Source organism: Saccostrea echinata, unplaced genomic scaffold (assembly GCF_033153115.1).
Source record: "Saccostrea echinata isolate AGI-Se365-2 ecotype Australia unplaced genomic scaffold, CSIRO_AGI_Sech_v1 ptg000064l, whole genome shotgun sequence".
Classification (NCBI taxonomy): Eukaryota; Metazoa; Mollusca; class Bivalvia; order Ostreida; family Ostreidae; genus Saccostrea; species Saccostrea echinata.
This window is the reverse complement of record NW_026889813.1, coordinates 4,963,452-5,025,919: the sequence shown is the minus strand read 5'-3', so window position 1 is coordinate 5,025,919 and position 62,468 is coordinate 4,963,452. Positions and strand designations below refer to the sequence as shown.

General features: G+C 33.3%; 5 protein-coding genes across 5 annotated transcripts in view; 2 read left to right on the top strand and 3 right to left on the bottom strand.

Moving 5' to 3' along the window:
- The first annotated feature begins 7,133 nt into the window (after positions 1-7,133).
- Positions 7,134-22,832, top strand: LOC133175694 (multiple epidermal growth factor-like domains protein 10). The gene is made up of 14 exons (XM_061310804.1): positions 7,134-7,216; positions 9,142-9,205; positions 9,318-9,476; positions 9,633-9,771; positions 9,951-10,105; positions 10,221-10,380; positions 13,104-13,273; positions 13,705-13,932; positions 14,532-14,626; positions 14,702-14,834; positions 20,094-20,266; positions 21,221-21,302; positions 21,461-21,694; positions 22,702-22,832. The coding sequence occupies exons 2-14, from the start codon at positions 9,154-9,156 to the stop codon at positions 22,830-22,832; spliced, it is 1,911 nt and encodes a 636-aa protein (XP_061166788.1). The 5' UTR covers positions 7,134-7,216; positions 9,142-9,153.
- Positions 22,833-23,783: 951 nt separating this feature from the next.
- On the top strand, positions 23,784-29,551 carry LOC133175693 (bone morphogenetic protein 1-like). The gene is made up of 11 exons (XM_061310802.1): positions 23,784-23,910; positions 24,011-24,171; positions 24,317-24,392; positions 24,876-25,112; positions 25,589-25,705; positions 27,300-27,441; positions 27,610-27,776; positions 28,223-28,425; positions 28,560-28,734; positions 29,266-29,391; positions 29,538-29,551. The coding sequence occupies exons 1-11, from the start codon at positions 23,877-23,879 to the stop codon at positions 29,549-29,551; spliced, it is 1,452 nt and encodes a 483-aa protein (XP_061166786.1). The 5' UTR covers positions 23,784-23,876.
- Positions 29,552-34,034: 4,483 nt separating this feature from the next.
- On the bottom strand, positions 34,035-48,287 carry LOC133175957 (uncharacterized). The gene is made up of 22 exons (XM_061311112.1): positions 48,143-48,287; positions 47,959-48,034; positions 45,734-45,970; positions 45,430-45,546; positions 44,218-44,362; positions 43,845-44,011; positions 42,919-43,124; positions 42,617-42,791; positions 42,326-42,451; positions 41,489-41,623; positions 41,038-41,158; positions 40,566-40,628; positions 39,968-40,042; positions 39,792-39,867; positions 39,603-39,693; positions 39,252-39,322; positions 38,961-39,092; positions 38,552-38,668; positions 37,122-37,273; positions 36,854-36,992; positions 35,320-35,422; positions 34,035-34,901 (listed from the first exon to the last, which is right to left on the bottom strand). The coding sequence occupies exons 1-22, from the start codon at positions 48,251-48,253 to the stop codon at positions 34,843-34,845; spliced, it is 2,694 nt and encodes an 897-aa protein (XP_061167096.1). The 5' UTR covers positions 48,254-48,287; the 3' UTR covers positions 34,035-34,842.
- A 110-nt stretch (positions 48,288-48,397) lies between these two features.
- LOC133175692 (MAM and LDL-receptor class A domain-containing protein 1-like) lies at positions 48,398-54,109 on the bottom strand. The gene is made up of 6 exons (XM_061310801.1): positions 54,106-54,109; positions 53,545-53,717; positions 52,927-53,008; positions 52,604-52,837; positions 48,757-48,854; positions 48,398-48,532 (listed from the first exon to the last, which is right to left on the bottom strand). Exons 1-6 carry the CDS (start codon positions 54,107-54,109, stop codon positions 48,398-48,400), a joined length of 726 nt encoding a protein of 241 aa, XP_061166785.1.
- A 3,782-nt stretch (positions 54,110-57,891) lies between these two features.
- Positions 57,892-62,468, bottom strand: part of LOC133175691 (scavenger receptor cysteine-rich type 1 protein M130-like) — a 72,467-nt gene continuing 67,890 nt past the window's right edge. The window contains exons 7-12 of the mRNA XM_061310800.1: positions 61,982-62,136; positions 61,714-61,873; positions 59,115-59,275; positions 58,687-58,914; positions 58,130-58,224; positions 57,892-58,050 (exon numbers count right to left, since the gene is read on the bottom strand). Of these exons, the coding sequence (XP_061166784.1) occupies positions 57,892-58,050; positions 58,130-58,224; positions 58,687-58,914; positions 59,115-59,275; positions 61,714-61,873; positions 61,982-62,136 (958 nt within the window). The remainder of the gene's footprint in view (positions 58,051-58,129; positions 58,225-58,686; positions 58,915-59,114; positions 59,276-61,713; positions 61,874-61,981; positions 62,137-62,468) is intronic.

The window sequence follows — 62,468 nt, the reverse complement described above, 5'->3', positions numbered from 1 at the left end:
TGATCAACGCTAAATGAAAACACAGTTGTAAGTTTTATAAATTTAATAGAGTGAGAATTAACCTTTGTAAATGATAACAAATAATAAATAATAGTCAAAATTTAACAAACAGAAAAGTCTTTCAAAATTGCACAGGAATAAATAGTTTTATCAAAAATATAACTTAATCTGGTAGGTGATTCACAATAATCTCAATGAATAATCTCAATAAATAAATAAGTAATTGAAAAATGTAATAGAAAATGGGAGGAATGTGGAAAAACTATGAACAAAATAATTTATGTCCCTACTGGGCTTCCATACTTATGAAAGTTGTCAAAATCCTATAAAATGAATGAATTAGAAAAGTGTAAAAGGAATGAGCTACATCACCCAATATGACTACTATCAACACTCTAGAGTTGAACTGAAAATATCAATGCTAATTCTAGGTTCTAAAAATAACTGACCCAGAAAATAAACAACACCCAAAATAAATAATAAATAGTAAATAGTGGTTCTAGGAATTATACCTGTTATCTACATATCCCTAGACCAGGCAGGACTTGGAAAGGGAAACTTAATTTACTTTAAATAAACTACATCCTAACCTATCATATAACTTTATTCTATAAAACCTACATCTAACCTATCATAAAGTGCTCGCTCAGCACGTGCTAAATGAAACCTATAATGCCGTGTACCTTGAGGTTGGCATAAAATCAGAGGTAATGAGCCATGAGGCTTATCCCTAACCAAGTGAAGTAAACTGCTCGAACACGGGTTTAAATACCCTAGCAAGGTCCAAAATAAAAACCAATGACTATCAAAGATCCTAAAGCTAAGTTAACCAATCAGAACACAGCTATCAAAAGTACTACGGAAAGACTGCCAACATGGATGACACTTCCTGTTTAAAAAGTAAAACATGTGGAATGTCAACACATGTCCTAACTTATAACAGACACATAATAAAGGGGTTTTACGTAAGTAACAACTGAAAACAAATGATAAATAGAATAATCTGACTGAAATATCAGCAAATACTTGTAAAATATTATTTACGAAACGATGGCTATGAAATAAAAATCTAAATCACTACACTTTAATGAATCGGCATCTTGTTCAGGTATAGTAAGAGTTATGTTTTGGACAAAATTTACAGAAAAAAACACAGTAAAAAAAATGCCACAAGGGTACTAACTTAGAACTACTTTATATATATACGACATTTCAGCAAGTTTGTTATTTTTAGTTGTATATCAATCTTTCTTTTTATCTCATTAACAGATAAGTGTCAAAAGTATATTTCTACATTCGATTGTAGTATCCCTCATTTGTTTGTTTGTATTATTTTTGATATTACTGAGCTATTTATAATAAACTGAAAATTTCAATTTAGAAATGACATCAATGTGGAACAATCATATTTACAAATATTTTGTAGAATTGCGCAGGCTAAATAATCTGCTTTGACAATTTTCTGAATTCCCAAAAAATCTAATTAAAAAAGAAAAGAAAAAAAAAGAAAAGAAGTTTTTATAAAGTTTATCGTGAGCATTTTGTTTTTGCATAACATATAAACTTATATTATCATTGTTGGGAACTCTTTGATTGCCTAGTTAAATAGACTGCCAATTTTTATTTTTTATTTATTTATTTTTAGGTCACCTGAGTCACTCAGGTGACCTATTGCTATCCGTTTTCGTCCGTCGGCGTGCGTCGTGCGTCGTGCGTCGTGCGTTGTGCGTTAACATTTGAACATTTTCAGCTTCTTCTCTGAAACCGCTCAACCAATTTCAACCAAATTTGGCATATAACATCTATGGGTGAAGGGGGACAAAATTTGTGAATTTCATGGTCCCTGCCCCCCTGGGGCCTGAGGGGTGGGGCAAAAACCACTAAAATTAATGCAATCTTTAAAAATCTTCTTCTTTACTCCTGGACATCAAGCAGTCAAACTGTTAGAATGATTGTAATAAGTATTGAGCCCTCTACCAAAATTGTGAAATTCATGGCCCCAGGGTAAGGGGTTCTGGGGCTAGGGTGGGGCTATATAGATCATATAGTAAAAGTGCATTATTTCTTCAAAAATCTTCTTCTCTGCTCCTGGGTATAAAATAAACTAACTAAGTAAACAGTTATGATAAGCAAGAATGCCCCTTCCAAAATTGTGAATTTCATGGCCCCTGGGTCAGGGGTTCTGGTGAAAGGGGGGGGCTCTATTGATTATATAGTGAAAATGCATTATTTCTTTGAAAATCTTCTTCTCTGCTTATGGGTATTAAATAAACTAACTAAGTACATAGTTATGATGAGCAAGAGTGCCTCTTCAGAAATTTTGAATTTCATTGCCCCTGGGTCAGGGGTTTTGGTGAAGGGGGGGGGGGTTATTGATTATATAGTGAAAATGCATTATTTCTTTGAATATCTTCTTCTCTGCTTATGGGTATTAAAGAAATTAACTAAAAACATAGTTATGATGAGCAAGAGTGCCTCTTCAGAAATTGTGAATTTCATGGCCCCTGAATCAGGGGTTCTGCTGTTAGGGTGGGGCTCTATTGATTATATAGTGAAAATGCATCAATTCTTTGAAAATCTTCTCTGCTCCTGGGTATTATTTAAACAAAGGAATTGCATGGTTATGATAAGCAAAAATGCCTCTTCCAAAATTGTGAAATTCATGGCCCCAGGGTCAGGGGTTCTTGTGAAAGGGGGGGGGGGGTGGCTCTACTGATTATATAGTGAAAATTCATAATTTCTTTCAAAATATTTTTTCTACTCCTGGTTATAAAGCAAAGAAACAAGTGTATAGTTATGATGAACAAGGATGCTTTTACAAAATTTTTAGGTCACCTGAGTCACTCAGGTGACCTATTGCTATTTTTTTTCGTCCGTCGTCGTTCGACAGTCGTAAACTTTTGAACATTTTCAGCTTCTTCTCTGGAACCAGTGAACCAATTTCAACCAATTTTGGCATATAGCATCTATGGGTGAAGAAGAACAAAAATTGTGAAATTCGTGGCCCCTGGCCCCCTGGGGCCTGAGGGGTGGGGCCAAAACCATCAAAATTAATGCAATCTTTAAAAATCTTCTTCTTTACTCCTGGACATCAAGCAGTCAAACTGTTGGCATGATTGTAATAAGCATTGAGCCCTCTACCAAAATTATGAAATTCATGGCCCCAGGGTCAGGGGTTCTGGTGCTAGGGCGGGGCTATATAGATCATATAGTGAAAGTGCATTATTTCTTTGAAAATCTTCTTCTCTACTCCTGGGTATTATTGAAACAAATTGAATACATAGTTATGATGAGCAAGAGTGACTCTACCAAAATTGTGAAATTCATGGCCCCTGGGTCAGGTGTTCTGGTGTTAGGGCGGGGCTATATATAACATATAGTGAAAGTGCATTATTTCTTTGAAAATCTTCTTCTCTACTCCTGGGTATTATTGAAACAAATTGAGTACATAGTTATGATAAGCAAGAGTGACTCTACCAAAATTGTGAAATTCATGGCCCCAGGGTCAGGGGTTCTGGTGTTAGGGCGGGGCTATATAGATCATATAGTGAAAGTGCATTATTTCTTTGAAAATCTTCTTCTCTACTCCTGGGTATTATTGAAACAAATTGAATACATAGTTATGATGAGCAAGAGTGACTCTACCAAAATTGTGAAATTCATGGCCCCTGGGTCAGGGGTTCTGGTGCTAGGGCGGGGCTCTTTTGATTATATAATGAAAATGCATTATTTCTTTGAAAATCTTCTTCTCTACTCCTGGGTATTATTGAAACAAATTGAATACATAGTTATGATGAGCAAGAGTGACTCTACCAAAATTGTGAAAACAATTTTTTTACCGTATATTTTTTTAAAATTGATTTTTATTACTTAAAAAAAGAGGGAGATAACTCTTCAACAAAGGTCAAGTCATAAATTAGGACACTTCCATTCTTTACTGCTAATAGTAATAAATGTAGATTATGTCTAAATATTCTGAGTATTCCACCCGTACACATCTGTTATGTATTCAAATTCATTGAATCTGAGGCTATTAGGGATGGAATACCAGTACCTTAAATGTTCATCAAAGACCAAAAGTCTTACTCAGGCCAATGTAAGAGATTTCCACAAGGAATTAAAAGAGTACAGAAGCACTGATAGTTTCTTAATATACTGTCTGGTGAGAGTGATAAATGGGGAACAGATTAGAACCCAATTTATGAACTTTTAATGAATACTAGACTAATTATTTTGTTAATCCTGATCACCCTATTTTTCTTGCTTTTGGGCAACAAAGCTTCACCTTTCAGTTCATTTTATACTCTATGGATCCTCTAAATTGTTGTATTATACTCAGGTGACCGTTAAGGCCCTTGGGCCTCTTGTTTGAGATTGAATATTGAATTTTTAGTAAAAATCAAATTATTGATTTAAAAAATAAACTCACTTTTTTTGTTCATTGATATAAAACGTTATGTTAAAGAATCCAATTTGATGTTGATTATTTGATTTTGCACCGACAATGCCGCCCTAAGGTCTCCTATGAAATTAGCAGTTAAACAACGTATGATATCTGTTGTGGATTTTTCCTCACTAATTTTATTTTCGTAACTTTTTTGTCAATTTAATGAACATGCAGATGTCATAAGTTTTTGTTTATGTTGGTGTAGACTTGTCAGACGTCATCTTCTTTTGCACTTTCGAAAAGGAATCATGGAAAGAAACCTGCAGCTTTGAAACTTCAAATGACCGCTTGCGCCGACACTCTGTAAGTGCATTTAAACTTTATCTTATAGTACATGTATGTTCTTCATATATATATATATATATATATATATATATATATATATATATATATATATATATATATATATATATATATATATATATATATATATATATATATATATATATCTCTGAATAACATACATATATACATGTACTACTCTCCACTGTTGTAAAATAACATAATTAGGTTCTACAATGTACACGATATAGATACAGATTTATTTTCATCTGTACTTATTGTTAATATTGAGACGTCTCTATTTGAGTGAAAAATTCTCGAACGGGACATAAAACAACATACAATCAATCAAGCATGTATGTTTTATTCTTTATCCGCTATAATAGCTTTAGTAATAATAATTTTCAAAATTACGATTTACTACTTTTTCCTAATTATTAGCGATAATTTATTCGTTCAGTTATGTAAATCACACTACCTGTTTACAAGAGTACACTAGACAAACAGAAGCGTTTCACAAAGGCCCAGAATTATTTCGAATGTATTGGTTTTCAAATTCAAATTAAACATGTAAAATTGAAATATATAGACTTTAATAAATTTGTCGTAGTGTAGTTGTTTTTGTTTCCAATATTTTCAACTAAAAATCCTATTTTCAAAAAATAATGTATTTTACTAATTGCCAAATCAACCAAAGAAGACCAGAAATAAAATAGGCCGTAAGATTTAGGGCTTATGTCTCAGCGGGTCAATCATTATATATATCTTATACGAAGTACCTTTCTAGAAATAACATAACCAGTTTCTGGTTACGGTTTATACGTAATGTAACATAATCTTCTCAATACTACTTATAATTCTTTTCTTCAGTATGTATCCATTTCCGGAAGAGGATGGAAACCTGAAACAGGAACTGATGACGTACATTACCTCTATCAGGATGCAAGGGATTTACTTTTAAGCTTTTTGTTAATTGATTCACCTTCTACTGATGTAATTATGACGTTGAATATAGACCGTAAGTAACTTCATTTCGGTTATTTTAGAAGTTTAATGTACAATTTTGAAAATTTCACATACATCCCTGCTCCCATCTCTTTTTACTAGCTTACTTGAGCTGAAGCTTATAAGGCTAGGGTGGGGACACCATTGACAGTCAAAGTTATATATAGAAATGCATAGGGAAAATCTTCGAAAATCTTTTCCCCATGAAAGTCATGATAAGTCATATTTATATGGTTTTACGAAAGCATTATCAGGTGGTATGGATTCAATTTTGTTCAAGTCATGACTCCTCGGTTCTGGGGGTGGAACCACAATTGGTAATGAAAGTATTACATAGGAGTATATAGGAAAATTCTTTTTAGAAAACATCTTTTCAAGAACAGCAAAGGGATCAGCCATATGTATATGGAAGCATCCTCTGGTACTGTAGATTCAAGACTGTTCTAATCTATAGACACCTGGGGTGGGGTGGAGGTGGGGGGTGGTAGAGTGGGACTACAGGGGATATTCAAAGAATAATTATTTATGAAGAAAAATCATTCTGCTGATGAAGAACAAGAAGGGTCGTAGTAACTCAGGTGAACATTGTTGTCTAGGGGCCTCTTGTTTGTTATTTATTTGATCCATTTTGGATAACTGCATGTTTCCTAGTGCATTGTCTAAATGTAGTTTATGATCTCTTCATAATTGTTTCTGACAATGACGTTCATTTTAAAGCTGAACACTACTCGTAAAAGGCATTGTCCGGCATATTTCTGGTTCATCGCCGCTATCCCGACAACCCCTATATAAGCTGCAGACCCTCTAAACAGTCAAGTATTTCGCTGTAAAGGTCTCACGAGTGTAGCCGTACATCTTACAAAGCTGTGTTTCTCGGTGGCGAGCGATGAAATTATAAAATTTTACGCATTTTGTCCGAGCCAGTAGAAAAGTAACATCAAATATACAGCTCAATACGTTATTTACAAACAGAAAATGCACATAAAAACAAGGAATGAATGCATAAAATCCAAGACCACAGAAGAAATACTTCATCTCGACCACAGGTTTCGAGTGTGCAATCGGGTGTAACGAAATCGAAAGGTTTATATACCTGTGTGACGGTGCCTATTTATGAGTAGTGTTCAGCTTTAAGGAATAAAAGTACAAAGTATGGGTAAAAAAAATCACAGGTGCAAGGCATATAATGTTTATTTACAAAGACATATGTAGACATTTGGTTAGTTATACATTTCAGCAATGCATATTTTCATGTTTAAATTTTGCTTTTAAGCCATATTTTGTGACTCAATATTTTGCACTTTTTAAACAGGAAAGCAATTTTGTCTTCATTTTGACTACTTTCTATATGGAAGAGGGTCGATAATTATATCTACAATAGACAGCTCGTACTCGGAATCTTCTATAGCAAATTTAACTGGGACTCAGCAAAACTGGACAACCAAAAATATACAGATAAATGGAGGAAAATCTCTACATCAAGTAAGATATATTAATTTTTTTAGCTGATAGAAATTTATTTATAATCATCTTATTACAATTTCAACTTTTTCCGCAGAACCAATTTGCTAATTTCAATTAAACGTGGCACTAAATATTCCTTAGTAAAGGGACTTCAAGCCTGATTTAATAAAGTATCATTCCTGTTTCATAGGAGAGATAGTCATAATAGGCAATAATATTGAGGGGGCATTTCAAGAACCACTGTACCAGAAGATATTGAAAATCATGTGAAAGCTTCCTGATATTTGTTTCAAATTTGTCAAAATCATAACCCACTGGGGTAGGATTACATTGAAATACACAAGAGAATCTATAAAAATCTTCTTTAGAACATAAGGACCGTGAAAAAGCGTAATTATAAGCAAGCATCCCAAGCTAATGCCGATTCATCAATGCCCTCGGGACATAGGGCAAATTAAGGATAACAAGGTTTAACAGGGTAATATATTGTGAGACAACTTTTCAAAGATGTTCCCGTTGGCTGATTACAAATTTTTAAAATGATATCCCAAGAGCGTAATTCGGGGCCACAAAATTAGATCAATTTTAATATGGGAATGTATAAAATATTATTCTCGAAAATGGTTTTGTCCTCAAGTATTGAGATTCAATTCCATTTGTTTAACCCCCCCCAACCCCCCCCCCCCCTACTGGTAGGGTTGGGGTTGGGCCATTACAGAGGAATGTATAAGAATATATATATTTTATCAAATTCGTTTCTTAAGTAGCAGGTTCCCCAAATCGTATCAATATGCAACGATTCCCGAATGAAGTTTTGTGGATTCACTTTTTTTTTTTCAAATGTTGGTCCTTGTGATTTAAGGAGGGGAAATATCTGGGATCAAATATTACGTTATTTATTCAAAAACTCTACACGAGAAGAGGAAAACACTAGCTGTGGCCTTCAATTCGACATTTAGATATATCCACGATGTTTTATCAATTGAAAATTCTTATTTTCAATCGTATGTCGACTCGATATATCCCATTGAAAATAAAAGACACCACAGAGTTTGCAACATCTGCTTCATATTAAGATACTTTACTGACTATAGACAATAAAGGCCAATTAACAACTAAATTGTATGACAAACGAGATGAATTAAGCTTTTCCATCGTCAACTTTCCTAGTAGAAATATATTCCATTATCACCTGCTTATGGTGTTTATGTCTCCCAACTTATTCGCTACTCAAGAGCTTGCTCTGAGTACGATCAATTTTTAAAGCGAGGCAGGCTACTCACTGATAATTTCATCTTACAAGGATTTCAACAGCATCGTTTAAAGTCAGCATTTTATGGTCGTTACAATGAACCTTTTAACAAATGTAACCTATCATTGGGTCGTCCGTTTCCTACCAATTGTTAGGCCTTTGTTTTTGTACTGAATTGTTTACGGATAGATCCGTCTACCTAATCAATACATGAGGCTCAGGGTGGATGTGACAACAAGGGATGCTCACTTCTCCTAGGCCCCTGATCCCACCTCATGAAATTCCCAGGGGTCCATGTTTTATGCCTTCTTTACATATTTGTATTGTTTATTGATTTTTTGAGATCACTGTTCGTTATCTTAAGCTTTTACGCTAAAGTCGTTAACACTTTTCAAAAAAGGAAGACCAGTGTTAGTGATGATAATATTGAAACATATCCATGTTTTAGGTATCCAATTTATGATATTTAAGGTCATTGTGGAGCCACAATATTAGGTTAAAATTTTTATGTGAATAAAAAAGTGAATTTTTTTTAAAAAAAATCTTCCTCAGAAGAACAACATGTTTAATGTGACGTCGACTCAGCTTAAAATTGTTGTCCATGGGCCTTTTGGTGAATGACTGATTTTAACTTTTGAAACAGTTTGTATTCTTAATGGGAAATAACATTAATGTTTTTTTTACTATATAGATAAAGATAAAAATGGAAGAGAAGACTGCTATCGACAGAATTATTCTTACAGGGTCCAGTTGTGGTAAGAAAATAATCTTATAATGTTGTAAAATGTTATATTGAAATTATTAAAAAAGAAGCACAATCTGATCACAAAACAAACTGTTACATGCACATTTTATTTTACTTGGCAGTTTGTTCAGACTGGACATTTGGTCGAAACTGTGTCAAATGTGCCTGTGTCCGAATGCACACACAAACCTGTGATAAAACCACTGGGGCTTGTCACTGTAAAGCAGGATATACCGGAACTGCTTGTCAGTGCAATGATGATGGAAAACCTTGCCTCCATAGTAATTTTCTAAAAATGTTTGAATTTGCAACAAATTTTATTTTGCAGAAATTAATTTTTTTTCAATACATGTGCATTTTTAGAAAGGCTAAATTTAAATCAATCGGTTAAAGAAACAAAATTACTACATTACGTGATATGAATGTTTCTCCGTTAGATGTTAGATTGGTGAATGGAAACTCAACAAAAATGGGCAGAGTAGAAGTGGTCACTGAAGGTATATGGTCCACAGTCTGTGCCGAGAACTGGGATAATAGTGATGCAACAGTAGTCTGCAAGCAACTGGGACTCGGAAAGTCAGTTTATAATTTCTGAAGAAATTATATTTGGGCTTTTAAAAATAACTGATTTTGTTTATATTTATGGTATTCAAGTTTTGTTTTTGTGATAAGCTTAAAAATCATATTAACTGAATTTGAGTTTGGTATGTTTTTCATAGCTAGAGGAAAGTATTATTTGTTATTTGATATCGTAGTTATGGCATTGCAAAGACAAACGCTGCATTTGGAAAAGGAATTGGACCCATTTCTGTCAACAACGTTGCTTGTAAAGGAAATGAGATCAATTTGTTAGATTGTCCATTCACTCGAACTTCATGTGACCACACTGATGATGCAGGGGTAGTATGTGGTAGGTAGATTTTTAGCTTCCTACAATATATATTCTTAGTAGAATTTTAAATACTGATTAATCAACCCTTTCATTCATTTTTCCCCCTCTAATACTTTTCGAATATTTTCCTCAGCCAATACATCGAGTATAATCCGATTGCGAGATGGTACTAACAGGACAAATGGTCGTCTAGAGATCAAACTTGATGAAAATGATTCCTGGGGTACGGTTTGTGACGACATGTTTGGAAAAGCGGATGCAAGAGTAGCATGTCGACAGTTAGGTCTACCCACGTAAGTAGAAATTAGCCCTTATGTAAATGGTTTAGATTTGCTGAGACATCGGATGCTCATTGAGCTATGTTTCCTTTCGAATTATAATTAAGCCATATATTTTTCTCTCTCTTTCTCTCACTCGCTGCCCTCTAATTTCTAACTAGAATCAATTGAGAAATATAACGAGTTGAATAAAAACGTAAACGGCGAAAAAATTGTTTTGTCAAAGACCAATGACAGTTACATGTAACAAACAATTAGATCATTTACTATTGAAATTTTTTTTCGTCGGTTAAAAATCTCCTCCTCATGTTGTTAACTGATTACTTCACTGAAAAAGGGGCTCTTCTCTAAATTTAATTTATGCATTATCAAAAAATAACAATGTGAATATTTCGGTTTCTTTTACAAGAGAAAAAAAACTAATCATAATTTTTATGCTCCCTTCGGTCGTTTGGGTTGCAGGTTGGTCAGTCTCTAGACCAAGTGTTGTCCGCTCAATATCTTGAGAACTCTTTCCTTGACAGACATTTAACTTGGTACAAGGGTACACCTTGTAAAGTAAATGACCCATGTCGATTTTGAGGTCACAAGGTCAAAGGTCACCGATCAAATTGGGCAAAGGAATAAATTGACCGCTCAAAATCTTGAGAACCATTTGCTGGGCAGACATCAAACTAAGTACACTAGTTCCCCTGAGGAGAAGCTATAATGTGACAAGGTCAAGGTATAAGGTCAAACTACCCAAGACATAAACAGATTTAGCTACTTCAATATATTTAGAACCCTATCTGATAGACAACAGACTTATTAGTTGTTACAATGGTTCCACTCAAGAAGTAAGTATATTTTACCGAGGAAAAAGTCCTAGTATGTACAGTGTGTGTTGATTTAATATACATACTGAAAGGAAGAAGAAACGCATATTTTTATCAATCTACTACAATTGCGTCTAATCGTGATTAAAATAGCTTTTGAATTATAATGTCTAGAAACGGATATGCGATAGAAAATCACTCAACCATGACTCTGGCGTGCTCGACATAAGCACACGTAATTTGCCATTGAGCTTCGGGTTAAAAGTCATGTAACAGGAATTTTGTATGACTTGAACAAGTTTTTATCCCTTGTGATTTTTTTGAAAATGTCCAGTGTGAATTTGAACAGATTGATAGCATGGCTTATTGAAATTCTAAAAGGTCTTGTAATTGCCTTATTAAAACAAAGACACCATCAAAGTAAATTTGCTGAAAATTAAATGTGTTCCAATCTACTGTATAGCGGCTAAAATGCATGTTAGCAAAAAGAGTTAGGACCGTCCAAGAAGCGGACGTATTCAGAGGTCAACATGCATTCCGGACAGAGAGATCCGTTTAATTTTCCGACGGAACAGGTTTCAAACTGCAAGTTAAACTGCTAGAAATATTCCTAGAAGTCGCAATGCCAGAAAACGGTAAGCAATAGTATCATAGAGGCAGGTCTCAAAGCGTGCAGACCATTCTTTAGCAGACACGTTCCATATAAAAGGTACACACGTTGCTAGGGAATGCTGAGATTTCCATGTGACTAACAGCGTAAGGACAAATAATGGTCACCATTAAGTCCAGAATTGTCAATATTTGACAATTAAGGGAGGAAATAGATCGAGAAATTTGACTTCCAGATCCCATTTCAAACGCCACCCCATTGAGCTGAGGCAAGCACTTTAGGAGGAATAAAATCTCAGCCCTATTTGCGAATAAATATTTTATGCTCGAAATGATGCAAGCTGTTGTAAATGCGGTATGAAGACACAGATTGATTCAGCCTGGGTTCAAGCCCAGAGTGTCGTCTTGGAATTTATCATACACAGTATCTTATTTTCTTTACTACAGAACCTCAGTGATAAATTAGAGTGAATAATGAAAAAGATGAAGATAACGAACATTAATTGATCTGAACATAAATCTACAAACATTACAAATCTGTGAGCAGGGCATAAAACACAGACCCCTGGAAATTCCAGAGGTGGGATTAGGTGTCTAGGAGGAGTAAGCATCCTCTGTCCACCGGTCACATCCGACGAGCCCTATGTATTGATCAGGTAGACGGAATATTTCGTAGTCAAATTTAGTATAAAAAAGGGCCAAACAATTAGTCTAAAACAATTATATCAATTGGGTCTTAAATGACCCAATAATAGGTTATGTTTGCTAACAAGATTATCATAATGACCATAGAATTAGCGAAATGTCGACTTTAAATGAGGTCGTTGAAATCCCCGCGGCATCAAAATATCAGTCAGAAGTCTATCTCGATTAAATATTTCTGGCCATATCCTGAGATATTCATGATACTCAGATAACTGTCAAGGTCCGTGGAAGGTAGTTTGTTATAATATCTACTCCACTTTTAGCTTTCTTCATGCTACAATATCAAATCATCATGGGGGAAGGGGTTGTAATTATTGTATTTTAAAGCCATCTGTTTATATTCATACAAGAAAAGAATTCTGAATCATTTAATTACTTCAAACTTTTTTAATTGTTGCGGGTGCCTTACTTTATAAAAGTAGTGCAATATTTGTGTAATAAATTCACTCACTGTACATAAATTGGGTAATTGTCTTCATGGATTCACATTACTTTTTCATTTCAATTAAACATATGGATACATGTCCATGTATATAATAATTCATATCTCTATGCAAAAGGAGAAAAAATAATGTGATTTATTCATCTATTATATTTGGCCTTTTTTAGGAGAAATGTTCAGGCAAAAACATCTCCTTACCGTGGACAAGGATCAATTCCGATTCTTTTAAACAATGTTCAGTGCGACGGTGCTGAAGCCGCCATTCAATCGTGCACTGGAACAAAATATCCCTCTGACTGTGATCATAGTGAAGACGCTGGCATTTCTTGCTCAGATGGTATTCTTTTTCATACTTTTTGCGAACAAAGAGCTGATGTAAAGTTGCATGCACACCATTCATTCTTTATATTAAAAGTACAGTTTTATTTTCTTAGCATAAAATATAATTTATGTGATTATTTCTTTCCATGTTGTAGGGTTAAATACGAGAGAGAGAGAGAGAGAGAGAGAGAGAGAGAGAGAGGGAAAACAAATACAGTACACGGGGTTATTTTCACCCGTTATTTTTGCGCCCTTTTATACTTGAAACAATTTTGCACCATTTTAATTTCACCCAGTCACAGATTCAATACATTATACCTGTCTGTCTTCTTTGAATTTGCCCCGTCTTAAATTCTAGCTAAGGTGAAAAGGGGCAAAAATAAAACGGAGGCGAAAACTATCCCTGTATACAGTATATTATTTAACGTAAATAATCTCTTTTTCCAGACTGTCCGCCATTTACATATGGAAAAGAATGTGAAAACAGTTGTAATTGCAACCGTAGCAATTCCTTGTCATGTGACAAAGACACTGGGGAGTGCGAGTGTAAGAATGGATGGTCAGATGCCCGTTGCACGTGCGGACTACAAACGAAATGTGACGAAAACTCGCACTGTGTTGGGTTTAATTGTCTCTGTAATGATGGTTTTTTCACGAAACCATCCAACTGCTCAGGTTTAAAATTATTTTTATATTGTTTACTTCTGTAAAATGGATTGTACAACAAAAATCATTTATCATCAGTATTATTACTTTCTAGAGTGTATCTAGTCATTTCACTTAGCAATTGTACATTACTATACACCGCAAAGTATTGTTGGATCGGTATGGGAATCTGCAAAGTATATTTTAAGGACAAGACCCATTCTCCAAACAGAGACTAAATGTTTATTAGTATTCATTTTTTTTCTGTTGTAATATGTCGCGCCTTCATTTTTAAGCTTCTTTGAACCCGATAGCTAACTTTATAAAGACATTCTTACGTGTACATGATATTTATATATTTTTTTTTCAAAATTGGAAAATTTAGGTCGATTAGGTATAGTATTCATACTTAAGGGTTGGATTAATTTTGACAAAGCAATAATTAAAGTAATAATCTTTTACAAAATTTTCTTCTTTACTCTTAAACATTTCACTGTTTACAAGATTATGTGAATCAATCTGAATTTTATTATTAAGTTAATGTATAAGAATTGGCTCTGTCATGTACAGAAAACTGTTACCGCTCAGTGACTTCTTATAATTACTTAGTTTGCACACATTTTTTGCAGATGTTACGGATGTTTTGTACTCCTGTTCTTTTGAAACAGATTTTGATGCTTGCTTCATAAAAAATTATGGCGAAATGAAATGGAGGAAAGGCATCGTAAGTGTTTATAACAATTTTTTCATGGATTGTGATAAGTTTTACGGAATTTGAATCAAACTTTTCCTTTTATAGGATCGAACACGTAGTAGTAACACGGGCCCATACTCGGCGCGAGAGGGTAAACACTATGTGTATACAGAGGCGAACCTGCAATCCACCGGCGATAAAGGAATAATGGAAATTCCAGTTTCAAACCTAAATATTAGTAAGTGTTTTGGATTCTCTAGAGAAAGTTATGCAACGGATTTAAATGATAATTCCTCAAGTAAAACCAGGAAGAGACTCGGGAGGAAGTTTAGTTTATGGACAGTATATTGTCTCCAAACTCATTTTTTGTACAATGTACAATATAATCAGCAGAACGGTAATCATTCGGTAAAGTGTTCGCTCCCGAAACGGAAGGTAATTGTTTTTCACCCTTGTCACGACAAATTGAAGTCGATCAAAAATTGGTTAAAACTTTTCCTCCTATAATAAAGTAAGAGTTGAGTGGGTTTTTTTTTTTTAGATGAGACTAAAACCTTTGTTAAGATTGCTCAGTGGCTCTTAGTGCCGAGTAAATATCTAAACTTGAAAACCTTAACTGGCATTTCAAGTGAAAAAATCTCGCAAGAGAATTAAAAAAACAAGATTTAAGGAAACAAACAAACAGCCATGCCAATAATTTTCAGAGTCAGTCATTGTTTTCTAACATCATTTAAAAAGAGATCATTCGGTTTCTTTTTTAGCTCACCTGAGCCGAAGGCTCAAGTGAGCTTTTCTGATCACATTTTGTCCGTCGTCCGTCCGTCCGTCTGTCCGTCTGTCCGTCTGTCTGTCCGTCTGTCTGTCCGTCCGTCTGTAAACTTTTCACATTTTTGACTTCTTCTCAAGAACCACAGGGCCAATTTTGACCAAACTTGGTACAAAGCATCCTTGGGTAAAGGGGAATTTAAATTGTTAAAATGAAGGGCCAAGTCCCCTCACAAGGGGAGATAATCAAGAGAAGACAAAAATAGGGTGGGGTCATTAAAAAATCTTCTTCTCAAGAACCACAGGGCCAGTAAAGCTGAAACTTATATGGAAGCATCCTGGGGTAGTGTAGATTCTAAATTGTTCAAATCATGACCCCCGGGGGTAGGGCGGGGCCACAATGTGGAATCAATGTTTTACATAGAAATATATAGGAAAAATCTTTTAAAAATCTTCTTCTCAAGAACCACTGGGCCAGAAAAGCTGAAACTTATGTGGAAGCATCCTGGGATAGTGTAGATTCTAAATTGTAAAAATCATGACCCCCGGGGGTAGGGCGGGGCCACAATAGGGAATCCAAGTTTTACATTGAAATATATAGGAAAAATCTTTAAAAATCTTCTTCTCAAGAACCACTGGACCAGAAAAGCTGAAACTTAAGTGGAAGCATCCTGGGGTAGTGTAGATTCTAAATTGTAAAAATCATGACCCCCGGGGGTAGGGCGGGGCCACAATAGGGAATCCAAGTTTTACATTGAAATATATAGGAAAAATCTTTAAAAATCTTCTTCTCAAGAACCACTGGACCAGAAAAGCTGAAACTTATGTGGAAGCATCCTGGGGTAGTGTAGATTCTAAATTGTTCAAATCATGACCCCCGGGGGTAGGGCGGGGCCACAATAGGGAATCCAAGTTTTACATTGAAATATATAGGAAAAATCTTTAAAAATCTTCTTCTCAAGAACCACTGGGCCAGAAAAGCTGAAACTTAAGTGGAAGCATCCTGGGGTAGTGTAGATTCTAAATTGTTCAAATCATGACCCCCGGGGGTAGGGCGGGGCCACAATAGGGAATCCAAGTTTTACATTGAAATATAAAGAAAAAATCTTTAAAAATCTTCTTCTCAAGAACCACTGGACCAGAATAGCTGAAACTTATGTGGAAGCATCCTCAAGTAGTGTACACTCTAAATTGTTCAAATCATGACCCCCGGGGGTAGGGCGGGGCCACAATAGGGAATCCAAGTTTTACATTGAAATATATAGGAAAAATCTTTAAAAATCTTCTTCTCAAGAACCACTGGACCAGAAAAGCTGAAACTTATGTGGAAGCATCCTTGGGTAGTGTAGATTCTAAATTGTTCAAATCATGACCCCCGGGGGTAGGGCGGGGCCACAATAGGGAATCCAAGTTTTACATTGAAATATATAGGAAAAATCTTTAAAAATCTTCTTCTCAAGAACCACTGGGCCAGAAAAGCTGAAACTTAAGTGGAAGCATCCTGGGGTAGTGTAGATTCTAAATTGTTCAAATCATGACCCCCGGGGGTAGGGCGGGGCCACAATAGGGAATCCAAGTTTTACATTGAAATATAAAGAAAAAATCTTTAAAAATCTTCTTCTCAAGAACCACTGGACCAGAATAGCTAAAACTTATGTGGAAGCATCCTCAAGTAGTGTACACTCTAAATTGTTCAAATCATGACCCCCGGGGGTAGGGCGGGGCCACAATAGGGAATCCAAGTTTTACATTGAAATATATAGGAAAAATCTTTTAAAATCTTCTTCTCAAGAACCACTGGACCAGAAAAGCTGAAACTTATGTGGAAGCATCCTCAAGTAGTGTACACTCTAAATTGTTCAAATCATGACCCAGGGGATAGGGTGGGGCCACAATAGGGGGAATCCCAAGTTTTACATTGAAATATATAGGAAAAATCTTTAAAAATCTTCTTCTCAAGAATCACTGGACCAGAAAAGCTGAAACTTATGTGGAAGCATCCTCAAGTAGTGTACACTCTAAATTGTTCAAATCATGACCCAGGGGATAGGGCGGGGCCACAATAGGGGGAATCCCAAGTTTTACATTGAAATATATAGGAAAAATCTTTAAAAATCTTCTCAAGAACCACTGGACCAGAAAAACTGAAACTTATGTGGAAGCATCCTTGGGTAGTGTAGATTCTAAATTGTTCAAATCATGGCCCCTGGGGGGAGGGTGGGGCCAATAGGTATTACAAGGGGGGAGTCTGGTAATGAACAGCATGGCCAAAGTTACTCAGGTGAGCGATGTGGCCCATGGGCATCTTGTTTTTATTTTGCTATGTTATTCTAATATAACTTCAGGTTTCTCCATTTTACTGTTGCGGCCCCGACACATTAAAATGTTCCCCGCTTCTGTAACAATTTAAATTTTATGCGTGCAACGCAGTAAAATTTTGCGCCACAGTAAGATCTGAGACGATCAAAATATCAGGAAAATGAATTTCCTCTAATTGAAATTCAATGAATCTAATCTAGTTATCTTTTTACAATTTTCAATGCAGAGCACGTAGTTTACTCTTAATTAAAGGCATCCCCGTAAAAGTATTTTATTATTCTGAAGTTTTTTAAATAAAAAAAACGATCAAATGACAAAAATCACGAAAAAAATATTTGTAACGATGGTAAATAGATGGTAAGATGGTAAATACTTCGATTGTATGACACACTAGAATTACCTCTGCTCTCCACTGTATGTTTAAGGTCAGATGACACTTTCCTCAATTATTTTTCCAAGAATATGTCTTATAAGCATTGCTACTTTAACAAGTTTCCTCACAAAAAATTAAGGTGCCTCACCAGGCATTTGTGCAAGATACCAGAGGATGTTATTTAATGTATAATCTTTTTGGAAATCACTAATATTGCCCATATAAAATTTTTTTGGTGTCTTTATCTACTTAATTAGACATTTTGAAAACAATGTAAAAATCATAAAATAATGATAACTATGATAAACTTGTTGTAAATAACGAAGAAATACAAAACAGATATTCGAGCAACGTGTCGTCAGACCTTAAATAAAAAAACTTGAAATCGCAAATTTGATCGCTGCGAATACCGCGAATATTTGAGCATTGTGCAAAGTTTGCGATACAGTAAAAATTTAAATGATGGAGAACCCTGTATAAGTACAATGTATAATGTTTTATTTATTAGCTTTGAAATACTTTGGGTCCCCTTGCATAACCTATGAAATAACATGTATATCATCCCAAGTATATATTTCGTTTACCAGCTTAATATCTCTAGTGTCTCTATAAATGACCTATCAAATTATATCATTTTTAAAAGAAATCAATCCTTAATTTCTACGCTTCCTGAATTCATACAAAACAAACATGGTGATCTTCAAGTCTGAATAAACATATTCAGGAGTACAGGGCGGTACACGCACATTTGTATGGTATATCTGATAAGAAGTATTTTCGCCAATCTTGATTTTTTTATCGTTATTTTTGAGAAGAAAAAAAACAAGTCGATAAATGCAAAAAATGGCTTATCCAAACTGGAAAACTGAAGCGGATTAATGTAACTATAGTGAAAATAAAATAAAACGAGGCCCCAATCATTTTACTATCGCGTAGAAAACTTTTTCACTGTGGCACTCCTACGCAATAAAAAGATTTGTAAGGAGCAACGTTTATCTTGTAATTGGTAACAGTAACAAATATAATTTTAACAGACATCTTTGTTGTCAATAACACATTCGAGCCAAAAAGGCTTTGTACCAGGAAGACTGGCACACTTTGAATTTCCGTGGAGATAATCGGTTCTTGATATATTTTTTGTATATGTGTCTTAATTATTCAGCATTTCATTTGTATGACTATTTTAGACTCACTCAGGTCTTTTTCATAATAATAATTTGAAAATGAAGGAGCAACGGTCAAAATTTTCCTTCTAAACGATGAAAATTAGAGGACGACTCGAAAATACTGAGATGCAGCACAGGAACTAGTGGAAAATATTCTTGAAATTAAATACCGTGCAACCCTGTTATAGTGTCTACCTGTATTAGCAACTTCCTGTCATATGCAACCGTTTATTTCCTCCTAGAGAATATTTCAATATATTTCAATATATTCTACCCTCATTTATCGACACCCTGTCTAACGCGACATGTATAACCAATTTTCATCCAAAGACAGTATAGGAAACTGAATTTAGCGTTTGATAACAAACGTAATAAAATATTTCGTTTACATATCATCTTTGACCCCACTTTGCAGAAACATTATTTTTAAGTGTGTGACTAGGTATCAAATAGAAAGTTATCGAAACGCGAAACATTTGAAATTATGAATTTACTTGAAATGGTTTTGAGAAGAATTGCTTACAGTTCATGTACATTTTTGCAAAAAATATATTAGCAAAATCTTATATAAAGATTGAAAAGAGCAATTTTGCAATAATAAATCTTTTAATTAGAGGGTAATTTATGTCTGTAATTGAAATTCACAAAATTACAAAAAAGTATGCTTAATTACATATTTCGTCTTTCCCAGATGGGAAGTGTTGATCATTTCCTTTATTAAGCATTTGTTCCACTATTATATATATGGTATCGTCAGCATAACTTTTATAACAATTACAGTAACAGTAATGAAGTGATTTCAATTCATTGCCAAATTTATTCATCATTTTTTATATGTTAGTAATCATATAAACCATTCTTTACCTTTTTTCAGCCACACATGCCTGCTTCCAATTTTACTTTCACATGAGAGGGGATGATATGGGTGATTTGAATATAACGGTGCAGGACACAAATTTTTCAGAAATTACTAGATGGTCAAAGTCGGGACATTATGGTTCCCGCTGGGACAAAGGCCATGTTTCTTTCCCATCCACTGCAGCTGTGGTATGTTTAGTAGAACAATGTTATAAAAATTACTGCATTTTTGTATTAAAATTGAAAAAAAATAAATTACTCAGGAGTTTAGGGATATAGATAAAGAGTTTTGTAGTTAGATATAGAAATTACTTTACGAGATGGAAAGAATTATTTAATATTTTCAAGAGTGCAAAACATTAGTTTAAAATAAAACTATGCCTCACGGGTGAAATGAATTCCATATCACTCTACAAAGTGACTGATCATGAGGACCTTTGAGCAGTGAGGGCTCCTTTTCGTGCTAGCACCTACTGCGGCATGGGACCTCGGTTTATAGGTATAATCCAAAGGACCGGTCTCCACGTCCCTCAGTGGGATTCAAATTCGCGACGTTAGGATTAACTCCTTACTCCGGGACGCTAGAGCAAACGTTCAAACCCCTTTCGCCATACGGACGACTGGTCGAATTCTTAAAAAACAAATGACTTAAAAATTGGTGGGAAACATATCACTCAAAATACAACCCAACGATGGGTTATTTTTGCAAACAAGGTTATAATAACGACCATAATATGGACGGAATAGTGACTTTATACGAGATAGTTTAAACCTTGTTACATTCACTTATTTCACCGTAGCCTGCCTCTGTGAAAAATTTGACCGTACCCAGGGGATGCTCTTTACTACTGAATCAGTTTCGGGATACATGCACATTTATATACACCAAATGCAGGTGATTATGGAATATAAATTTTTGAATAAGAAACGTTGACGATGGAAAAGCTGAAGCCAACCCATATAATATGAAGTTTAGTTTTTCGTTGGCCATTAAAGTATATTATCAGTTAGAAGCAGATGTGTTAGACAATGGTGTTCTTTATGCCGAATTCTCTAAAACTTAATACCAAAACTTCAATACCTTTATTGTGAATATCATGTTTATTTTTTTTTCAACAGTGTTATGTTTTTTTTCTTCTTCAGATAAATATAACTGGAATAAGAGGTGACGGCCATAATTCAGATTTAGCACTGGACGACTTCAAAATCTTTCAAGGACATTGTGGTAAGTGCTGTCAAACAGCTCATAGCTATATAGCTACAATTCAAGGGTACGACTTAATGATGCGAGCAATATATCTTTTACATTGTCAGGTAAATGATCATTTTCATGCTGTTTTGATTTTCAAATAAATGAATTAAATTATTTTACATGTCTTCAAGACTGCAATGAATGGAAATATGGATTGATGTGTGAAGAATCATGTGATTGCATAAGAAGAACATCTGAAGGGTGTAATAGTCAGACCGGAAGCTGTATTTGCCAGTCAGGATGGAGTGGGAAAACGTGTAATTGTAGGAGATCACCAGACAACTGTAACCCTGAATACTCTTATTGCAATGGAGACATGTGTTTATGTAAAGATGGCGTGTACGCTAACGGTGTTAATTGCTCTGGTAGGGGGACCGATAAATTTAAAATTTACAGTTCAATGTAATCAATAAAACCGTCACATCTTTAGATGTATATTTTTCATATATATGAATTGATTTTTTTTTTTTTTTTTTTTTTTGGAAATATATAATTTCTTGAAACCTTTAAATTGCTGCATAATCAGTGATATTCATTGTTTTCTAAAAAAAAAAGTAATTTTATAAAGTTTTGTATTGCGTTAAAAAATTGATTGAGCTATATAAATCAGGGATGGCAATTTGTAATCGGTTAACCAGTTACTCGGTCGGAACGATGGTAATCGGTTAAAAAATCTGTAATCGGTTAGTCGGAAAAAATTTTATATTTTTGTAAATTTGAATACAATTTCCCGAAAATTCTATTTAAAAAAATGAAATATTCTGAAATGTTACATGTAACATGTTCATCTATCTATTCAAGCGGATTCGGATATAATTAAGGCTATCCAAATTTACATCGCGTGGGGGTAATTGGTCACTTTTCGAGTCGTTAATTGCTGTTTAAACACATGTTGTTACATACCCTGTCCTGTGTTTATTTAATGATTTTAATTAAATGATCATTGACTACCGTGACCTGATTGTAAGGTGTATCTTACCTCTTCTGTCCTTTGAAGTTACCTTAAATTAATGAATTAATGAATTAAAAATTAATTCAGACTTAATTTAGATTATGGTGACAATGCAGAATGAACTTCCTTGACATCTTTTCTGAAAATTTTTAAAGCGTATGCAACTTCAGTTTAAAATTTAAATACAATATATGTAGTATTCTGATCATATATAAATATAAGCATAATATTCCTACATGAACATCTTTATAGTCTTACAGTTTACACTTTGGAGTTTAGCTATGTCGAGAATTTTTGATACGATTAACCGACTAATCGGTCGGAACGTTCTTGTGGTTAACCGATTGGCAATCCTGTTTTCGATTGCAATCCTTAATATAAATACAATAAATATTGATGTTACAAATGAAACTGTTGTAGGTATCGACGACATCATATATTTCTGTACATTTGCTATGGCAGACAGTGTCAGTCGATGCAACATTGAATTTTCGTCTATGCTTTGGGAGAATAAAAAGGTGGAGTCATATGCTTTTGCTAATAATAGTTAATATAGGACTAAACGTACTTTTTTGAGAATTTATGGATGTGTAAACTCATGCCTTTGTACTCACAGACTGAATAAAAGAACGTTTATTCTTTATAATTCCAATTACAAAATTTTAAAATTATTTCTCTTTGAAGCCTCCATACAATCCATTATTTCTGTACAGCGTAGGAATACTTTATGCCGCGATGTGAAAATGAAACGTAATCGAGATGAACATAGATAAAGTTGAACTTTAATTGTCAAAACATTAAATAAAATAAACTTATATAAACTCTTCGAATATTGCTGAAGTCAACAAATATGGTTAATACAAGTAGATTTCCAGAAGAATTCGTTCTTGACATTTAAGACAAACGCTTTTAAACAAAAGTAGCGTACAGACGACACCCTTGATTTGCTCTGGTTTGTTCAAAGACGAGACAGAATATAGGATATACTGCAGCAAGAGCTACGTTTCTCTTTCCTATCAGCGCTACCTAGAAAAGAGCTGATTTGTTTAGCATTAGGAACGGCGATAATATGCTATGACAGATTTTAATAAAAATTCACACTCGTGATCTGACAGTGACATAAACATACTGAGGATAATATTCCCGTCTGTCAGTCCTGTATATCCTCAGTTTTGTTTTTATTTAATTTCAAGTTTTAAGTTTCTGTTATCGTTTGGATAAAACAGATTAGAAGTAATGATTTGTTTCAAGTTTTTTTACGATAAAAGCTAGGTCAAGAAAGAAGTTCTGATTGAGAGATTTATCGATGTGTACACTTCTTGAAATAGTTTTCGTCCAATCAAAACAAAGGAAATCAATAAATAAAATTAAAATTGGAATTATACATGCAAATTTTCTTGTGCATAGACTTCTTCACAGATTCTTGAAATAAAAGTATCATTTTTCTATTTAAAATGAATTAATTAAAACAATCATATTTCTCAATTTTAAAGATCAAAATCTGTTCTTTGTAGGACAGTCCACAGCTGATAAATGATAGCCATCATCTGAACATCGGCAGTTATCTACGGACAAGGATCTCCCCTAAACGCACCATGTATTCATTCTCTCTCAAAAATGTAACTTTAAGTAAGTACAAATTCTCAATACGCTCTATTTAGGCTTAAAAATGTAACGTTTTGGAAGGTTAAAAATACTCATTTTGATCATTTGATACATACACCTGTAGAGAGAGACAGCTGTTTTCAACTGAGATATTTTACACGCGATCCAACAAAGCAAAGTCTACGAATTCAAGTGATAAGAGATGGGCGTTTGATAGGTAATAAGCTGTTTCAAGGAAGAGATTGGTCAACTGCCCGTGTCTCCATAAAGTCTTCACTGACTAAGGTACTTATATGTTTGAATACTGTCTCAAAGATAAATTAAAAATAAATGCTTTGAAGCTTGCTACTTGCTAATGAATGTTAATTAGGTATAATCATAAGACGTTTGCTAATGAATAAAAGGATAAGTTTTTTGTCTGTTTTTGTAGATTCTTGTCATAGTTTATGTCTACAACAATTTACCCGTGCTTATAGACGATATTATCATAACAGCTAAGACGTGTGGTAACATACTTTCTTCATGTTTTTAAATCAGGCATAATATCTTGATGACATATATATCATTTATTTTTTTGTCCCTTTGCTCATAGGTCTTCATCCTTCTTTTTCCCCTCTGATTAAGAACTTTAAATTTTCCTACTGTAAATGCCTGATAAGACATTTACTTTGTTATCCGGTTTTAATGTTTGCTTGGAAAATGTTATACATCAAGTACTCTGTTCATTAGTCTATGATTTCCACTTTCTTGACATCTCCGGATCCTTATTTGATCTTGATTAAAGAAAAGGTTTAATAAAGATAGACAAAAAAACTTCTTTTTCTAAATCAATTTATTAACTTTGTAAAGAATGGGGATGTCGATAAAGGAACATTTACTCGGTGCATTTCCTTATTCTAATCTAAAATGATAATTGTCCTTAAGCAAAACAACGATCACAAACAATTGTTCTTCCAACTCTGTATCTGGAAGATTTTCACTTTTTACAGGTGCTTGTCAACAATGGTACTATGGTTCGAATTGTGAGAAGATGTCAAAATGTAATCAAACAAATACTCTTTCATTTGACGCTAAAGATCATTGCAACTGCAAGCTAAATTGGTATGGTGAAAAATGTGATTGTTCCCAATCAGAAAACGATGCATGTATCAAACGGGGAGAGATCTGCACGGGAGGAGTTTGTTCTTGTGAGGACGGGTATATAAGAGCTGGCTTGGGTTGCAGAGGTATAGATGTCGTTTTTAATCGTCTGCATTTTAGTTTTATGTTGTCAATTCTCTGTTTTTTAAAATATTTTTTACAAAGTGAATTTGAAAGAGAGGGTCCCCTCTCTATAATTTGATATATATACATTCTATACTGGACAAAAAAAGTTTGGGATCATGATTTTGAATTGTTTTCCCAAAACAATTATAATATATTTTTTACATTATAGTTCAACCATACTTTCTTTAACATGTTATTGATAAGAAAATGCTACCTGTAGGGTCGTGCAAATCATGCCCAATTCATGCTTTACTGAATGCCGACACAGGGTGAAAAACAAAGTGATTCAGAGTATACACAAAGTTAACGAAATTGTTTATTTGAATACGTGTTTGAAGTTGTGGATATTTTTTGATGACCCTGTGACATTTCAAGGCATGAGATGTCACTTAATAATATACAGCGTTAAACACTTTAATTACTTTTTTCTCAACAGATATTGATGAATGCAAATCTTTATGCAGAGGCTCTCTGCAAACATGTGAAAATATGAACGGATCGTACTCGTGTGTTTGTAAAAAGGGCACTTTTGGTGATGGCACTATTTGCTCAGGTAACGCCTTTTGTTGGAAATTTCTATTGCAATTAGGTAGCAGATCCTTTGTCCATATAACCCCAAGGCTTCAAGGTTTTTTGGCCAAAGGCTCGGGTGAACTTTTTTGATCTTTCAAAAATCTTCTTTTCAAGAACTACTGGGGCAGAGAGGATGAAACTTACACGAAAGCTTTATGATTCAAATTTGTTCAAATTATGTCCCGAGGTGGAAGGATAGGACGAAACTGGATCATATTTATACATAAGAATATAAAGGAAATATCTTTAAAAAAAAATTCTCAAGAACAGTAAAGTCATGATTAGTTATATAAGTTAAATCAATATAGAAGTATTTTCAGATTGTGAATGGACGGGGCCACAACACATGCGCTCATCAAGGTACATCTTCAAAAACATTCATGGTGCAAAATGGCTGACTTCTTATGCCTTCATTATACATTGAATAGTTTAAATATTTTTCTCGAAAACAGCAAAGCCGTGTTTAGTCGTATTAATACAGAAGCATCCTGAAGTACTGATCTAGTGTAGATTCGAGATTGTTCAAATCATAAACCCTACGTATAGGGTTGGGACACAAAAGGAATCAAATTTATACATAGGAATAATTATGAAATATCTGTCAAAATATCTTTCTCAAGAACTTTACGTAAAACCATGATTAGTTTATTATTTCAAAAGCATTCTCATGTAAAGTAGATTCATGTTTGTTCAAATAATGTCTCTAGGTGATATGGAGGCACAATAGGGGATCAATGTTATTCAAATGAATATATAGAAAAACCTTTAAAATCTTCTTCTCTAGAACAGTAAGGTCCTAAATAGTCGTATCCTCAGGTAGTGTAGATTTAAATGTGTTCAAAACATGTCCCCAAGGGCTAGGATGGGGCAACAATAGAATATCAATCTTTTACACCTATCTATATATGTAAAAGCTGATTTATCACAAAAATATTGCAGCATCCTCACTTTGTGTATTAAAGATTCAAGTTCGTTCTAATCATCCCCTACCCTGGGTAGTTGTTGATCACTTACTCGGTTAAGGCTTAGCTTTTCAATAGTGAACTGCTATCTTTTTTAGAAGCCGAAATGCTCAAGTGAGCGAAGTGGCTGATGGCCCTATTGTTTATCATTATTGTAAATTATTTAAATAAATAATTTTTGTTGAAAAAAGAAGATATTTTAAATATCTATTAATAGCGTTAAATTGATAAGGGGCTCATAATAATTACACAAGACAAAAGTGGAGGATAAAGTTCAATATAAATTTTTTTTAACAAGTTTTGTTTTCAAATGCCCCATGTTTTTAGGAATATGATTCTTAAGAACATTAATAGTTGTGTTAGAGATGGATAAATTAACGTATTGTAACCTGTGTTATATGCCCTTGTAAAATATTTGTTTTGTTTATAGATCTTTTTACATCGATTACTGTTCGTTTTCTTTACCTTTTTCATTTTTTTGAATTTCAGAGCAGTTAATGTCTCTAATTTCCGCCTGTATACCTCATGTATTTTATTTCTAGAGTTCGGTAAGAATAAAACCCTTATCTTAGCATTATTATTCAACGATATCGTATTTCATAAATATTTCAGAATCCACACTTGCCATTATAAATGGGTCCACATCAATGGATGGAACTCTACTGATGTGGCGAGACAATGTTTGGGGTGCAGTTTGTCAGTCCTTTGATCTATTTACAGCCATGCTAGCTTGCAATACACTTTTTGATAACATGTAAGTTGCAGAGTGAAAACTGTACATAATTTATTTATATATCATATTTTCTAGGAGCACAACATTTTAAAAATCTTTTATATATTTTCATATCTTGCTATAAAGCTCCTTTCAGATTGATGTCAGTATCTGTATTCTTCGTTAATTCTTATTCATATCTGACCTTAGTCATGGTGTTCAACTTCCTCAAAAGGGAGGTTACAATTCGCCAAATGGAGTCACATACACCTCTTTTGTTTGTGATAAAAAAGGTAAAGGATTTGACCTTACAAAATGCAATGTCTCCATTGATCCCTGTGAGACGGAGAAGGATGCGACGCACCTATCATGTGGTGGTGAGTACATTTATGAAATATACGGATACATATTATACTGTCAACAAAATGCCACTATTTTCTGTACAGAAAGGATGCTAACAACTGATAATACTAAAATTGTTCATTCTTCATAAAGACATGATTGGCAACCAAAAGTAAAATACCTTTTAAATCTAATGATCTATTAACTCTTTAAAAACATTGTAGAGAATAAGTTTGTACTGACGTTTTTCATACTAATTGTTAGGCCATTATTTACACAATGAATTGTCGACGGATTTTTCCGTTATTTGTACAAGCTTGTTTCTTTAAAATTATAATCTTTCAGTAAATAATTATAGGGAAAATATTAATATCTCATTTGTCCATGGCATCACAATGTTTTATTTATTTATTATTTATGTTTTAGAAAAATCGCTTTTGACTTGTAACTATTCAATTTATACTTTACATTTTTATATCAGTTTGTGGTGGAGTATATACATCTCGGGTTGGACTTGTAGAACCTCCTTTACAACTCCCAGCAAACACATTGTGCTTATTTTTGTTGGCTCCATACAACTCAAAAATGATCAATGCAACATTCATTTCTTTCTCAATGAATTCAAATGATCAAACTCAAGGGAATCAAGATCCATCTATCAAATGTGACGACACCTATCTCGAGGTATGAATGCATGAGGATTCGTCTAGTTATTTCTCTACATTTTTAGCCAAATCTAAGTAATGATAGTGGCCTTGATCTTTTAATACAAGTGTATATTACTAGATCCCTTTTTACTGATTTTTTCTTAAAAATAGATTTTTGATGGCTCAGATATAGAATCACCATTGGTTGGACGATACTGTGGCAGTCGACCTCGATTCACAGTCACTTCTACAGGAAATACCTTATATCTTATTTATAAAACATCTAGCAATACCTTCACACGAGATTTCCATATTATCTACGAAGCAGAGAAGAAAGTAGAAAACCGTAAGTATATCTATCATTTCTGACAAATTAGAAATACCTTTGAAATAAACTGCATTAATGCAGTTCTCAAGTGGTTACTTCTATATTGTTAAAGGATTTTATTTTTAACTTCATATTTAATTGGCCTTCATTTATCAATGGTTTAGGGTCGCCCGCGTGGCGCAGTGGTTAGAGCGTTCGCTCTAGAGTCGCGGCGTAAGGAGTTGATCCTTACGTCGCGGGTTCGAATCCCACTGTGGGACGTGAAGACCGGTCCTTCAGATGAGACCGTATAAACCAAGGTCCCGTGTCGCAGTAGGTGCTGGCACGAAAAAGATCCCTCGCTGCTCAATGGCCGTAAGTGCCGAGTATAGGACAAAATTTGCAGCTTTCCACCGGCAAGTGGTGGCGTCTCCATATGAGTGAAAAATTCTCTAGAGGGACGTTAAACAACATACAAACAAAAAACAAAATCAATGGTTTAGGTCTTTAAATTGTTTTCCTTTAATCCCTTATGAGCCATCATTTCTTTGCATCTTTTTGTTACTGCAGATCACGCATTGGGTGGGGTAGACGGTCATTCTGCGCAGTGTGTGCCAAACAACGCATCCTGTATCAACAACAAATATACCTGCTATAGAGATCGCTACGTATGTGATAGCCCCTGGGGTTTAGAAAGTAAGTATTTCCCCCATTCCATCTATAGAAAATGTTGAAGAAGAATATCTTGATGAATGCATTAATCAATAAAAGATGAAAGAAATGTCCCTCTACAAAGTATCATTTTTCTATCAGTATTGAAAATTGCATAGTTTTTGTTGTAGAAATCAGAGTATGAAAAACTGATATATTTACAAAAGTATTTATGATTGTGATATTCAAATTATTTATGTTTCATAAATATTATTCTAAAGCACATGATCATAAAAAGAGAACTAATTTAAGGCAGTTGGTCAGCAAAACAGCTTAGTTTCATTTCGGATTTGTTCGACATTTTAATCTTTACTACGAAATCGCGTACTGCCATATTCAAACGGTCATCTGTCAGTGTGACTGCCAACCATATCTAAAGAGGATTACAAAACCAGAGTATCGGGGAAAAAAATCGTCAACGCCAACTGTGTGGTATATTGTATGAGGCATGTTCTTTCTGAAAACCTGAAACTCTCTTTTTCTTTGTCCGTATATGCACGCAAATGCCAAATGCATGGTTTTGTGATGCAATCTGACACTGACTCTAATGAGCAGAATTGTACATTAAATATTCTGAATTATCTTTCGTTACAAATTAAGCATTAAGAATTTACAGTAAACTTGTAACACATATCACGAGTTTCCATTTCCTTCATGGCATGTAAAAAAAAGTTTGCCCTTACTGTCCATGGTCTCAGGTCTGTTCTCAATGCTTTCATTTTTTTCTCTGTGATCGAGAAAATTTTTGTTTTTAGATAATTTTCGTTTCTTATCGATATAAATATATGCTCGTTTAATTCATCCGTTTTGCTGTTTTTTTTTTATTCACTGAATGTTGAACCTTTGCTTTCCTATTCAGTTATTGATCTAGGTACCGGTAAGTGTCCATTTTTAAGAACACTTACTTATAAGATCTAATTAGATCTTGATTCACTGTCTTTTCTGAAATAAATATCTTATTATTTTTTTTATTTATTATCAAATCATCTAGGAATACATTCCATTTGAATTTCCGGATAATCTGCAAAACCAGCATGGACCATCGTAAGTAAAAAAAAAAATAATCCAAGTACTTACCGTAACTGAAATGATTACTTTTATGTTGACTGGGTTTTGTATTTGAACTAGATAATTACCCTTTATGTAACAAAGTATGAAGTTTTAGATTTAAGGTTCATTTTTTAAAATTTTACAATATTTTTCTTACATATTACTGTTCACAGAATTACTTTGTGCATAATTAATGAAGAATGCTTCATGTATCGACATTACACGTACTTGTCACATGAATTACTACATGTTTTATAGCGCCACTTGTTTTGAAAGTTAGGTTTTTTAACTTCATCCAAAATTAGGTTTCGGGTCTATAAATTACAATAAATGCCTTATAATTCGCATCCCGTATGGATTTGCCATATTAAAGAGTAATTGCTCATACCCTATATACTCAAGAACTACTTAAGGAAAATAATACAAGCAAAACAATGATGCCTGGCCGGGGTAGATATTTTTGGACCTATTTTGGTTGTAAATGATGGAATATCGAATTTCTAAATTATTAAAAAATTGTAAATTTTCTTTGATGTTACAGTTTTATCATTCTGCAATCTTCTTTTAAATCTTTGCAGTATTTTATCACTCTGTGTGAAATTTAAAAAAAACAAAAACTTTGCAGTTATACATTCGTGTTATGTAAATATGAGTAAGGTTGTTAATTTCTTTAATTTCAATTAATTTTTTTTTTTGTATCATCTGTCTTTATTTAGAAGTGATTTAAATCTTGCCAAATCTCCATTGACATGTATACATCAAATTTTATAATTCCGTCTTTAATCATATTAATGAACTAAATTATTTTAAATCTAATAAAAAAAATCCAAGCAAATCTAATACATTTTCGTTTCAGTATAGAAAAAAAAACTTCACTTTAGTTCAAATTGTTCTCTTTATTTGACGTTCTTTGTAAATGACACGGATTGAAGTTTTTATTATGTTTTATCTCATTTATTTCTTTTAAATAATAATCCTCTAATGCATGCAGGAAAAGCAAAACCCTTTACTGTACATTTCAATTCGAGAGAAGGATAATAAAGTGGGCTACTTTTCAATTTTAGATTACATGTTTCTGTTTTACTTTTCAATCAAATTCTTTTCAAAATAAGGATTTAAAGAAGTTCAGTTTCACTTAATATTCATTCAAACCTTTAAAATAAATAAGGACGTAAGAAATTTTAATACAAATATATCTTTATTTACAGACACATTACCATTTCTTGTTTAACCGAGTAGATTTTATTGAATATAAGAAAAGTACGCCACTTACTATGTCTGATGTCATTCCTTCGAAAGAGAAAGGTAATTTAAACGGTTGTTTCTAGACATTCCATTGACATTTCTTTTGTACTAAGCTTGAAACAGCAAGTTAAACAAAATATACCAATACCCGATAAATATCAGTATTAGCAAAGGGTTTTTTTGTAATTTATTTATGACATAAGGAACAAGTTGTAAACTGCATCTAAGTGCATGATATATTGTTGTAAGTAAAAATAACGTAGCTGCAAACAAAAACTAAAAGAGCATTCGATATATTTTGAAGTATTGAATTCCTTATGTTGATTTTAACAAAAAAGATAATATTATTGTATTGAAGATGCATTTTAGTAAATTTTGAATTTATATCAGTGTAGAACTAAACACTGTTTGATTTTAATTCCTGTGGTTCTGGAGAATTTTGAAAAAAAAAATGTTGTGTTGATTGTTATATACTAATTATGTTTTATTTCCTTTGCAGTAGCTGGACTATTCGATCTATTTCCTACTGACAAAACCATTCCTTTATCTATCAAAGATGTTTTAAAAACTAAACTCTAGACCATTGTCCAAAATCTGCGGAATTCAAGCGTTTGCTAGACTTAGTGAATGGATAAAATTCTTTATGAATACAACATCATAATTATCTTGTTTAAATATTCAAATACAAAAAAAAATTATCATTAATATATTTTATGTATAAATACATGAAATATTTTCAAAAACCTTTAAACATACATGTTGTCTAGTTAAATTAAAACTTATAGGCAGGGCATCATTAGTTTTTGTTTGTTTGTTTTGTCAAATCGGAAGAAGAGTTAACACGGACCTCTAAAAAATCAGGGATAAGGGACAGGTGCCATGGAGGAGTAAGCATCCCCTATCGACCGGTCACACCCGCCAAATGCTTCTTGTCATGATTTGGCAAATTGAAAAATTTATAGACAAATATGCTTTTTGATGATTGTAGTTATATAGATTATTAAGAAGAGTTTTTTTGCTCAGATCAATTGTATGTAAAAGTTAAAAATAACAAACAGTGATCGATCTTAAAAAATCCATAAACAATACAAATATGTGAAGAGGGCATCAAACACGGACCCCTGGAAAGTCTAGAGGTGGGATCAGGTGCCTAGGAGGAGTAAACGTCCCCTGTCGACTGGTATGAAATATTCATATTCAATTAATTGAATTTAAATCAATGATTATTTTTGCAGATTAAGGAAGAAAATTACTATAGGATGAAACCTTCACCGTTTCTCTTAAGTGGCAAAGTCAGATCATGGTCATTATCTTTTCGTTGACATTAAGAATAAAACTGTTATTGTGATGCCTCTTTAAAGACATCAAACACTTTCCTTTTGCTTAAAAAGATGAACCACAGAGGGTCTATGACATGATACTACTAAACTGAGATAAATAATTTACTAATTAGATAATGGCTCAACCGAATTTTTCTATAATTATATTAATTTTTTTAAGGAAGTAAGCCATCAGTTAGTTGTTAGTTATTTTTATGTAACATTGAGACATGGCGCGATTAAAATATGCATATTGAGGAGAAATGATAACAATCCTTTAAAGTTGTTCAATTACGAAAAGAAAAAAAACATTCTTTAAAATCCTAACCATCAAGATATAAAAGATGTTAAAGCAATTACACTTTGAATATTGTTAAACCACTAATTTGCGCGGCGAATTATTTTAGTGATTTGGAGGTTTGAAGAGATCCAAGAATTTGTGTCAACAAATAAATAAAATTTTTCACATACATTACTACTTAACTATTCTTCATCCACTATTCCCCCCCCCCCCCCCCCCCCCAAGACCACGCAGAATTGTCCACACAAATATGTGATTTTAAACACAGGCACTTAAAAAGATGGATCCCCACCCGCCCTTTTCAATTTTTTCCATTTAAAATCTGGGACCGACACAGCTGTTTCCTATATGTGCTACATGTTATCGATACTGTCACCCTTTTGGGGAAAAAAAACTACCTGTAGTTTCAATTAATTTTTATTCAATATGAATTCATAGGATCAATGTTAACACAGGGACAAGATATAAACAAAAATAAAGTTAAAGTATACATTTCATAATCATGCATATAAATTTCCCGAAACATATTTGGAAGTCATGCAAGACAAAGAAACCTATTACAAACTCTTAAATTTAGCAATTATAAACTTTACAACGTATTATTATTTGATGATATATCAAACCTTGCAGAGATTCTAATAAAATCATTATATTCAATTCAAGATCCAAAAAATCGCTTGTTAATGTTTTATTGAAACATTTCAAAAAAGGAATTTTATTTTGGGAGAAATTCTAAAGTACATATTTAGGGTATAAAAATATATCAATGAAATTTAATTTGCATATAAGAATATAAAATAAAAGTAAAATACGACATGAACTACGGTTCATTTTCTCTCATAGTTTCTTACGGTATGGTATATACAAGTATGTTATCAACAGGAATATATTATTAGTAAATACATAATATTTCTTACTGATTTCTTGTTCAACAGAGAATCAGTTTTACACAAGGATACCGTATATCTTCCTTAAACACACAACATTACTGAAAACAACAACCCGAGGGAGTTTGATGCATGGTAGAATCGACTTCTAAAACCTATCAACAAATTATTTAATGCCTGATTAAACATCAATATTTTCGACCTGATTTTGGAGACAGTATAAATTGTCTAAAACGTCTTTAAGATTCCCTGAGAAAATTCAGCATATTGACTTGGAATACTGTAAATAGAGAGACCAACACGTAACTCTGCCAGTATTACAATTGCTGGTTATGAATCATCCATATCATTGTTACAATCACTCATTCTTTAATTTTTTTAATTTATACATATCATATTAAGGCATTAAACAACTTTTCCGAAATATTCTAATTCATTCACTTTAATTCCCAAAAATGGACAGCAAAACACCTAATTGTATAGCTAACAATATTCTCAGTTTGCAAAATAAATTGTGCGGATCTAGACATAAAAGGGGTGTCCATCTCAATGCATAATGTTCAATGGATAATTTTGGTCCGGTATTTCAGTATTTAAAGAAAAGTAATTTCTGAAACTTAAAAGGCAGTTTTCCTCAGTACTTCTTTGCAAAGAATGTGGTCTTAGTATGGGACAGTTCTATAAGTCCAATATCTACAAGAAAAAAATAATACAGGGATTAGTCAACGCAGCTCTTTATTACAAACCTTATTAGAAGTTACACTCTACATCAATATGAATTCAAAATGAAGTCATTTTAGTGCTGAATTACCTAAAATTAAACTCTGTTTTAAAATTTAACCGACCGTATGGTAAAGAACTTATTTTCAAAGTTTCAAGGTAAATATTACCAAATTTAATACATGTGAACATTAATTTGCTTAAAAATCATTCAGATATGGCTATTATATTAAGATATACACCACTTTATCATACATGTACATTTAAGATCTGAAAATTGATTGGATTGACATATATAAAATGTAACCTCTTTAGAAATATATACAATATACAATCCAAATAATCTAATAGAGAATATAAAAAAAAAAGAATGAAGAAATACATGCTTTACCTTCCTCTTCTGTTGGATAAGCCTCTGATATTTTAGGGGGTGGACTTTTCTTTTCATGGTCCAAATAAAACTCTACACAGTCATACAGGAACTGGTATTGTGTCTAGGAAATACACAAACAAGCAATATTATACAACGCATTTATCACTTCCTTATTCATTCTTCTTTGAAAGTTTCTATTTCATTTAGAAACAAACAATTTATTTCTAAAAGGTCATTTTGTATATACTGGAAAAAGAAACGCAGGGTAAACTTGTGAAGTTGTTTTATTCTATTTTTTCAAACGAATTTTCCAGTACTGTAATCAAACATTCAGACACATCTTTAGTTAACAAGTTAACCAAAATCTCATTTTATGTTGACTGATAATTCATGAGTTATTGAATCTCATATGACAGTACCCCCCAAAAGTGAAAATCAAATCACCAAGGCACCTTCGCGCATTTTTCACAGCCTTGTTTCTTCTCTGCATGGAGTTCACCAGTGCATTTATCTTTCTCATACGAATATTATGCATTCATTCCGACAATGTAGCCCTTATAATTAGCTGGTGCAGAGTCGCTTCGGCTTCCCGACGCCTTTAAGCCCTGCCGTCGAGTTAGTCCAAGAGATGATCAAATGGAGAAAAAAGATGAACTTATTGAAGGCCAGTCGAGTTGGTAAATGTGAATGTTTGACAGAAGGTCTTGACAATCTCTGGCTGCATTGGGCCGGGGGTAAACATGCTGAAAATTAGACAAACGACGCACGTGCGCACGAGTCAATAAGAACACTATGTAAAGGTGACAATCTCACAAACCAAAATTGCAGAATCGGTTTCTTTCAGTTTTTGGGTGAATGTAATGTTTATCATTGTCAACTTTATTAATAGAGATCTCAGTGTTAATGAGATGTCAATTACACGGGAGGCAGGATGAATATCCCAATCTTGACATGACGTTGTTACGCGCCAACGTCATCGTCACGGTTGGTTGGAAACCCTTCAAGTTCCTCTCTAAGGATGAAGAAGACGTTTAATGGCGTCAAAAATTCCCCACAAACTGCACAACACCCTTTTTTCCCCTTTTCTTGAGTTATACTATGCAATAGGCACACCCCATGAAACGTCCATCAGCCATACCGCGATTACAAGAAATTCAAATTGTCTGTTAATATCGAAAAACGATGTGTATACCTCAGGTGTCCGTGTTTTTGGCTTTTTACCTTTTTCCTTACATGCCGTCATACATTTCACGGTTGAGTAATTCTGAACACCGATTTCAGTGCACAGTAACCAAGATACCCCTCCGACCAGTTTTCTTACTTTTTGGTCAGACACTCAAAAAATCTTCGCATATTATGTTACCCTGCGTTTCTTTTTCCTTTCATTATATCTAGAGAGAGAGAGAGTGAGAAAGAGAGAGAGAGAGAGAGAGAGAGTCATCAACCTGCTGTGGAAAAATAAAATAATTTAATTTTGATTAATATTTAATACAAACATGTTTGTATCGTGTAACCAAACAAAATTTTTAGAGGATCATGCTTTTAAATCTACCTCATTTTCTATTAATTTCTCCCTGTTTGAGATCAGGACGTGTGTGAGGTTGTAAATATCGACATGCGTATCCCCATTTCTAATGAGCTGTATAAGATAATCCATGGCAACGAAGACACCGGATTTACCAGTTCCATTCCTGATTTTAAATGTATTCATTTCTTAAATTAACATTTAATTAGCTTGATATAATACATTCAGTGAGAAAGAAAGAGTATAAATCAGTAATTTGAATTCAAAGGTAAAAGAAAAAAATCTATGAACGTACAGGCAGTGTATGACAAGTGGTCTACTGTCATTTCCATCCTCAGAATTGGAATGTACAAGATTAATGAGATTCAAAAGATCTGAACACTCATCTCTCGTGAAATTGGAGAGAAATGATGACTGAAAGTGGTTTACAGTGTGACTCTTGGACCCCTGAAGTAAAATAGAATTAGTTTCTAATCAGCTCCATTCAATACAATATCTATACTTATAAATTAATAAATTTTGCAAAAAAAGTCCGAAACGCATGCACCAGAGTTCATAATTACTCCTCTAAGAATACACTGGGTATGAGGTTATGTCCGTAAACCATATTTAGATTTCACTCTCATAGTAATGTTCGTAACTTTAATTAAAAGTCTACTTCAATCTCAATAAACAGGCCTGAAATAGCAAAAAGAGAGTCCGGTGGTGGTTACAGTTGGGGGATCTAAGTTACTGGCAATTTTTAATGAAACTGACACTAGCAATCATCTATTTTTTCATAAAACGTCATCACTGAATTATTCAATCAATGTTTGATTTCAGTGATATAAAAGAGATAAGTTGTGATAACTGGTTAAACAGCAAAATGTGCAAATCGTTTTTCTTATTCACCGATCTTAATCTTGACGGAAATTTCTAGAACATTACAAGGCATCGAGCCCGATGTTAAAAAGAAAAACGAGGCAATTATCACTACATGAATATACAAAAAATTGGTGTAATTGGGCATGGAAATAATGGTAAAGCAATTGATAACACTATTGTTGTGAATAAATTTATATATCGAAAGACTTTAGGTAGGTTGTGTTAACAAATTTATCCGTACAATGGACATATTCACCATTGAGAACATCATGGCAACAAACCCAAAGTACAATATGTGTTTCGTAGTTATCTTGCTTACATGTAAAGAAAAAAAAATTCAGGTAATGAATATGATTTTGTTCAAATATAACTATGCTGTTACAAAAATTTGTGCTTTAATCAATACATTTCAGTGGGTTTTTTTCTGAATTGAGTCTTTCGTATAAATTACTAGGCCTACATGTATATATAAGAGCTCAGTAATTTTTACCAAAAATTATGCTGACAATTTAGCAGTTAAATGTGCATATTTGCCTCTTTTATCCTTGATGGAAATGGAATAATTATTTTTCACGATTAGTTTTTTCGAGAGAGAGAGAGAGAGAGAGAGAGAGAGAGAGAGAGAGAGAGAGAGAGATCTACTTCTGCTCAGAAATTAACTGGGGGATTTTGCACAAATTAAAGTATTTCTTCCTACTTTAAGTCTGTGATTAACTGTCAGTAGAAACTTTAATATATATATATATATATTGGAATTGTTCTGTTATTAGTGGTAAGAATTCAATTCCCCGCGATTGCACGGGATTGTTTTATAATACATTTTACCTACAATTTCTAACACTGAAAATAGAGTTCTCTCACCTTCACAATCTTTAAACATCGGAATGTACACCTGTGAACAGTTAATGTTGACAGTGTTTGCACCTTGATTTTCCCGAAGCTTCTTGTCATACCCGTCCTTGTTGGAAAGTATACTTCCTACAATTTAAATAAAAGGGGTAGAATATCACATTTAATCATTAAATATAAGTAAAAGAATTGAATTTGATACAATTCGATCAACGACAAAACATGTATGAACAAAACCATTGATCTATATGCCATGTCAGCATACAAGCAAATTATGATTTGTATGTGTGGAAAAAAAAACCTGTATGTAAATATTTGGTGTTTTTTTTCTTCATGAAACATATTTATCATATATCGATATTGGATAAAAAGAACAAGCATAATTAATGGAACTGGATTAAATAGTAAGAGAGAAAAATACCTTCTCGCTGCCTGAAACAAGACTAATAATCGATGTTACTCTTTGCTCCCACACCATCCCCCAAAAGTCATTTTGAGTCGAAATGAGTGGATATTGTGTCACAATGTAATAAGGGTAGTGACTATGTAGACCCTGATAAATACACAGTAATATATATATATATATATATATATATATATATATATATATATATATATATATATATATATATATATATATATATATATATATATATATTGAAAACATGATTGATTTACAATTAGTAGAAGTGCTGCTTTACAAATTACTTACCTCTATAACACTTGCGTTGATGTAGTCGTCCACACTGGTTACACCAGATTCCCTTAATCTGTTGTAGTCGTCTAAAAAATATAAAACGCAAAATACAGAAGATAATTTGCATGCCACTTTAATAGATAGCAAATTGATTCATTTTTATTCTTATTAACGGCTTATTCATTTGTATAAACAGTTTTAATCCAAAGGACTCACCTTTTTTTACTGAGCATGAGGAGACAAGTATTAGGAAGAATATATAGTGCTCTTTTGGAGAAGTTAATCAAATATTACTAATATTTAAAAAAACTGAAAATTATATGGCAAGACGTTTCTGTTTTTGATTTTAGTAAAAGTGACATTTACATGGCAATACGTCTCTATTTCTGTTTTTATGTCTATTCTGTGATGCTGTCCCGATGTCTGTTGGTCTCTCCTCACAGGATCTCAGTATACTCTGAACCGAAAAAAAAAATCACCATCCAGCCTTCAATTACAGTGTTTAAGCTTTAAAAAAAGAGTTTTTTTCTTGAAAAAAGTTATACACTGGTTTACCCTAAATTCTTCTTCTGGCCAATTAACATAATCACACAAACTTTCAAATGTATCTCCAAATGTACTCAAACGTATTCTATAAACAAATCAAAATAAACAAAGTAAAACTAATTGGCTCTAAATTGACATTGAAAATTTCACGCAGAGAGAATGAAGTCCCATTTAGCTATAATTACCTGTGATTACCTTCCCCTGCTTGGCTTATAGAAATTACGGAGCATCGATGCGAAATTTTATCACCTGTGTTAAATCTGAAACCAGCAATTTCATTAGTTTTATTCAGAAGCAATTCGTACTTCACCGCGCCCAACACAGAACTCTGTAGCAAATCAAAAGCTATTTTTAATGATGAATTTTTTGTGTGACCATATGATCCTGCAAGTTTTTCAAAATAGATTTGAAAGGTATTTGGTAGAAAACTTTTATTCTTCAATGACAAACAAGATTGAACATTCCTAAAGAAATACATATACTGGGACATTGGCTCCTATGCACTTCATTTTATTTCGTTTTAGACAAATTTAAAAGCAGTTTAAAATTTCATTCACTTAAAAAAACACAGGTTTATAAGCCAATGTCCACTACGAATTTACAAGGCATTTATTTTTTCATCTTTAAATTTTTGAAAAATTTAAGTTATCCGTTACAAATTAGGCCACAATTTGCAAACCTTGTTTATACAAGTACATGAATGAAAAATTCAAGAACATTTAATAAAAACGACACTAACGTTATCAGAAAATTAAATGTATTTTTAGAGAAAGAATGCCTTACTCAGAGTTGGATGCTGCCATTAGCTCCGAATATGTGAAAGTAGCATCATTTCCTGTCCCCCGTCTGTAAAGACACCTTTGTCTCTGTATGATTGTAAGTCTTAAAGTTCTCTTTTATGAAGTTATCTATAACTTTCCAAATAATTCTACATAATTTGTAATGATGTGCTCTTCAACCAACCCCGCAGCAAGAGAAAACTCTAACTGCTGCATTTTGATCCGATAGATTTTTTCCTATATTTGGTACCCAAAATCCTTTGCAAATAGACTATATTAACCATGACTGATAGTAAATCAAAGTTTCACTGTATTTACCTTAGCTAAGTATAAAGTTTTTCATTTTTGTAAGGGAACATGGGTCCCATTGTTCAACATATTATATTCCCTGTTCAACATATGTGATAAGTGAAAAAATTTACGTTAAAGGACGAAAAAGAGATAATCATAATAAGTATAATAATAATATATATTACAGAATGTATCCCTTCTTTTTAGCGAAGATAACGATGGCAGCAATAAGTATTATTATGATTATGATGATGAGCAGGAGGACGGGGACCAACCACTGTTGTTGTTGTTCTTGCTGTGATTTTGCTGAAAAAGATTGAATACGGATATGTTATGAAATTCGAACGCCATTTGTCCACTCAGCAGCTTCTTTAAGGTTCATCACATACAATAACATGTGACATATTTTCGTTTCTTTTTTTCTTTTCATTTAATTTGTAACACCAAGAATTTTGTGATAAAAGTCAACCAAACTGCCATATCTTAAATCGTACCTTGCAGATATCTAAACTCATTTATCAATACATTTTGTTTATAAAATGATATCTTCTTACTTATAATCAAAACTTTACTTCTAAAGAAAATAAGATAGATAACGATGTACGCAAGGTAACAATGATAACTTGAAAATCTCACCTCGTATGGCAACACATACTTCATTTACTTCATCAATTTCTGAGTACAGTGGACAATAACACACTTGGTTCTTAGCATGGCAATAAGAAGTCTTGCATTGTTCATTTACACTACATGAAGAGTTCAAACTTTTCCCTTTCAAAGATAAAAAATCATGGATGTTTTCAATCAGTTATACTTCGGAAAAAATGATCACTGTTACAAAGTCTTGTGCACATAATTTATACTACGTAATTATGGAATTGACCAGGAAACATAAAAATGTATGTTATATCAGAAAGCCTCATTTCCAAACTTGTAGTTTCATCTTTTAAATTTGAGGTATGCAAAACAATGTGACTACCACTCCGAAAATATAATAAAGTTTTTTCTTAAACCTAAAACTTTTAATAAAAAAAAAAGAATTCCGACCAAAAAACAAACGCACAAACAAAGCCTATCCTAATAAACAAGAAAAAACGTCTTGATTTATTTTTGAGTTTCATGGAAATCTATCAAGCGTTTATACGTTATTGATGTACAGCACCTTTATCAATATACAGGTATGTGTATAAAGGTTTGATTTTTTTTAACATGCTTAGTCAATTGTCTTTATACAGTATATCTTTTTTTTTATCGGGGACTGTAGTATAATTCTCAAATAAATAAAGTAAAACGCCACTTGCATCCTATTTTGATTTTCATCACCTTCGCTTTCTTGATCTATGTGAGTATAAACATGATCTATATACTTTCGTTTAACCTGAATGAACAGTCTTTTTTTAAATAAACGTCATGCAGTCAGGCATTCTTTGTATTTTTTTAAGTTTAACTTAACATTGAAAAAAAAAAACTTACGTTCCAAACAAGTGGCACTATCAAACATGTAATAATCTTTATCACAAGTACATATGTTTCTGATACAGGAGGCATTGTTTGCTACACACTGCACAGAGTGACTACAGCGTTCCCCCAGTGCGTGAGCTGAAATAAGAGAATAATGTAAACAATGATAACTCATTAAGTTTTACAGTAAAATTCTTAAGATTTAAACTTTACGTTTAGAAAATATTCCTGTAACCGTAGAATCTATTAAGTTCTGTATTAAACACTACTAAAAATTTCATCTGCGATTACAAATAAACTCACGATCTTCCACACTCTTCTCTGTTTCGTAGATAATCTGGAAATCGTGTTTTGATGTATTTCTTGATGTTTTATAAATAAATAATAAGCTATTTCTTGTAGAAGTGACAGTGAATCGTGGTCGACTGCCACAATAGCGGCCGATAAAAGGCGCATTTGCATCTGGACCATCAAATATCTAAAAATAAAATGTAAATTTCAAATAAAATTCATGTGGTTAGCCTGTAATATGAAGAACTTTAACATTATCTTGGTTTCTTAAAAATTGAGGAAAAGACTATTGGGGAATTTTCTTGCATTAATACCTCTATATATGTATCATCGCATGGAATTAGAGATGAAGATCGTCTTCTTCGAAACTGATCAATTGAATTTAATGAGAAAGAAATGAATGTGGCGTTGATCGTTTTCGAGTTGAATGGTTTCAATAAATAAAAGCACAATGTGTTTGCCGGGACTTGTAGAGGTGGCTCCACTAGTCCAAACTGAGACTTGTATACACCGCCACAGACTGTAATATTAAATATACAGAGTAGTCTGCCATTATCACATAACACATACATGTATATTCACAAGTAAAAATATTGTAAATGTATTGATATGTTTCGGTAAGAATAGCTGAGAAAATATTGTCCAAAAGGGACAAAAGTAGACATCAATAGGTCACCTGAATACTTTAGCTTTTTGTTACAACTGATAGATTAATGAATATAAAGATAACGGACAGTATTCAAGCTCAAAGTCCATTTAGACAATAGATATCAAGAGCAGAGCAAACATGGACCTCCAAAAACATCAGAGGTGGGATCAGGTGCCATAAAAGAGTGAGCATTCCCTGCCGACCGGTCACAGCCGCAGTGTGCTCCTTGTCATGATCGGGAAAACGGAAAAATCCGTCTATGATTCAGTGTGTAAATTATGGCCTAACAATTAGTATGAGAAACGTAAGCCAGCATTTGACGTAATGATAGGCTGCATTTGCTGACAAGGTCATAATATCGACCTTAAAACTTGCGAAATAATGACTTCAAACAGTGGAAACCAGCTGGGGGGGGGGGTAACCAAAAATCACTGCTATCATTTTATACTCTCCATTTTAATGTAAAATGAGGTACAACTGGTCATTTTAACAGTTGTCAAACTACCTTTCATGCACAATAAATTAAGTTATTTTCATAGACACGTGTTTTGTTTTTTTTTTTTTTGCATATTTTATGTACATTTTACTCACCACCACAGGATAATTGCACTGCATCCTTTTCTGTGTCACATGGTTCTATTGAGACGTTACATTTTGTGAGGTCAAATCTCTTACTTTTTTTATCACATACGAAGGACTTATATGCAACTCCATTTGGCGATTTGTAACCTCCTTGTTGAGCAAGATGAACACCATGTCTAGGTAAGATATAGATAGAATACTAGCATTGACTATTATCAGTAATATCAAATTGAAAGAAGGTTCTAAATAAGAATAAAAAAAATTTGACTGTTAGAGTTTGAAAAATTAACATGTATTCCATTTATGCATAGTGATATGTCTCTAGCAAGATCAACGTTTCTAGAATACAAAAATCATTATAAAGTTTTCCTATGCAACTTACATATCATCACCGAAAAGTGTATTGCATGCTAGCATAGCTGTAAACAGATCAAAGGGCTGACAAACCGCTCCCCATATATTGTCTCGCCACATCAGTATGGTTCCATTCATTGGTGTAGACCCATTTGTTATGGCGAGAGGAGATTCTGAAACATACAATGTATGCAAAAAAAAGTATGTCGAAAATTTTACCTATGTCATAAAAGACGTTTTAATTGATGAATATTCAACAAGAGATTTTCTGCTGTTCAGCAACACATTCTGTTTTGTTCTTCGAAAAGCAGAGATATTATCTAACATGAATTCAAATATCTTAACTGGATTTGACAAAAACATATGCAAAAAATATTTGTCGGGGAAAAGAGAATAAAAAGACAAAAACACCATCCGGAAATTCTATTATTATATATATTTTTTTTTCCTTTTCGTTATCTACATATACCACTACAAATATAATACCTTAATCAACTTTTTACTATGAATATAATTATGCAATCCTAATAATTAATTTTAGTCTTATTCCTAGAACGTTGTGTTTTGTTGTATTCAGAAGAGAAAAGCAATTAAAAAAATAGATTATCAAGATTGTTGTTGTTGTTGTTATGTTGTTTAACGTCCCTCTAGAGAATTTTTCACTCATATGGAGACGCCACCACTTGCCGGTGGAGAGCTGCAAATTTTGTCCTATACTCGGCACTTACGGCCATTGAGCAGTGAGGGATCTTTTTCGTGCCAGCACCTACTGCGACACGGGACCTCGGTTTATACGGTCTCATCCGAAGGACCAGTCTCCATGTCCCACAGTGGGATTCGAACCCGCGACGTAAGGATCAACTCCTTATTCCGCGACTCTAGAGCAGATGCTCTAACCACTGCGCGACGCGGGTGACTTTTTAAAACGTATATTCACTTTAAAATATACTATAGGGAATAAAGTTCTGCTTTATTTAATCTTTTTGCTATTCTATTCTATTATTTAATACTATAGTATCTTCAATTTGAAATATTTCATACATTTGTATCCTGCTTTGTACAATTTGAGCCCTTAAAATTTGAAATAATTATTCAAACAATTAAAAGCCTTTTAGATCCGGAAAAAATATATTAATTAAAACATGTAAAGTATGACACATAATGCAAATGGCCAGGGTGATAAATGGTAACAAATGACTCGTATAAGGAGCAGTGAAAATGTCAGGAAAAAACACACTACCTGAGCAAATTGTACCATCTCCAAAAGAACCCCTATTACAAGTACATGAATAAGATCCATTCGTATTTTTGCATGTTTGAAGAGAACTTTTGCATAAAAATTTGCATTCATCAATATCTGTAAATAAAAAATTATAAAAAGCTTCTTCTGTAAAGAAATCAGGTTTAAGTACACTACACCTTAAGTAAACAAGCATCACAAAGATAACGCTCTCTTATTATTATAACTTTCTGATACCAGAGAGGTTAGGAAATCAACAACAAATTGTATTTTAAATACGAACACTGATATTTGGCATTATTACCCCTGCAACCTATTCCAACTCTTGTATATCCATCCCTACATAAACAACGACCTCCCATGCAGACCTCTCCTTGTTTAAGGCATGCATCATTTTCTGATTTAAAACAGTCACATTTTTCACCAAACCAATTTGAACTGCAGTTGCATTGATCTTGGTGGCCATATGAGAGAGTATTTGTACGGTTGCATTTGGACATTTTTTCACAATCCGATCCATAATACCACTGTGAACAAGCACCTGTAGAGAATAAAAGTCATTTTAAATAAAATGTTTGGCAAATAATTATTTCAGTTCTGGGCCACTGTAATTAGGTTTAATAATATGCCCGGTATAAAGGAATAATGGTATAAATATTTAAAACGAGATGGAAATGTATTACTCACTAAATTACCAATATCTTATATAAACATTTCCACACTTTAAAAAAAATACAAAATTAAAACTTTTGATAAGAAATAAAGTTTCCTTCATTTATGAAACCTTTTCCTCAAAGAAGATCAAAGAAGGGATTTCATAGAGGTGGACAATTTCTGAAAGACATAACTGAGAATGAGAATAAGGGTACCGCGTTATTGAATGTCAACAAAAAAAAAAGAAACAACAAATGACAAGTAAAAGGATTTTGAAATTTGATTTTAAGCATGAGAGTTAGGGAAAAATAGATTTCTCAATTAAAGAGAGAAATGGAAAAAAGTGAAAGACTGCAGATCACAAGACAATGATAATGGACTTTTAGATCGATTTTTTTCAAGAGCACAATACATTAAGGAAATGGAAAAGTGTGAAGTTGAATAAAAAGTACTTTCCTTAACTATTCAATATAGGAAAAGATATTTAAAACAATTTGACTCACAAGAATCAGTATCTAATCACATCACAAATTCAAAGCTTCAGCATATGTACATGTATATAGAGACAAAAAAGGGAAAGTTTTAACACATTGGTCAAAAAAGAAATGTCTAACATGAAATAAATATAGCAGATATTAGCTTATTTATTTTATCATTTATGAATAAAATAAAGTATTATTATGAAATAAAATGAGATAAGGAAGAGTATCCAAGCTCAAAACTTTATTCAAACAAACATTCAAACAAAAGTCCATTCAATATATACTTTTCATAACTGTCTGAAGAGCCAACATGGCTGAAAGCGCTAACAGTAAAGATTTTATTTAATTTGGACTGTAGCATTCTGTTTTCATTTATTTAAGTATATATATAAAATATATACACTAGACAAAATTGCTAACGCACCACCTAAATAAATTGATATATTTCTTTTCAAAACTTGTTAATGATGTTTTTGAAAAATAATTATGTTAATTTAATGAAAAATGAGGCATTTAAATGTCTTAACTGATAAATAACAACAATGTTTACTGAAGCGTAACCATTTCAATGAAAAAAATAAAATCGTGTCCATACTCTTTTGGTGGAATAAATTTCTATTTTTTTCTTGATGGCAGTGTTCTCTATGTTTGTACTAATTAAAAACTCAGAATAAAAGTTACACAGTATGCGGCGTTTGTTCCTAGAAGAGCGTGCTAAGGTAGTCAGTATGGTTTTGCAGGGGGTTCCTTTGGAGAAATTTGTGAAAAATTAAAACAATTAAAAGATCATTCATTCCCCTAATGAAAAATTGTTGCAAATGAATCAACAATCATAAAATGTTTACTATAGATATTTACGGCATTAAATAAGCACCACACAATAATTTCAAGATTGTTCCACAAAATTGGGGCAACCGGAAGTTGGGTGGATTTTGAAGGAACACCAAGGCACTGGATGACTACTAAGAGATATGGTAGTCAATAAGGGTATATTATTTGATTTTTAAGTGGGAGACTGTTTCCCGTCGCAACCTCAAGAACCACCATCGGTAATCACCAACTTCATATCTTGGCAAAAACGGTGCGCAGTGCACGTCGGGAAATTGGTTTTCGGGCAAGAAGGTCCTTTAAGGGTCTTATCATGACTAGAAGGCATTTCTCAATCCAACTGTTTTGGAAAAGATGGCATATTTTATATACTAGTACCAATCAGGCAAATGATCAATTCACAAATAAGAATAACAAGTGGTGCGTTAGCAATTTTGTCTAGTATATATATATATATATATATATATATATATATATATATATATATATATATATATATATATATATATATATATATAAATTTCTATGTACATGTATTATAAAACATGAAGAAAAAAAAATTTACCACATTTCTTAGCCGTTATGGCTATGTCGTCTATAAGAACAGGCAAATTATTGTAGACGTAAACAATGAAATGAATCTGCAAAAACAAAACGGAAAACATGGCTTTTTATGCAATAATAAATATATTTCGGTAAAAGATCATAATTTCAATTTAATCTCTAAGCTTATTGAAATGCATGGATACCTTGATCCTTGAAGATGCCCCTACGGAGACACTGGCAGTGGACCAATCTCCTCCTTGAAACAGCCTATTACTCATCAACTGTTCATCCTTTATTACCTGAATTCGAAGCATTTGCTTCGTGGGATCGCGTGTAAAGTATTTTACTCGAAGACAGCTATCACTTTCTACAAGAATCGGTTAGTAATATTCAAAAGGAGTCTCTTGTCTGTATTTTGAAAAATTGATACATTTCAAACTTTTATTTAAGCTTAAAAATCAAAGAATGTAACACTTACTCAGAGATATATTTTTGAGAGTAAATGAATACATGGTGCTCTCGGGGATGAGTCTGGTCTGAAGGTAGCGGTTATTAGTCGGATGATAGATATCACTTATCGAGTGTGTTCTGTCCTGGAAAAAAAGTCTGAAATTTTAACTATTGGTAAATATCAGAGTTTCAATCTTTTCCTTGTATCCATCATGTAACATTTATGCCGAACTTTTAAACAAACAACATGCTTAAGCTTTTTCTTTTATATCGACTTTGACTTTTATTTTTCTGTAAAAAAATCAGGTAATATGCATAATATTTCTGTTTCATGTTCAGATTAATAAGCAATATGATCAGACCTAACCTCTTCGATCTCCCACAGCATTGGCGGCAATTTGATTTTGCATCGGTTGACACTGTCTGCCAAATCAAATGCACAGAAATATGTGATGTCATTGGAACCTACAACAGTTCCATTGGTTACGTCAAACTACCAAAATATTTACAGCTTACATTTTTGTCTATTTCTTTTATCCGATTTCCAAATTTATAATATATCCAAATTCATATTTTAATATGAAATTTTAAAACTCCGCGTATCATTGCGTAACGTTACTATGTACCTACTGTTGTTTATTCTGTAAAGCTTCTGAAGATAGAATGAAAGGCCTAAAGCTTTGCTGAGGTTTTTCGTGTTTTTCTTCTTTATTTTAAGTATTTTAATCTGACCACTGAGACTTTTTTTTGGATAATATATATATATATATATATATATATATATATATATATATATATATATATATATATATATATATATAAAGCATTAAAAATGAAAAACGACACAAACTATTAATAATTGCCAAATTTTCGGGACGACCTGTCCCTTCCTCAGGACAAAAAAAAAGTTGAGAAGTCATAAAAACAAAGGAAATAGAGAAACAAAAACAACTAGCACTACTACTCAACTACCAAACACTAAATATTTAAAGTGTTACATGTTTAATTTGAAGTTTATAAACAGTTGTGATCAAAGAAATCCGGAGCGCTATGAATTGCGTCCGGTCTATCGGGTGTACTCTGGTGAAGTGCCATTTACATAATTGAACTAATTAATTATCGCTAATAATTATGACCAAGCAGTAAATCGTACATTGTCTTATTCTCTCAAAATAGCGTAACTATACATGACAAAAAAAAAATTAAAGAAAGATAATATGGAAGGGCAATTTTAAAATATGAATTTGGATATATTATAAATTTGGAAATCGGATAAAAGAAATAAACAAAAATGTAAGCTGTAAATATTTGGGTAGGTTGTTCCAGAATTGCTAATGCGAATTAACGGTAAAGTGTACACTATATAGAGAGAATGAACTTGTTTGTTACAATCAGGGATTGGGTTTCGTTCACGTTCATCCTGGTGGAGTCATTTAGTTTGTTAATACCATTAGGGCGGAATGACTTCAGTCTGTGCATCCAGAACTTTCCCCTGCCTTTTTCTCTGAGCGTCTGTCCATCTTGGATTATGGTCACTAACCACTACTGTCATGTCCTTTCATTTGTGACCTTCAAGGTTGAAATGTTTCCCAACGGGTTCATTGAGTTTTTTGGTCCTAATGGTAGAACGGTGATTATTGACTCTTCTGCGGAGATCTCCTGTTTCACCAACATACTGTTTGGAGCAAACTTTGCAACTGATGAGATAAATGCAGTTGTCTGTTTGACAGGACAAATTCCCTAGTATTTTTCAGCTGCGGCCTGTAACGGGGCTGTTAAAGCTGTCTGTGTCAGAGCTGTGCTTACAGATAAGACATCTTCTGTCAGAGCAAGTTTTAAAGCCCCCGTTAAGTAATGGATTGTCCAATCTGGTTCTTACTACCATGTCCTTTAGGTTCCTCGGGCGTCTGTATGCAGCCAATGGCTGTCTATCGGCCCAAAAGTGACTGGGAACCTGCACCGGGTAAATGATGAGCCCTTGAGTCATAAATTGACGCCGTTAGGTCAGACATAGAGAAACTCCTTTCAATGCCAGACAAGGCTCCCGACAATTTGAGTAAGGAAGAAAGATCCGCCTTACAATCATTAAAGAATCGGGATGACATTGTAATCAAGAAAGCAGACAAAGGGTCCACAGTAATAGTACTTGATAAAGAGACGTACATGGCAGAGGTCCATAGACAACTCTCAGACTAACGTTTCTATAAAAAAAAACTGGACTCTGACCCAACTAAAGAATTCTCCACCGCCATCACCAAAACTCTTGACGAAATGTTTGAGAAAAAATGAGATTGGTATAAACGTCTATGAGACACTCAATCCTATTGACTGTAGACCAGGACAATTTTATCTCCTTCTTAAGATACACAAAGAAGGTATGCCAGGACGCCCTATAGTTAGCGCTATTGGACACCCCACGGAGAAAGTTTCTGAATACATTGATTTACATCTCCGTCCACACGTAGAGAATTTGCCATCCTATCTCAAGGACACCACGGACTACATTAACAAGACGCCCTCTACTGGCCTTCCAGATCATACCCTTCTCTTGACTATGGACGTCACATCTTTGTACACCAATATTCCGCACGATGAGGGTATCGAAGCCTGTAGAGAAGTCTGGGATAGAAGATCCATACAAATTCCTTCTACCGAGTCCCTTGCCAAGCTCCTTGAACATGTTCTCAAGTATAACAACTTCCTGTTTAATGGAGAACATTACCTGCAGGTTAATGGCACTGCTATGGGTACGAAATTGGCACCATCTTATGCCAATATTTTCATGGGCAGACTTGAACGCAACTTGCTACTTCAAACACCATTTAGGCCCCTTAGCTGGTTGCGTTTCATTGACGATATAGAGATGAAGTGAGTGGAATGTTACGAGAGCCTCGAGGCATTCATTTCGTTTGCCAACACCTTTCATCAGTCTATCAAATTTACAGTAGACGTATCTAATTCGAAAAACATATCCCTAGATACTACATCTACCCTGACTGATGGTGAAATCGGGTTCAGTCTCCACACGAAACCCACAGATTCCCATCTGTTCATCCCCTGCCTTATAACAGGAACAAAGCGGTCTCCTCAAGTCCCACTTATGCAAGAGGGGCTACGATGCCCGCACCGTACAAACTGCTATTGATAAGATGGCGGGACATGACAGGCAAAACCTATTACGCTACAAGGAAAAAGACAATAGCGACAGAGTCCCTTTGGTAACTACCGTTAAATCGCATTAGCAATTCTGGAACAACCTACCCAAATATATTTACACCTGACATTTTTGTTTATTTCTTTTATCCGATTACCAAATTTATAATATATCCAATTCATATTTTAAAATTGCCCTTCCATATTATTTTTCTTGAATCTTTTTATCATGCATAGTTACGCTATTTTGAGAGAATAAGACAATGTACGATTTACTGCTTGGTCGTAATTAATTAGCGATAACTAATTCGTTCAATTCGGACTTCACCAGAGTACACCAATTAGACCGGACGCAATTCATAGCGCTCCGGATTTCTTTGATCACAACTGTTTATAAACTTCAAATTAAACATGTAATACTGTAAATATTTAGTGTTTAGTAGTTTAATAGTAGTGCTAGTTGTTTTTGTTTCTCTATTTCTTTTGTTTTTATGACTTCTTAACTTTTTTCTTTGTCCTGAGGAAGGGACAGGTCGTCCCGAAAATTTGACAATTATTATTGTATATAAATTTCCATCCATGACCTTGTATCTACTTCATAGATCCGACACTTAGGATATACAGTGTTGTTGGTTTTTAGTGCTATATATATATATATATATATATATATATATATATATATATATATATATATATATATATATATATATATACACACACACACACACACACACATACAAATATATATATATATATATATATATATATATATATATATATATATATATATATATATATATATATATATATATATATATATATATATATATATATATATATATATATATATATATATATATATATATATATAGGGGGTGGGGGGGGGTGTCAAAACTACCAATTTTGCAATAATTGATAATTTTGCAACAATTAGTAATTAATATGAATGCTTATATTGAAAACTTGAAACCCATCGCTACGTAGAATATAATTTTTGTGTTATTCACAAAATGAAAATCTCGCAGTTAAAATTTAGGATATGTGAAGTTTTGTAATCATACCTGAACAGTTGACACCGTTGGCATACACGCCATCTTTACATAAACAGAAATCTCCATGGCAATAAGAGTATGTAGGGTGACAGGTGTCTTTTGACCTCCGGCAATTACATGTTTTTCCGCTCCATCCCGACTGACAAACGCAGCTTCCAGTCTGACTATTACACCCTTCAGAGGTTCCTCTTATACAATCACATGATTTTTCACAAGTTAATCCATATTTCCACTTCTCACAGCCTATAAGAATACCAATAATACTTTTCTATTTTCTAAAAGAAATTAGTATTTCAGTTATCAGACATTAGCTTTCTGATTTTGCCCCTTACCACAATGCCCATGGGTAATTTTGAAGTCATCAAGTGCAATATCCGATCGATAGTCTTTTCCTCTGATTCCGGTTATTTTGATCTAAAGAAAAAGACAATATCATATCCTCTTTGATTAACTCATCTTGTCTTTAAAGAAATTTAAATACTAGATATACAAGGTTTCTGAAAGCTCAAGGATTAAGATGTAGACTTATGAAAAGAAATTCTTAAATAATATTCATAATCATAATTGAATATGACGTCTCTATATGAATGAAAAATTCTCGAACGGGATGCAAAATACAATTAATCAATCAATCAATCATACTTGAATTCACCTTCACTTTCACTGTATGAAATTTATCACTATTCGATATCTTCACCTTTTCCATGTTTTGTATATTGGTAAGGAATTCATTTTAATGTGATACAGAATGTTTTAATATTTTAATTAGCGCTTCACGCTCTTGAAAATATGTATGAAAAAAATCTTTTCTGCCCGGGATATAATTTCCATGTCCAACTTCGAAACATTGAATATCCTATATGTATATTTCAAAAAATCCTGAGTATTTTTTCCCTGAACGTTTAATACAAAATGCAGTCTTTTTCTTTACATTGCTTAACTGAACATACCTCAGCCGCAGTGGATGGGAGAGGTAAATAGCCTTTTTCCCAGCGGTAACCATAATGTCCCGACTTTGACCATCTAGTAACCTTTGATCCATATGCGTCCTGCACTGTTATCTTCAAATCACCTATGTTATCTCCTCCCATGTGAAAGTAAAACTGGAAACAGGCATAGGTAGCTAAAACACATTTAAAGAATTAATGAAAATGTTTGACATAATATATTGAATGCTAGAAGTAAATAAAAATGATTAAATGGAAATTATTTATTTTTTAATGTCATTGTTAAAAGGTGAAGATATAGACCTAGCTGTTAAGCTAAAATATTCAGTTGGTCCTAACTGAAAAAACCCCCAACAAAATACTGAATAATAGATACAATTGTTTTTGTTCTCATAAGTAAGCTCAAATAAAGCGGTTAAATACATAATAATTTAGTTGTGAATATGTTCTGTTTTGAAAGTTGTGCTGTTCAATCTTTGATATCCATGTACGGGTACTGTGGAATTATCTTCTTCTCAGTTCACAAATTTTTGTGGATTTCCTGAGCCCCCCCCCCCCCCTTACCCATGAATTAACAACTCCACAAACATTTACTTTGTCATTGTATCGATTCATTAAATCTTTTGGGTATACGAGTTACCCATGAAATAACGTCATCACAAACCAGTAGAATTTTGGTTGTCCACGAACATTGACCCTAAAAAATTTAACAATCCCACGTTTCATCTTATTTGTATTATCTTTAAATTTATACAACCATTCATAATCAAGACCAACTCTTTCGAAATACAAAATTCTAATGAGCTCATTTTTTTTTAGAATAGTTCATTTTCGTTTGAATGCCAAACTTTTGCAAAATTATTTTAATATATAATAATTATAAATATATTATAATAAGACACTATATTACAAATAGAACGCTGCAAATTTTCAAGTTCCTCTAAAAAAATCTTCATAATACTTTAAATGTAACAAACGTCGTGGTGTGAGCATCGTTGTTGCTTATATATATATATATATATATATATATATATATATATATATATATATATATATATATATATATATATATATATATAAGATTTCTTTTTGGTTTTGAAAACAAAACAAATTCTGATGAATAATGTATATTTCACAAATATTGGAAACATATCCGATGCTATTTCACTGAAAACACGTCCAAGATTTGCTGCTTTTGGACCAATTACATGTAAATCTCATAGGTGAAAATAATTTTAAAAAAAGAAAGGAAGGGTAACATTATATTCGAAAATGTTTTGACCGCATAGCCGAAAATTATGAAAAGTGATCAGAGGAATTTTTTGGTTACTGTGCATTAAAATCAGTGTTCAAAATTACTGTATGACGTAACGTAGGGAAATTGGTAAAAAGTCGAAAACACGTGCATATTGATGATGACAGGTTTTTCAAAACATCTCGTATACGTAGTACTACCTTATGCACTTGAGGTTTACACATCGTCTTTCGATATTTGCAGACGATGTGATCTTCTTGCAATCAAGGTAAGGTTGAAGGAAGTTTCATTGGGTCTGGCTACTACATTACCTAAGTAAGAATGTAAATCACACCAATTTTGATGCACCAGATGCACATTTCAACAAATTATGTCTCTTCAGTGACACTCATGCCGAAACGTTGGAAATCCGAAATATCTATAGAAAAAAGACTTTGAAGAGCTGTTAAAAGGGTACTAAAGACAACAACAGATGAATTTTTCCATCATAGAACATCTTACCCGTCGTCAGAGAGGGCATAGAAATGTTTCCTATTAACTATACGCGTGACGATGGCGTTGACGCGCAACAGCGCCACGTCAAGATGGAACTATTCACCCTAACACCTGCATTATCGTCAACTAAAATTGTTATTAAAACAGTAGACAATCATATAGCCATTTACCCAAAAACTGAAAAAAACAAAAAAAAACAAATGCGCGATTTTGGTTTAAGAGCTCATCAACTTTACGTTGATGTTTCTTTCACTCGCTCATGCGTGCGTTGTTTGCCTAATTTTTTCTGCATGTTAAATGTCGGCCCAATGTACCCAAGGGTTGGTGAGACTTTCTAGCAAATAATCACATTAACCCACTCGACTGGTCTCCGTAAAATTCATTTTTTTTTCGCGTAGAACATCTGTGGGACTATATAGACAATAGGGTTCGAAATGCCCAAGCTGATCTCGATCTCGATCAATTATGGTCTCTTTTGTCGGAATGACTGAATAATATCCCTCTTGGAAGGATGAACTCCTTGCAGAGGAGAATCAAGGCTGTGACAGATGTGTGAGGGAGACATGGGAAATAATGAGAATTTTCAATTTTCACAATTTTCCAATAAATCATGAATTATCGGTCAAAATCAAATGAGATTTTGGTTACATTTGATTAAAGGTGATTTTAAATGTTACATAGTAATACTGGAAAATACGTCTGAAAAAAAAAATCATTTTTTGACCTAAAAATTTACTTGGCGTTTCTTTATCCTTTCAGTATATATTCGTTTCTTCGATCAACGTAGGTAACATTATACTGCCTAACTGAGGGTCTCTGCATGTAGGTATTTTACACTAAATTGCAAAAAATTGTCACATCTTTCTTACATGTTCTTTAAATTTTTGCGAGATTTGAATCGAAATTCAAACTGCTGAGCAATCAAGCACAGTCACTCATGACTTTTTAAAACTTCGCTTCTCATTCACCAAAGCCAAGCATTAGACATGGAACACGTATCAAAATCTGCACACTGTATGTAAAATGATTTCTAAAATTCAGATATCTCTAGTAACCAACCTGATTCATTAGTCACCACAATTTTGTGTTGGGCATTATAATATTTTTTTTTTGAGAATATGATTATTATAGATGACTATCATAGATTCTGACACATTTTGTCATCACGGATGTTATACTAAATAAAGAAATAGATGGCAAACTATCAACTTAACTTTATAACGTGTTGACTTTTTTCTATCATCAACAATTCTTACTTGTGCAGCAATATACATGTACCATTTTCACTTGCATATGGAGTTTATTTTTCTCGCTTGAATCAAAAACGAGGAAAGCTATTGGAAATTAAGAAAATGAAGATATAAAAATATCACCAACTTCTTTTAATTCAACATTTCGCACTTGTTATAATGGTCAGTACACTGACCTTGTTTGCAAATACAAATCTGTCATTAGGTCGAATGCTAAATGACATTTTTCTTATTAATTGATGGGCCATTACTTTTTCACTGAATGGATTTTTCAATTTCCGATTACGGCAGATGTGACTGGTTGACAGGGTAAGCTAACTTCTCTATGAAGCTGTGTAGTCTCTAGGTAAAGCTACGATCTTTAACGTTAAGCTGAGAGCTAGCAGAACTGGGATTTAATTCTACCAGTGGAAATCCTACTTATACCCATAGCTCCCTTTCTAAGGAGGAAATTCTTCAAAATCATTTGTCTGTTTTGAATATTTTTAATATTCCCAACAACCAAAATGAATTCGAATTACCATATCTATATTGGATTCCGAAACTTCATAAAAATCCTTACAAACAAAGATACATAGCGGGCTCCAGTAAATGTTCTACCAAGCCTCTTTCTTTACTCCTCACCAAGATATTAACAGTCGTGAAAGAGAAACTTCAAGAGACCGTGCAACAATATATTTGAGAAGTGGAGAAGTGGTTTAAATCAGATGTGGATACTAAAAAATTCCAAGTAACCTTTGGAAATCACAAAATTTTACCAAAATCAACAACATAAGAATTGGGACTTTTCAACTTTATATACAACTTTTCTTCATGAAAATTAAAGTCCAGACATTCTGACATCGTTAACAGCCGCTTTTGCAATAAAAATGGAACTTGTAAATTTACTTACCTTGTCATTGGTCATTTGCAAAATCACTTTGTTAAAAACAATCTGATTGTACATACAAGTACTCTATAGTTTACATTAAAAGGATGCTCGAGTTTGACAACATCTATGTGTTTTTTTTTTTTTAGATCAGGTCTTCCAAAAAATCTGTGAGGCCATTATTTACACACTGAATTGTCGAAGGATTTTTCCGTTATTTCCCGATCATGACAAGGAGTACACGGCGGTGTGACCGGTCGGCAGGGGATGCTCACTCCTCCGTGGCACCTGATCCCACCTCTGATGTCTTAGAGGTCCGTGTTGTTCTGCTTCTATTTTGTAATGTTAAATGGATTTTTGAGCTCGAATACTGTTCGTTATTTCCATATATTTCATGCTAAGTACCAAATCCAAGATATTTGTTATCTTCAAATTTCATCATAAGAAAAATTAATATTAATGTTTATTATTCAAAGCAAATTTTACTCGAAAAGCCAAAGCGACATACTGAAATTTAAATTGGAAACTGGTATTTTCATTACTCCTTTATTGCCAGTGGATTGCGAGGATGCTTCTGTATACACGTAGTATATCCCCTCTTTTGCCCTGTAAGGACCTGTGTTATAACTAGGTGTCCCATTCTGTAAAAGTTTTATTTTCATTCCATAATTCAGTGAAAGTTAAGCAGAATAACATTCAGAATTCGATGTAAACACTTACATAGTGTTTCGTCCATTGCATTAATCCATAGTTCTTAATCGAACATGTTTCAAAATCTGTTTCAAACGAACAGGAATACAATACGTCTGTGACATCTGTAAAAAGAATGTGCATCAATTAGGCCATGATCATGATAAGACGCAAATGAGCCTTGACAATCATCTCAAGACGATGGAGCAACTGCTTTCCCAAATTTTCTCTTAAAACATCAAAATTTTATTACTAAAGCAATAAATTAAGTTTCCATTCACCATGTAATTAAATATATTTTACAGGATCAGCGTTTTTTTTTTAAAAATTGTTTTAAGAAGTATGACACATAATGACGGAAAAGGAGGAACTCTTATATCTAAATATGCATAAATATGTTCTCTAATCAAGATGTTTCTTAAACAATATATATAACTAAGATCTTTAATATGATCCACATCCAACAAGTCTATTTAGTACTGTGTGTAATAATGCATTTTGTTGAGTAAAATAATTAGATATAAATGCAAAAGTTATATAATTATTTTCATACAGAGGTCAACGGTGTATCAAAATTGTTTTCCCACCTGAGCAGTTGGTTGGTTTCCTGAAAAAGCCATCATTACAGAGGCATTTGAACCCGTCACAGTACGAATTTTCGTCACATTTTATTCGTCGTTCACACGTGCAACGGGTACCTGACCATCCACTCTTGCACATGCACTCCCCAGTGTCTTTGTCACATGACAAGGAATTACTACGGTCGCAATTACAGTCATCTTCACATTCTTTTCCATATGTGAATGACGGACAATCTTATAAAAAGAAAAAAAATGCTTTAATTTTATCTTAAATATATATTGCTCTCGCTCTCTCTCTCTCTCTCTCAGAAACGAAGGAATATTACATGTCATGAAAACTGAACAGAATCCACTTTCATCTAATTACTTTTAATATCAGAAACAACTGGTATACAGCTGCAAATCCAGTTTTCAATGAAAATGAAAAGAATTACCATTTGAGCAAGAAATACCGGCGTCATCATAATAACGACAACTACTGGGATTTCTGATCCCATAGCACAACTGAATAGCATCTTCATCCCCATTGCATCCCAGTCTGGTTAAAAGAATCGTTCCTGATCCTGGTGCATAAGTTTTTGCTTCAACAGATCTCCTACAAAACATGACAAAACAATATAGCTTAATGATTTTTTTTTATGACTGTGGTATTAGGTTTTTCTGTGGACTTCAATCCTCATAAAATGCGATGTTTAAATAGCTTATACATGTACGAAAGACTATTTTTTCCCATAGATTTCATTTTTATTAGAAAAGTTGCAACATACTTTCAATCAGACATATTAAAAACAGGATAGATCAACATACCAAAAATCAGCAAAATATATGTAGAAAAAATCGGAAACCCTAAGTGAAACATATAAAAAGGCGATATGCATTTATCTACAGAGAGAGTACAGGTATATCACATCCAACATTGCACACTGCCAGTACATGGAGAGAGAGAGAGAGAGAGAGAGAGAGAGATTTATGGGTATTAAGAAAAAACGGCTTTTGATAGCACTTTTCCTTTTATTTTTTTCAATTAATGGTGTACAGTTAAGTGCTATGGAAAGCCTAGAAACTCCCAGGGCTTCGATTTTGAAGCACGATATATGAGTGTACAAAAAGTAAATACTTTTAGCTTTACGTAAGAAAAATGTACAATTATTCTGATTCTCTTAGATGATGAGGGGAAAATAAAACTCATTATATATATATATATATATATATATATATATAGAAAGCACAAAGAAATTCACTTTTTATAAGAATACCCACTTCCGGCCCAGCCCGGGGTTGAACTCTCGACCAACGGAACCTGTCTCCTAGCAGTACAGGAACAGCGCGCTAGACCGCTCGGCTATCTAGGCAAGTCAAAAAACTTGCTTTCGATGCCGATGGAATTCTCGCGGCGCTGCCGTACACTACACGGTCATTCTCAATATTTCTATATTAATATTTCTTCACTTAGGGCAGTTATGTTAGTTTAAGAGTTGCTGTAAAATGTGCTTTATATATATATATTTATATATATATATATATATATATATATATATATATATATATATATATATATATATATATATATATATATATATATATATATACACTTAAATAAATGAAAACAGAATGCTACAGTCCAAATTAAATAAAATCTTTACTGTTAGCGCTTTCAGCCATGTTGGCTCTTCAGACAGTTATGAAAAGTTCAAAACGTCGCCAATAACGTTACTAATGACGTCGTAAAAATCTTAGGTATTATGACGTCACAATGAAGTTTGTGGTAGCGGCTACATGAACTTTTTCAACGCAATTAAAATACAATGTATAATTAAAGCAAGAAATAATATAAAATCTGTGAACACATAATCTATCATTTGCGATTAAACAATCGCAATATTCTAAACTTTAAACAATATTCTAAATTCAGCGAAACGATTTTTTCCAACATTAGAACAATCTGAAAACATGAAAAATCTTCTGGACAAATCGTCAATAATTAACAGCAGAAGACAAGCACCAAACCTGAGGCGGATTTTAACCAAAGCGAAATTTTCCTCTAGCAACCAGAGAGTCGTCAAAAAGTGTGGTGACCCCCGATGTGGAACGTGTGATTTCATTCAGGAGGGCGAACATATTACACTTAAAAACGGGAAAATTTTAAAACCAAATACCAGTATGAATTGTAAATCTTCAAATTTGATTTACTGTGCAATATGCCCTACCTGTGGAGAACATTATATAGGGCAGACAAATCAACTCAACGCACGAGTTAGGGTTCACAAACAACATATAAGGGACGAAACTGTCAGATGCACCCCATGTTCAGAACATTTTGCTGAGTGTGGTAAAGGAAAATTTCAGATTTTCCCGTTCTACAAAATGTGGACATCGGATGAAAGCGCCCGTGTAACCAAAGAGGACTATTTTATAAGACTGTTTAATCCAAAACTAAATCGCAAATGATAGATTATGTGTTCACAGATTTTATATTATTTCTTGCTTTAATTATACGTTGTATTTTAACTGCGTTGAAAAAGTTCATGTAGCCGCTACCACAAACTTCATTGTGACGTCATAATACCTAAGACGTCATTAGCAACGTTATTGGCAACGTTTTGAACTTTTCATAACTGTCTGAAGAGCCAACATGGCTGAAAGCGCCAACAGTAAAGATTTTATTTAATTTGGACTGTAGCATTCTGTTTTCATTTATTTAAGTATTTTTTACTGTACCAAGAATTTAACTTATCAACGTATATATATATATATATATATATATATATATATATATATATATATATATATATATATATATATATATATATATATATATATATATATATATGAGTGAGGAACTGATATATCTCACCCTAGGGAATATTTTTTGCAGGGTAGGCCTCGACAAACCTCTTCAAAGAAAACAAATAGAATTTATCATTTCTTCACTCATATTTATGGATAATTCATATGATTTCTCATGTGTGCTTTATACGAGATATCTCATCACCCATTTATCGTACAAAAAGAAGAGAAAACTATTTTACTTACGTGGGTAGACCTAACTGTCGACATGCTACTCTGGCATCCGATTCTCCAAAACGTTGGCTACAAACTCTGCCCCAGGATCCACTTTCGTCAAGTTTGATCTCTAGACGACCATTTGTCCGGTCTGTACCATCTCTCAGTCGAATTATATTCGATTGATTGACTGAAGTTGAATGAAGCATCTAATTGATCATCTTTTACTACTTTAAATTAAAAAAAAATACTTTAACACAATAAATATATAAAGATTTTATTTAAAAAAAAACTCTACCACATACTACTCCTGCATCATCAGAGTGGTCACATGAAGATCTAGTGAATGAACATTTTAACAAATCATTCTCATCTCCTTTACAGGCAAATTTGTCTACATGAATAGGACCAACTCCTTTTCCAAAAGCAGCATTCTTCATTGCGATACCAGAACTAAACACAGTGTAACAAAAACGAAATATTCCTCTTTCCTCAAGAAAACAAGAGGCCCATGGGCCACAACGCTCACCTGAGTCAATATGGCCTTGCTGTTCTTCGTCATCAGATTTCAAATTCCCCCTTTATATTCATATGTAAAGCTTTGATCAAGTGTTCTTGAATGAAATTGAATCTAAACTTTCTGAGGATGCTTCTATATTTATATAACTAATCATGGCTTTGCTGTTCTTGAAAACGGAATTTTAAAGAAGTCTGACACCCTACCTGGGGGGGGGGGGGGGGAGTCATGACTTGAACAAACTTGAATCTACACTACCTGAGGATGC

Bases quoted from the DNA above. Each gene is read 5' to 3' on its own strand.
- LOC133175694 (XM_061310804.1), top strand. From the start codon at position 9,154: ATGGAAGAGAAGACTGCTATCGACAGAATTATTCTTACAGGGTCCAGT. The intron at 10,381-13,103 runs GTAAGTAGAAAT...GGCCTTTTTTAG, and splicing joins CGACAGTTAGGTCTACCCAC to GAGAAATGTTCAGGCAAAAA. The intron at 21,303-21,460 runs GTAAGTGCTGTC...CATGTCTTCAAG, and splicing joins AATCTTTCAAGGACATTGTG to ACTGCAATGAATGGAAATAT.
- LOC133175693 (XM_061310802.1), top strand. From the start codon at position 23,877: ATGTATTCATTCTCTCTCAAAAATGTAACTTTAA. The intron at 24,172-24,316 runs GTACTTATATGT...CTGTTTTTGTAG, and splicing joins TAAAGTCTTCACTGACTAAG to ATTCTTGTCATAGTTTATGT. The intron at 28,426-28,559 runs GTATGAATGCAT...TCTTAAAAATAG, and splicing joins GTGACGACACCTATCTCGAG to ATTTTTGATGGCTCAGATAT.
- LOC133175957 (XM_061311112.1), bottom strand. From the start codon at position 48,253: ATGCTTCGAATTCAGGTAATAAAGGATGAACAGTTGATGAGTAATAGG. The intron at 44,012-44,217 runs GTAAGTTGCATA...TATCTTACCTAG, and splicing joins ACACTTTTCGGTGATGATAT to ACATGGTGTTCATCTTGCTC. The intron at 34,902-35,319 runs GTAAAGCATGTA...TTTTTCTTGTAG, and splicing joins TTATCCAACAGAAGAGGAAG to ATATTGGACTTATAGAACTG.
- LOC133175692 (XM_061310801.1), bottom strand. The intron at 48,855-52,603 runs GTATGATTACAA...GAACTGTTGTAG, and splicing joins CAACGGTGTCAACTGTTCAG to GTTCCAATGACATCACATAT. The intron at 48,533-48,756 runs GTTAGGTCTGAT...CTTTTTTTCCAG, and splicing joins TGCTGTGGGAGATCGAAGAG to GACAGAACACACTCGATAAG.